Source organism: Micromys minutus (genome assembly GCF_963924665.1).
Source record: "Micromys minutus genome assembly, chromosome: 13".
NCBI lineage: Eukaryota > Metazoa > Chordata > Mammalia > Rodentia > Muridae > Micromys > Micromys minutus.
The window spans coordinates 56361544-56433632 of NC_137982.1; the positions used below are offsets into that span (position 1 = coordinate 56361544).

The 72089-nt window shown below is 37.7% G+C and overlaps 2 protein-coding genes across 2 annotated transcripts; both read right to left on the reverse strand.

The window, feature by feature from the left end:
- Window positions 1-18917: 18917 nt before the first annotated feature.
- LOC308428952 (fatty acid desaturase 2-like protein FADS2B) lies at window positions 18918-53345 on the reverse strand (the record flags this gene model as incomplete). The annotated part of the gene is made up of 12 exons (XM_080927596.1): window positions 18918-18966; window positions 20189-20314; window positions 21524-21603; window positions 23145-23241; window positions 24637-24734; window positions 24904-24980; window positions 28181-28241; window positions 29592-29717; window positions 35543-35644; window positions 37292-37489; window positions 43576-43686; window positions 53007-53345. The coding sequence occupies 12 exons, from the start codon at window positions 53343-53345 to the stop codon at window positions 18918-18920; spliced, it is 1464 nt and encodes a 487-aa protein (XP_080783722.1).
- Window positions 53346-62570: 9225 nt separating this feature from the next.
- LOC308429207 (high mobility group protein B2-like) lies at window positions 62571-63140 on the reverse strand (the record flags this gene model as incomplete). Its single annotated transcript, XM_080927942.1, has 1 exon — window positions 62571-63140. The coding sequence occupies one exon, from the start codon at window positions 63138-63140 to the stop codon at window positions 62571-62573; it is 570 nt and encodes a 189-aa protein (XP_080784068.1).
- Between the last annotated feature and the right edge of the window lie 8949 nt (window positions 63141-72089).

Consider the following 72089-nt stretch of genomic DNA (forward strand, 5'->3'; position numbering starts at 1 on the left):
TGTTGGTTGTGGTTTTTTCCTATTGACAGTGTCCTTTGCCTTACAGAAGGGTTGCAATTTTACAAGGTCCCATTTGTAGACTCTTGATCTTAGAGAATAATCCATTGGTGTTCTGTTCAGGCAAATATCCCCAGTTCCCATGTGTTTGAGGCTCTTGTACTCTTTCTCTTTTATTGGTTTGAGTGTATCTGGTTTTGTGTGAAGGTCCTTGACCCACTTGGACTTGGGCTTTGTACAGAGTGATAAGAGTGGATCAATTTGTATTTCTTCTATATGCTGACTGCCAGTTGGACCAGCACCATTTGTTGAAAATGTTATCTCCCCCCCCCATGGTTTTATTCATTTATTTATTTTTGTTGTCTTTTTTTTTAAACAAGGTGGTTTTATACAAAATACCTTGCTATAACTCTAACTAAGCAATTGAAAGATCTGTATGATGAGAACTTCAAGTCTATGAAGAAGGAAATTGAAGAAGATGGAGATATCTCCCATGCTCATGGATTGGCAGGATTAATATAGTAAAAATGGTCATCTTGCCAAAAGCAATCTACAGATTCAATGTAATGCCCATCAAAATTCTAACTTCATTCTTTGTAGAATTGGAAAAAGCAATGTGCAAATTCATTTGGAGTAACAAAATATAAACCTAGATAACAAAGACTATTCTCAACAATAAGAGAACTTCTGAGGGAAGCACCATCCCTGACCTTAAGCTGTATTTCAGATCAATTGTGATAAGTACTGTATGGCATTGGTACAGAGACAGGCAGGTAGATCAATGGAACAGAATTGAAGACCAAGAAATGAACCCACACACCTATGGTCACTTGATCTTTGACAAAGGCCTTGGTTTTTCTAGAGCTACAGTATCTGGAAGAGCTGCCTGCAGATCTTCAGAGAAAGCTCTCTGAAGCAAAAGAAAGACCATGAGCTTGTACCCCATTATTGACTTCCATTTTTTTTCCCACCTCAAACTAACCTCTCTCAGAAACCTGTTCCAAGAAGAGGCTGGTCCTTATCATACAAGAACGTACCACTGTGTGTGTCAACCTATCCTGTGGGACTTCAGGTATTTACCACTATGTCTGCTACCGCATTCTGATGGACTATAGACCACTATATCTACCACAGTCTCTATTCTGTATCATAGGTATGTACCACCCCATGCGGTACTTGTTTCTTCTTTTAAAAAAAATCTTTACTTTTATATTTGTATAGGTAACATTTGTAATTAAAATCAGATGCCATGAAACTTCATATTAACTGATATTAAGAAAACACTTCTTGGGAAAGGCGGCTCGTACAGGCTGAGCAACTGTGACCTGGAACAGATCTAAGGAACTTCTGTTCCCACCCGGAGATGACTTCAGGACACAGAGCGGAGCCTGGCCCAACTGCCAGCCGGAAAGGCGGCTCGTACAGGCTGAGCAACTGTGACCAGGAACAGATCTTAGGAACTTCTGTTCCCACCCGGAGACGACTTCAGGACACAGAGCAGAGCCTGGCCCAACTGCCAGCCGGAAAGGCGGCTCGTACAGGCTGAGCAACTGGTGAGTGGGAGACCTAGGCTGCTGGGGAGCAGAGGGATCTCTGCTGAGTGCACACGGAAAGGGCACCCCCTGCTCTGACCTGCCCTGTCCTCCCCGATCCAGTGACTGGGAACAGATCTTAGGAACTTCTGTTCCCAACCGGAGACGACTTCAGGACGCAGAGCAGAGCCTGGCCCACCTGCCAGCCGGAAAGGTGGCTCGGAGAGGCTGAGCATCTGTGACCAGGAACAGATCTTAGGAACGTCTGTTTCCACCCGGAGGCGACTTCAGGACACAGAGCGGAGCCTGGCCCAGCTGCCACCCGGAACCTGGGCTGCCGGGGAGTAGAGAGATCTCTGCGGAGTGCACACGGAAAGTGTATCAGGGACACAGACCAGATTCAACGGAAAGGCAAGAACATATCACTGACAACAAAATGGCAAGAGGAAAGAGAAAGAGTATATCCCAAGGAAACCAAGACAATCTAGCAACACCAGAACCCAACTCTCCCATAGTAGCAAACATCGGAATTCCAAACACTCCAGAAAAAGAAGACACAAACCTGAAATCATGCCTCAAGACGCTGATAGAGTTACTTAAACAATAAAGGGAGGAAAAGCAAAAAGACTCAGAAGCTTTTAAAGAAGAAACAAGAAAAACACTCAAGGAACTCAAAGAACGAGAGGAAAACAGAACGAAAGAAATAAAGGAATGGAAGAGGGAAATTAAAACAGAAATTGACACAATAAAGAAAGCGCTAAAAAAGATAACCCTAGAGTCAGAACACCAAAAAAAGAAATCAGGAGTCACAGAAGCAAGCATTTCCAACAGATTACAAGAGATCGAGGAGAGAATCTCGGGGGCAGAAGACAACATTGCAAACATAGACAAAACAGCCAGAGAAGATGCAAAAAACAAAAAGCTTCTAACCCAAAATGTCCAGGAAATACAAGACACAATGAGAAGACCGAACCTAAGGATAATAGGAATAGAAGAGGGAGAAGAGTATCAACTAAGAGGCACAGTAAATATCTTCAACAAAATCATAGAAGAAAACTTCCCTACCCTCAAGAATGAGATGCCCACGAGCATAAAAGAAGCCTTCAGAACTCCAAATAGGTTGGACCAGAAAAGAAATACCTCCCGACACATAATAGTAAAAACATCAAGTGCCCAAAGTAAAGAAAGAATACTAAAAGCAGTAAGGGAAAAAGGTCAGGTAACATATAAAGGCAGACCAATCAGACTCACACCCGATTTCTCAACAGAGACTACGAAAGCTAGAAGAGCCTGGAGAAACATCATGCACTCCTTAAGAGAGCACAAGTGCCAGCCCAAGCTGCTATACCCAGCAAAACTATCAATCACCATCGATGGAGAGACAAAGATATTTCAAGACAAATCAAAATTCACACAATATCTGACCACAAACCCAGCACTACAACGAATTATAGGTGGAAAACCCAATACAAGGAGGGAAAATACAGCCTAGTAAAAACAAGAAAACTCCTAAACAAGAAAACTAAAAGAAGAAAAAAACACAGACACAACTCAACCCAAAAAAGCAAAAATGGCAGGAAACAGAAACAATTATTCCTTGATATCTATTAACATAAATGGTCTCAACTCCCCAATAAAGAGACATAGACTATCAGACTGGATACATAAACAAAATCCAGCCTTTTGCTGCATACAGGAAACTCATCTCAGAGACAGAGACAGACACTATCTCAGAGTAAAAGGGTGGGAAAAAAACTTCCAAGCAAACAGCTCCAAGAAGCAAGCTGGAGTGGCTATTCTAATATCGAATAAAGTAAATTTCCAATCAAAAGTTATCAAAAAAGATAAAGAAGGACAGTTTCTACTCATTACAGGGGTAATCTGTCAGGAGGAACTCTCAATCCTTAACATATATGCTCCAAATAAAAAATCACCCACATTCATAAAAGAAACTCTACTAAAGCTCAAAATATACATTTTACCCCACACAATAATAGTGGGAGACTTTAATACCCCACTCTCACCAATGGACAGATCAGGGAAACAGAAACTGAACAAGGACACTGCAAAACTAGCAGAGACTTTGAACCAACTAGAATTAATAGATATATACAGAACATACTATCCTAAAGTAAAAGAATACACCTTCTTCTCATCACCTCATGGCACCTTCTCAAAAATTGACCACATAATTGAACACTGAACGAGCATTCATCGATAAAAGAAGTTTGAAATACTCCCATGAATCCTCTCAGATCACCATGGTCTACTGCTTGTCTTTAACAACAACAAAGACAACAAAATGCCCACATACACATGGAAACTAAACAACACTCTGCTAAAGGATAGCAGGGTCAAAGAAGAAATAAAGAAAGAAATTAAGGACTTTCTAGAATTCAACGAAAACGATAACTCAACATACCCAAACCTATGGGATGCAATGAAAGCAGTATTGAGAGGAAAACACATAGCCCTAAGTGCTTCCAAAAAGAAACTGGAGAGAGCTCACATCAGCAACCTGACAGCACAGCTAAAAGCCCTAGAACAAAAGGAAGCAGATATACCCAAAAAGAGTAGACGGCAAGAAATAATCATAATTAGGGCAGAAATAGACCAAATAGAAACAAAAAGAACCATTGAAAAAATCAACAAAACAAAGAGTTGGTTCTTTGACAAAATCAACAAGGTTGATAAACCCCTAGCCAGACTAACTAAAGGGCAAAGAGAGAGTATCCAAATTAACAAAATCAGAAAGGAAAGTGGTGACATAACAACTGAAACTAAAGAAATTCAAGAAATCATCAGATCCTACTACAAAAACTTATACTCCACAAAATAGGAAAATCTGGAGGAAATGGATGAATTCCTAGACAGATACAAGGTCCCAAAGTTTAACCAGGACCAAGTAAACCATCTAAATAACCCTATAACACCTAAAGAAATAGAAGAACTCATCAAAAGCCTCCTAACCAAAAAAAGCCCAGGTTCAGACGGGTTCAGTGCAGAATTTTATCAGACATTTATTGGGGATATAACACCAATATTCGCCAAACTATTCCAAAAGATAGAATCAGATAGGATATTACCCAACTCATTTATTGAGGCTACAATAACCCTCGTACCTAAACCACACAAAGACCCTACAAGGAAAGAGAACTTCAGACCAATCTCACTTATGAACATTGATGCAAAAATACTCAACAAAATCCTTGCTAACCGAATCCAAGAACACATCAAAACCATCATTCATCATGACCAAGTAGGCTTCATCCCTGGGATGCAGGGATGGTTTAATATAAGGAAATCCATCAATGTAATCCACCATATAAACAAACTTAAAGACCAAAATCACATGGTCATCTCACTAGACGGTGAGAAAGCATTCGACAAAATCCAACACCCCTTTATGTTAAAAGTCCTGGAAAGAACAGGAATCCAAGGCCCATATTTAAACATAATAAAAGCAATATACAGCAAACCAACAGCCAACATCAAACTTAATGGCGAGAAACTTGAAGCAATCCCACTAAAATCAGGGACTTGACAAGGCTGCCCACTCTCCCCCTACCTATTCAACATAGTACTGGAAGTCCGGGTTGGAGCAATTAGACAGCAAAAGGAGAGCAAGGGGATACAAATCGGAAAGGAAGAGATAAAAACATCACTCTTTGCCGATGACATGATAGTGTAATTGAGTGACCCCAAAAATTCCACCAGAGAACTCCTACAACTGATAAACAAGTTCAGCAAAGTGGCCGGATACAAAATTAACTCAAACAAATCAGTAGCCTTTCTATACTCAAAGGACAAACATGTGGAGAAAGAAATTAAAGAAAAGGTACACTTCACAATCGTTACAAAACTATGAAATACGTTGGTGTGACTCTAACTAAGAAAGTGAAGGACCTGTATGACAAGAACTTCAAACCTCTAAAGAAAAAATTGAGGAGGATCTCAGAAAATGGAACGATCTCCCATGCTCATGGATTGGAAAGATCAACATCTTAAAAATGGCCATCCTACCAAAAGCAATCTACAGATTCAATGCAATCCCCATAAAAATTCCAACCCAGTTCTTCATGGAATTGGAAAGATCAATGTGCAATTTCATATGGAATAACAAAAGACCTAGAATAGCGAAATCCATCCTCAACAACAAAAAAACATCTGCGGGAATCACTATCCCTGACCTCAAGCTATATTACAAGGCAATTGTGCTGAAAACTGCATGGTACTGGTACAGAAATAGGCAGGTAGATCAATGGAATAGAATAGAAGATCCAGAAATGAGCCCTCATGTATATGGTCACCTGATCTTTGACAAAGAAGCAGTAAACATTCAATGGAAAAAGGAAAGCCTATTCAACAAATGGTGCTGGTCCAACTGGCACTCAGCATGCAAAAGAATGAAAATAGACCCGTTCTTATCTCCTTGTACAAAGCTCAAGTGTAAGTGGATTAAAGATCTCCACATTAAACCAGATACACTGAAACTATTAGATGAGAAAGTAGGGAAAACCTTAGAACACATAGGCACAGGAGAAAATTTCCTGAACAAAACACCAATGGCTCAAGCTCTAAGGTCAAAGATTAACAAATGGGACTTAATGAGATTGCAAAGTTTCTGTAAGGCTAAGGACATCGTCAAGAAAACAAAACGGCAACCAACAGAATGGGAAAAGATCTTTACCAACACCACATCAGATAGAGGCCTAATATCCAAGGTGTACAAGGAACTCAAAAAGCTAGACACCAGAGAATCAAATAACCCTATTAAAAAATGGGGTACAGAGCTAAACAAATCATTTTCAGTTGAGGAACACCGAATGGCCGAGAAACATCTGAGGAAGTGCTCGACATCCTTAGCCATCAGGGAAATGCAAATCAAAACAACCCTAAGATTCCACCTCACCAGTCAGATTGGCCAAGATCCAAAACTCAGATGACAGCAGATGCTGGCGAGGCTACGGAGAAAGAGGAACACTTCTCCACTGTTGGTGGGGTTGCAAGCTAATACAACCACTCTGGAAATCTGTCTGGCGATACCTCAGAAAATTGGCTATAGTACTACCTGAAGACACAGCTATTCCACTTCTGGGCATATACCCCAGAGACCCTTTAATACACAACAAAGATATATGCACCACAATGTTCATAGCGGCTCTATTTATAATAGCCAGAAGCTGGAAGGATCCCAGATGTCCTTCAGAAAACGAATGGATACAAAAATTGTGGTACATATACACAATGGAATACTACTCAGCCACCAGAAACAATGACTTAACCAAATTCTTAAGAAAATGGCTGCATCTAGAGAATATCATCCTGAGTGAGATAACCCAGTCACAAAAGAACAGACATAATATGCAGTCACTGATAGTGGGATGCTAACCCCAGAGGCTTGCACTCCCCCAGAAACAACTCACAGACTGTATGAAGTCCAAGAAATAAAGAAAACAAAAAGTATACATATATTCACCACACAAGAAGACTTTGACTATTTCCATGTTGCGTTTTGTTTTACATGTACTTTACGCTTATTGTAACTAGTAGGTTTTCAATGCATGCTGTCAAGTCCTTGAAAAAAATCAAGTACTGACTAAAAAATATATTCACATGGTTTTATGTAAAAAAAAAAAAAAAAAAAAAAAAAAAAGAAAACACTTCTTAATAAATTTCATGTTGCAGAGATCCCAACTAATGTTTGGTGCTAAAGGCATGTTTACTCTTTATTGTTGGTTGTGGTTCTCAGTCTTTTTCTTGTGATAGTTTAATTAATATTTTAAATCTGATTGTACTGCAGACTTATTCTGAAGCTAATGCAAATTCCTCTGGGTTCATGCATGCTAAGTACACCCCTGCTTGGTAGGGATTCCACTTGGGTTTTTCTTTAATACTAGAAACTTCAAAAGTCTGAAGGAATCACATGTTTTTATTTCACTATTTATTTAAAGAGATTATAATATAATAATGACATTCTCACTTTCTTTTTCTTCTTCCAAATCTTATCTGCCTTGTCTGAAATAAAAATTCAGTTTTCATATTCTCACTCTTTACAGTTGTGTCAAATTGAGAAAGAAATAACCAGCACACATGGGACCTTATACCTACACAATTATTTGAACTAAAGTTTGTTTCTATCTCAGGACCTCTGCATCTGTCTCTGATGACTGCAGGTTCACCCTGTGTTTACCACCTTAATTACTTTCCTGATTACTATTATTGGATTATTTTTTGAGACACACTCTCTCTATGTAGTCCTTGGTTGACCTGGAATTTACTACGCAGACCTCGCTTGTTTCTCACTTATAAAAACCCATTTCCCTCTGCCTTTCAAGTTCTAGGATTAAAGGCTTTTACCATTGGGTCTGATCAGCTTCCTGATTATGATCATTCTGACATAACACTTTATTTACTTCATAGGTGATTATCTTGATTTTTCTTTACTAACATGCTGGTTAATAGCTTTCTTCACTAGACTGCAAGTTTCTAGAATTTGCCCCCCCCGCTTTTTTTACCAGAGTCAGTATCTGACCATGCAGATAGATGTTAAAGAAATGTTGCCAAGTAAAAGAGAATGATTAATATATATGAAACATATATAGACACATGAAAACTTAAGTACACACACACACACACACACACACACACACACACACACACATACAAACACAAATCTATATGAAAGTTTGGGCTGCACTGAGTTAACTGTTCCTGCAGAGGAAGTGACATTATCATTTTTTAGAGGTTAATCTGCAATACAATTTTTACCAATTGTTAACTAAAGGGGATAAAATATATTATATTGTTTGAGTTACCTGAAACTAATTTTTAAAAGTAGCCACTGGAAATTTACTTTGAAATACATAAAACAGAATGGACTAGTGAGTACACTAAGAAATGGTTAGGTGGAGAGATACAGGATAAAGAAGGTTACTAAAATGTTGATGTTTAGATCATGTGATAGTGACAGAGGTGTTTACTGCAAAATTCTTTCAAGGTTTCTGTTTTCAAACTCTCATGAGTAACTCTGGAAAAGAGAAATTATTCAAGCATATTCACATTATTCAACAGAATTTAAATTCAAGATTTTATAATTTCTGGACATAAGCTCTAATGCCATTGAAGGACTTTCTAGCAAGAGCAAGAGTGAGCAGGCAAAAAGAGATCAGCCTTCTTCTTCCATGTCCTTTAATATTGGCTACTACCAAAAGGTCAGGTGAAAAGTGTATCTTTGTACTTAAAAGTATTGGAATTAAAGATTTATCTCCCCCTTTAAACCTGAATTAGAAGTGAATCATCTTACTTTAAATGATTTAATTAAGAAACAAATTTTATATAGATGTGTCTAGCCATGTTGACAACCATAACAGAACCTTCACTGCTTTCTCATGTCCCCCAAATCAAATTGTGCAGCTCACAGAGCCTCTATTTCTACCTCCAGGGGTGTAGTGCTTTCTTCTGGCCTTGACAGTAACTACACTCCTGTGCATATATTCCCATCACTACCACCCAAACACAATTAAAATAAATGGATGCATAAATAAATTAAAGTGTGAACAATTGATTATGTCCACACAGAGGCAAAGAAAGGAGGGTGGCACATTGGAGGGCAGCTAGTCTTAGTTACAGGGTATGACCATGTCTCAATAATGACAGGAAATAAAACAAATGGATGTCTTTTTTTTAAAAACAACTTTATTTTACAAAGCAAAGATAAATGTACAGATTTTAAACTTTTTTTTGCTTAAAATTATACATTTTTGTCAGTACTTTTTTTCAGATTTTAACATAATTTTTACATAAAACTATATGAATATATTTTTTAGTCAGTACTTGATTTTTTTCAAGGTTTGATAGTATGCCTTGAAAACTTAATAGTTACAATGAGCATAAAGTACATGTAAAACAAAATGTAACATGGAAATAGTTAAAGTTTTCTTGTTTTGTAAATATTTTTTTGTTTTGTTTTGTTTTCTTTATTTCTTGGACTTCATACTGTTTGTGAGTTGTTTCTGGGGGAGTGCAAGCCTCTGGGGTTAGCATCCCACTATCAGTGACTGCATATTATGTCTGTTCTTTTGTGACTGGGTTATCTCACTCAGGATGATATTCTCTAGATGCAGCCATTTTCTTAAGAATTTGGTTAAGTCATTGTTTCTGGTGGCTGAGTAGTATTCCATTGTGTATATGTACCACAATTTTTGTATCCATTCATCTTCTGAAGGACATCTAGGTTCCTTCCAGCTTCTGGCTATTATAAATAGAGCCGCTATGAACATTGTGGTGCATATATCTTTGTTGTGTATTAAAGTGTCTCTGGGGTATATGCCCAGAAGTGGAATAGCTGGGTCTTCAGGTAGTACTATATCCAATTTCCTGAGGAATCGCCAGACAGATTTCCAGAGTGGTTGTATTAGCTTGCAACCCCACCAACAGTGGAGAAGTGTTCCTCTTTCTCCACAACCTTGCCAGCATCTGCTGTCATCTGAGTTTTGGATCTTGGCAAATCTGACTAGTGTGAGGTGGAATCTTAGGGTTGTTTTGATTTGCATTTCCCTGATGGCTAAGGATGTCGAGCACTTCCTCAGATGTTTCTCGGCCATTCGGTGTTCCTCAACTGAAAACGTTTTGTTTAGCTCTGTACCCCATTTTTTAATAGGGTTATTTGATTCTCTGGTGTCTAGCTTTTTGAGTTCCTTGTATACCTTGGATATTAGGCCTCTATCTGATGTGGTGTTGGTAAAGATCTTTTCCCATTCTGTTGGTTGCCGTTTTGTTTTCGTGACAATGTCCTTAGCCTTACAGAAACTTTGCAATCTCATTAAGTCCCATTTGTTAATCTTTGACCTTAGAGCTTGAGCCATTGGTGTTTTGTTCAGGAAATTTTCTCCTGTGCCTATGTGTTCTAAGGTTTTCCCTACTTTCTCATCTAATAGTTTCAGTGTATCTGGTTTAATGTGGAGATCTTTGATCCACTTACACTTGAGCTTTGTACAAGGAGATAAGAAAGGGTCTATTTTCATTCTTTTGCATGCTGAGTGCCAGTTGGACCAGCACCATTTGTTGAATAGGCTGTCCTTTTTCCATTGAATGTTTACTGTTCCTTTGTCAAAAATCAGGTGACCATATACATGAGGGACAAATGGATGTCTTAAAAAATCAGTTATCTCTCACTTTTTTATACATGCTTCAAGCTGGATAGTAAGGGTGACTTATGCTTCTTATATGACTAATAGCCTAGAAAAATGGACATAATAGAACCTCTCTCTATATATAAATATTACAGGGTGGAAATTTGTCAAAAAAATAGGGGTAGCAAAAATCAGAGTAAAAGGCACTTTCTTTGTATACCAGGTTCTCAAATTTACATGAAAATGGAAAAAGTACTGTAATATAACTTATAGGATAATCTTAGAATAAAATGTGTGAGAAAATTTAAGTTTCAAGACTAAGCTAATACAAAAGCAGTATGAGCCAAATGAAACATCTGGGTAATAAAAATTCTTGCTCAGTTAGAGTCGGTATACTGGCTGGTTTTGTGTCAACTTGACACAAGCTGGAGTTATCACAGAGAAAGGAGCTTCAGTTGGGGAAATGCCTCCATGAAATCCAGCTGTAAGGCATTTTCTCAACTAGTGATCAAGAGGGGAGGGCCCAGCCCATTGTGGGTGGTGCCAGTCCTGTGCTGGTAGACCTGGGTTCTATAAGAAAGCATGCTGAGCAAGCTAGGGGAAGCAAGCCAGTAAGTGACATCCCTCCATGGCTTCTGCATCAGCTCCTGCTTCCTTATCTGCCTGAGTTCACGTCCTGATTTCCTCTAGTAATGAACAGCGATGTGGAAGTATAAGCTGAATAAACCCTTTCTTTCCCAACTTGCTTCTTGGTCATGATGTTTTTGCAGGAATAGAAACCCTGACTAAGACAGTAGGGATTGTGTTATCACAGCAAAGCCTATTTTGAGGCCATCATTTCTCTTTTTTTCCCCATTGGATATTTTATGTATTTACATTTCTTTTCTTTAATTAAACAAATTTATTTAAAAAACAGAGATAAATGTACATATTTTAAAAGCACTTTGGCATTAAACTATCTGAATATATTTTTGTCAGTACTTGACTTTCTTAAAGGTTTGGTAGTATGCAATGAAATCTTACTAGATATAATGAGCATAAATACAGATAAAACAAAACAAAACATAGAAATAGTCAACATTTTCTTGGTGAGTAAAGATTAAACAATGATTTTTAAATACCAAGAATTGCCACAGGCTGCATTCTTAGCTTTTGAATTATTAATGACTTAAGGTCTAGGTGTATCATTTGAAGAGGATGATATAAAATTACTTTTGATTTTTTCTAAAAAGGACTTCCACATTTAGCCTTCCTTCTTTTTGAGCTTCATATGGTCTGTGAGTTTTTTTTTTTGGGGGGTATTCAGAGCTTTCTGGGGCTAGTATTCAATTGTCAGTGACTGCATATTATGTCTGTTCTTTTGTGAATGGGTTATCTCACTCAGGATGATATTCTCTAGATGCATCCATTTGCCTAGAAGTTTTGTAAAGTCATTGTTTCTGGTGGCTGAGTAGTACTCCATTTTGTAAATGTACCACAATTTCTGTATCCATTCATCTATGGAAGGACATCTGGGTTCTTTCCAGATTCTGACTATAATAAATAAGGATTCTATGAACATGGTGGAACATGTGTCCATATTACATGTTGGAGCATCTTTGAGGTATATATCTAGAAGTGAAATAACTGGGTCTTCAGGTAGTACTATATCCAATTTACTGTGGAACCACCAGACTGATTTCCAGAGTGCTTGTACCAACAACACTGTTGGTGGAGTTGTAGGCTGCATCCTCTCTCTGCATTCTCGCCAGCATCTGCTGTCATCTGAGTTTTGGATCTTGGCCATTCTGACTGTTGTGAGGTGGAATCTCAGGGTTGTTTTAATTTGCATTTCCCTGATGACTAGGGATGTTGAGCATTTCCTTAGGTGCTTCTCAGCTATTCAGTATTCCTCAGTTGAGAATTTTTGTTTAGCTCTGTAAACCATTTTTTAATAGGATTGTTTGATTCTCTGGAGTCTAACTTCTTGAGTTCTTTGTATATATTGGATATTAGACCTCTATCAGATGTGGGATTGGTAAAGATCTTTTCCCAGTCTGTTGGCTGCCATTTTGTTTTCTTGACAGTGTCCTTAGCCTTACAGAAACTTTGAAATCTCATTAAGTCCCATTTATCAATTCTTGACCTTAGAGCATAAGCCATTGGTGTTCTGTTCAGAAAAATTTCCCCTGTGCCTATGTGCTCTAAGCTTTCCACTACTTTCTCTTCTAATAATTTCAGTGTACTTGGTTTTATGTGGAGGTCTTAGATTCACTTGTACTTGAGCTTTGTACAAGGAGATAAGAAAGGTTCAGTTTTTATTCTTCTGCATGCGAACTTCCACTTGAATTAACACCATTTGTTGAGGAGGCTGTCCTTTTTTCATTGAATGTTTTAAGCTCCTTTGTCAAAGATGAAGTGATCATATGTGTGGGAGTTTATTTCTGGATTTTCTGTTCCATTTATCTATCTGGCTATCTCTGTACCAATACCATGCAGTTTTTAAACACAATTGTTTTGTAATATAGCCTGTGGTCAGGGATGGTGATACCTGTAGAAGTTTTCTTGTTGCTGAGAATAGATTTCGGTATTCTAGATCTTTTGTTATTCCAGATGGATTTGCAAATTGCTCTTTCCAACTGTATGAAGAATTGAGTTGGAATTTTGATGGAGATTTCATTGAATCTGTAGATTGCTTTTGGTAAGATGACCATTTTTACAATGTTGATCCTTCCAATCCATGAGCATTAGAGATCTTTTCATCTTCTGAGATCTTCTTCAATTTTCTTCTTCAGAGCTTTGAAGTTCTTGTCATACAGATCTTTCACGTGCTTAGATAGTCACACCAAGTTATTTCATATTGTTTGTGATTATTGTGAAGGGTATCTTTTCCTTGGTTTCTTACTCAGCATGTTTGTCCTTTGAGTAGAGGAAGGCTACTGATTTGTTTGAGTTAATTTTATACCCAGCCACTTTGCTGAAGTTGATTATCAATCAGCTGTAAAAGTTTTCTGGTGGAATTTTTAGGGTCTCTTAAATATACTATCATGTCATCATCAAGTAGTGATATTTTTACTTCTTCCTTTCTGATTTGCATCCCTTCAATTTCCTTTTGTTGCCTAATTGCTCCAGCCAGGACTTTTAGTACTATATAGAATAGGTAGGGGGAGAGTGGACAGCATTGTCGAGTCCCTGATTTTAGTGGGATTGATTCAAGTTTCTCACCATTTAGTTTGATGATGGCTATTGGTTTGTTGTATATTGCTTTTCCTATGTTTAGGTATGGGCTTTTGATTCCTGCTCTTTCCAAGGTTTTAATATGAAGGGGTGTTGAATTTTGTCAAATTTGTTCTTATCATCTAATGTGATGATCATGTGTTTTTTTTTTGTTTGAGTTTGTTTATATCATGTATTATGTTGATGGATTTCTGTATAATGAACCATCAGTGCATCCCAAGGATGAAGTCTACTTGATCATAATGAATGATCATTTTGATGTGTTCTTTGATTTGGTTTGCAAGAATTTTATTGAGTATTTTAGCATCAATGAGGGAGATTAGTCCGACATTCTCTTTCCTTGTAGGGTCTTTTATGGAATTGTTTGGAAAGTATTGGTATTAGGTCTTCAATGAAGTTTTGATAGAATTCTGCACTGAACCCATCTGGTCCTGAGCTTTTTTTGTATGGGAGGCTTTTGATGACTGTTTCTATTTCTGTAGGTATTATGGGATTGTTTAGATGGTTTATCTGATCCTGATTTAACTTTGGCATCTAGTATCTGTCTCGAAATTTGTTCATTACCTCTAGATTTTTCAGTTTTGTTGAGTATAAGCTTTTGTAGTAGGATCTGATGATTTCTTGAATTTCCTCAGTTTCTGTTGTTATGTCTCCCTTCATTTCTGATTTTGTTAATTTGGATACTCACTCTGTACCCTCTAGTTAGTCTGGCTAAAGGTTTATTGATCTTGTTCATTTTCTCAAAGAACCTGTTCCTGGATTTATTGATCCTTTTTTGATTCTTTTTGGTCTTACTTGGTTGATTTCTGCTCTGACTTTGATTATTTCCTGCAGTCTACTCCTCTTGATTGTATCTGTTTCTTTTTGTTCTAGAGCTTTTCGCTGTGCTGTCAAGCTGCTCTTGTCAAACTGCTCTCTCCAGTTTCTTCTTAGAGGCAATCAAAGGTATGAGATTTCCTCTTAGTGATGATTTTATTAAATCCCATGGGTTTTTGTATGTTGTGCTTTTATTTTCATTAAATTTTAAATAATTGTCAGTTTATTACTTTATTTCTTCTTTTATCATGTTATCATCGAGTTTTGTTCCACTAATATTAAATGGTAATTATATAGTTACTCCAACTTGTTTTTTCTTACCCTTTTACTCTGACGTAGTGTCTTTCTCTGTCTCTGAGATGAGTTTACTGTATGCAGGAACATGTTGGATCCTGTTTATGTATCCAGTCTGATAGTCTTTGTCTCTTTATTGGGAGAATTGAGTCCATTTATGTTAACAGATATTAAGGAATAGTGATTTTTTTCCTGTTATTTTTGTTATTAGAGGTAGAATTATGTTTGTGTATCTTTTTTCTTTGGTTTTCTTGCTTAGTTATTTTCTTGCTATTCCTAGGTTGTTATTTCCCTCCTTGTGTTGAGTTTTCCATTGTAGGGCTGAATTTTTGGTTAGATATTTTGCAAATTTAGTGTTGTCCTGGAATATCTTGGTTTCCATCTATTGTAATTGAGAGCTTTTCTGAATATAGTAACCTAGGCTGGCATTTGTGTTCTCTTAGAGTCTGTTTGATGTTTGTCTAGGATCTTCTAGGTTTCATAGTCTCTTTTAATAAGTATGGTGTAATTCTGATTGGTCTGCCTTTATCTGTTACTTGTCTTTTTTCACTTACCGCTTTTAGTATTCTTTCTTTGTTTTGAACGTTTGGTGTTTTGACTATTATGTGGCAGGAAGAATTTCTTTTCTGGTCCAATCTATTTGGAATTCTGTAGGCTTCTTTTATGTTCATGGTCATCTTGTTCTTAAGGGTAGAAAAGTTTTCTTCTATGGCTTTATTTAAGATATTTTCTGTGCCTTTTACTTGATGTTCTCCATCCTCTTCTACACCCATTATCCTTAGGTTTGATCTTCTCATTGTGTCCTTGATCTTCTTGACATTTTGGGTTAGAAGATTTTTGGTTTTTGCATCTTCTCTTACTGTTTTGTCTATGTTTTCTATGTTGTCTTTGGCCCCTGAGATCCTCTCTTCCATCTCTTGTAGTCTGTTGGAGACGCTTGCATCTGTAACTCCTGATTTCTTTTTTTGGTTTTCCATCTCTAGGGTTGTCTCTTTTTGTGTTTTCTTTATTGTTTCTATTCATGTTTTCAATTCTATCATCTGTTTGTTTGTGTTTTCCTGTAGTTCTGAGTGATTTTTCCTGATTCTCCTGTAATTTTTTAAGGGAGTTATTCATATTCTTCTCAAAGATCTCCATTATCATCATGAAGTATGATTTCAAGTCTAAGTCTTGTTTTTCTGGTGTGTTTGGCAACCCAGTACTTGCTGTTTTGGGAGAGCTTGGTTCTGATATTGCCAGGTTGTCTTGGTTTTCATTTCTTAAATTCTTTTGCTTTCCTCTTGCCATCTTGTTATCTCTGATTATAGGTGATCTCGTTGTCACTGACTGGTGCCTGTTTTTCCTGTGGATCTGGGGGCCTGTGGGCTCAGGAAGGAAATTGTTTCTGAGTGTTCAGCTGTTTGTGGGCAAGCATGCGTTCTGATGCTCGTGACTCAGTTCTATCCTTGTGGACTCAGCTGTGGGAGCTCTTGTGAGGCTGTTTTGGGAGTTCAGCCCTCTGCTCAAAGGTCCTAAGTCCTAATAGCAGTGACTATGCTCTTTCTCTAGGCCAAAAGGTCCTCTTTCCAGAGAGCACAGTACTCTCTCCTCTCTGAGAACTCCTGGTGTGACCTCTCTGGTCCTATACGTGAGGCTCACCTCTGGTTCAGGTGTAAAAGCGCCTATGAAGCTGATATTTTGAGCATGTCCTCTCCCAGGCAGATACTGAGCCCTGATGACAAAGACCTGTACCTCACTGTGGGCTGGAAAGGACCCTTTTCCAGAGAGCACAGAACTCTCTATGCTCCAATAACTCCAGGTGTGGCCTCCCCAGGCCTATTTTTGAGGCTCACCCCTGGTCCAGGTGTAAAAGAGCCTGTGTGGCTTATCTGCATGTACAGCCTTTCCAGGCAGATCCTGAATCCTGATGACAGAGAACCATCCCTCACTGTGGGCTGGAAAGGACCAGTTTTTCAGTCTTTATTCTGAACTAAGGCAGGGATAGAAAGTTTGTTATGATTATACAACATGACTGGACAAGGTGAATCATAAAGAATAGAATCAGAGTAGTAAGAAGTAAAGAGCTCAGAGTAGACTAGTAATCCAAACTTCATAGGAGCTCAGGACTAGCTGGCTAGATTTACTTATTTATTTAATTAATTTTACATTTCACCAATATTATCTCTCTACACTTTCTTATATTTCATAGTAATGAAATGTCTGTAGAATTTCAAAATTAGCCAGATTTTAACACTGACTAGGAATTCCTTTGAGGTAATTAGATTTACACAAAACTCTCTGCTATTACCTACCCCTTGTATCCCCCACCAAAAAAAGAAAAGTGGAGCTTGAGACCCTATAGTATCTGGGTCAAGTATAACTAGAGAAAGCCACTATTTTTCAACTTCACCCACATGAAAGTCTGAGTCCAGATAGGAGAAATCACCTGTGTCTCTACTATCATTAAGAGTAATTCCTTAGTGTACCAAGCTCTGCGTCCTTTTCACCCTCTGCCCAACTTCCCCTTTGCACATTATGATCATTTTAGAATCTCTTCTCCAGGAGTTTGTTTTTATTTTCTTAACTGTGGTATGAGTATTTGTGAAACCATTGGAACAATAAGTTATTAAAAGTTCTGTTCTTTGTCAGCAGTTCAATTAGAATGCAAACAAGCTTGTAGTATTTTCATGAGCTTTGGGACAATGAATGACTTTTACCGAAGACTTCAGGCAACAGATAAATCAACACCATTGGTTTGATGAATGCTATAGAAGAAAGCCTTGCTCTTACATATTTTCTTCTTGAAAGTAAAGTCAAAGTTTATTATGCCCTTCATGAAAGAGCTTAACAAAAGAAATTGATGTGGTAATGATAGTGCTCATTCATTAATATGTGTTTGTAAGTAACCCACAGTCAGAAGATTCTAAGAGATCATGAAAAGCAATAAATTAGAGACCCTGTAAAATGAGGATATATTCCTAGAAGTATGGAATGGAATCAAGATAGAAAAAAAAAAAAAGAATAGAAATAGAAAGCAATTGTGAAATTCACTAATGATAGAAAAAATGGCCAAGATTGGCTTAATTTGCTACTAAACCTTCAAAAAAAAAACCAAAAAAACAAAAAAACAAAAACATGATATAACCCATTGTTCTCATTATAGATAATAGAGCCCTTTCCTTCGTTCAGGTAAAATTCAGTAAGAATATGTGGGGACTTTTGCTCTGCTGTGTAAGGAGTAGGAATCCTAATTCTACATTCAAGGGACACTATTCTTCAGTCAAATAGAAACACCGTTAAACATATCTTCATCAGTTGCTACTGAAGTTGGATTTGGGGAATTCTTTTAAGAGACCAGAAATGCTAACTTCTCCATATAGAAACACATGTATATGTACACCAATAACACACGTTTTATATACAGTACTACAGGTGCAAAGTGAAGACAGGCATTTGAAGATATTTTAATGTTAATTATAATCAATTTTTGAAGTTCTTGTATTTGAAAGGAAATAAGCAAAAATTTGTACTTTAGCAGGAATGTCTTAAATAAACAATTTTCTTCAAAGAACAACTACTCTGACTTCCAATGGGCTTTGTCGGAGATCTTTACTTTTATGACTTCCACTTCTGTGCACACCGTATTATACCCCTCACAGAAAAAATTCACTGAGGTATATTGGAAGTAAGTCCAAGCCCCTTGTGAAAATGTAGAAACAGTCAACTAGTATCTTCTCTTTGTGATTCTAACAGAAGTCACCTTTCTGTTTCTTCTTCCTCTCAGTTACAGAAAAGACCTTCAGGGAAAGGTTAATATGTGTCCTTGGGATTCACATTCCTGGAACACTCATGTATGCCTCTTTTGCCAGATAATTCTCAGTTAATCAGAGAAAAGCACATGCACAGATGCCACCCTCTTCAGAGATACCAATAAATGCAAGGCTCTGCATCATTCATAGTATGCATCCATCCAGAGGGCAGCAGACTTCTTCAAGGACCTGGAGAAAAAAACAAAATTGTCAGAAAGTGAAACTCAGTTCAAAGGGATTCTCCATAAACATTAATCAGATCAACTGCTTGTTTTAAGACAATATTTGAAAAATACTTGAAAAATGTCACTTTATATGAACCAGGGAAGGGAAACAAATGTACTGAAATGCTTTTAGCAGACATATTTGCCTTTCTTTCAGGGAAAAGGTTTAAGTTTAGTTTTATTTTATTATTTTCTATACCATATACTTAGATATAAACACATACTATATTCAACTACCTACTCTAGTTTATAATACCGAAGATGTAGTACTGGATTTATGAATATAACATTGAAAGAGACAGAAATGAATTATGGCCATACAGACTCTTCATCTTGAAAGACAAGCATTAAATAATTGTTTACTCAGTAATCTGTTTAATTAAGGTTGTGATAAGGACTGTGATAAGGATAAATTTAATTTTGGGAAGAGTAAAAGTTGACATAAGAAAAAAAATTTAATGAGCCTTAGAGAATGATTGAGAATTGAGAAGGTGAAAATGTTATAGTTTTGAAGAATGTTACAGGCATGAGAAAAAGTGGCAAAAGGATAAGGTGCTCAGGTACAGATACTTTTTATCAAGTGGAGGTAGACCAGTTGTATACAAGACAGAAAGAAAGAAGAATGTAGAGAGTCTGAAGGAGCCAGATGAGATCAGATGTGGCTATGGTGACCTTCCCAAAATTCCCCTGAGTTTTTTTTTAATGAACAGTATTAAACTCAGACCAGTAGTTTTAAATTTGTTCAGTATCTTGTCTTGCAGGAAAATGTATGTGCATGCATATGTATTTGTTAGATTAACTACACATGGCTGATTGCCCTGTCTGATTCTTGCATTACACCCCATACACATTAATGATTTCTCCAGTGGGTAAGATGATTTGATTATCTTTCATACCATGTTAACTTCTAATACATGTCCAGAGGTCTATTGAGAATAAATACAAGAAAAATCTTACATAGCTATGATTTCAGGAAATTTGAACTATGGAGGACACCAGACTATTTCTACTAAAAAATTCTCTAGAATCAAGTAGGTAACTGATAAATATTTGTGTGTCTTTATTATTGTCGATACTTATGTTTCTTAACAAAAGGCTGTTGGATGTAAGATTCAAAAGCTGCTGAAGTTTAGAAACTGGGAAGAAAAGAAAAGAGAGCTATGAGCAAAGGTAAGTTGTGTTATTACCTGACAATATCTCCAAATGCCTTCAATATGGGCTTATTTATATACTGCAATCCATGCTTGGCACACAGTGACTTCACCAGAGGTGCCACTTTGTGGTAATTATGGCGTGGCATTGTGGGAAAGAGGCTAAAGAAACAAATAGAAGATGTGAAACTTAAACATAAAGAGAAACCCAGAAGGAATTTTATTTATTTTATTTCTAAATAAAATAGTACCAAGGTTGTAGACCTAACCTTGAGCTTGTATAAGACTTCTAGTAAGTCAAAACTCTTACACCTAAACTCTTATCTCTTAACATCTCTATAAGTCATCTTGGTGGCAAGTGTTTGAGAAATGCCAAGAGAATAAATACTAGCAATTTGATATGCTTATTTTGATCAGGTCAAATGAAAAAATGGATTAGCTATCATTATGAATTGCTTAAGAGAGCAGAACATGTGTCCTTCATTCTTGCCTCTCTTCTGTTCTTCATATCTAAAATGTGCTGTTGAACAGCTAAGTATTTACTCAGGTCTAGTTGTGACATTTAAGTGGATGTCCTTATATTGAAATTTAAGGGTAGAAGTCTTTTATTCAAGGTTTGGTAGCAGTGGAGTAACTTTTTTTGACCTGAATATTTTTTAATAATATATAACTCATCATTATTCTTTTGCTATGGTGTTCAAATATTTATAAAGAATAAAGAATGAAAAAAAATCATTAAGACCATAAGAATTCTTTTGTTCTCTGACTTCTAGCTTCACAGAAGGAACCATGAAAAGCATCTTGTAAGCATCTGGGGAGATCAGATGTCTGAATGTTACCATTTTCTTTCTTTTTTTTTTTTTTATTGTATGTCCACTTCACTGATTAATTGTAAGGTTATTTTTGGATTTTACTGGTGAATTTGCGAAGTGACTATACTTCATTATTGGTTATTTTATGACTTTGGCCCTAACCTGATATTTATATTAAAGTACACTTATATTTCAATAAAGCTTGGTTATTCAAGTGCTATAAATTTTCTTAGGTTTCCATAATAAATGGATTATGCATGGGCATATGAACTCACACTCCATATACCTCCCGCACTCTACCACAGACATCACCTATTCTTAAAACTCAGAATATATGGTAACTAAGTTACTGGTCCATTTCTATGATTCTACTTAACTTTTCACAAGAGTTAGATGTTCCTTCTCACCCAACTACCCCAACCATTGGCACTGATGGGCAGCAGTCTCTAGTGAACTCTATTTCAATGTTTTAGTTCTCTGTGACTCTTAATTGACTGGCTATATTGGATGCTATTAAGGGTCAGCCATTGCTCTATAATAGACCATTTTCATTACTCACTGGTGTTCAATTTGAAAGTTCAAATGTCCAGTAAACCAGTCATTGAAAAATGATTGTTCAATATTACAGGTGGCCACAATCTGCAAAGAAAAAGCTTGTGTTACCTACAAGTGAGCCTAAGTGTGAAAGAAAATGCTAAGTTTTAATATAAATCTATCAATAGATAGTTACTATTATTTACTTTTTATTTTTTGGTAACTATGTAACTAAAGTTACATAGATAAAGTTTCAGCCTTGAAGTAGCTAACCATTTAAAACATACAAATATATTTTACTCAGAAGTGCATATAAAGGAATAGATATGAAGAGGTATTAGGAAAAGAAGAGAAAATGCCACAACCATTCCTTAGACACAGAAGACTGTTCTGGCATGAATGAATAGTTGGGTTTGACTGATGCAGATTGTAGGACTGTACTGAAAAATGTATGGTTAGGGTACAGCTTGAGGGCTTCTGAGTAACATGAAATAATAAAGTATTAATGAAATTCTTCTACAGTAAAATTACAGGGTTAAGAACCCAATAGGAAAATCTTTATAACATATATTAAGGACAGTGTTTAAAAAGTCCTACTTTACATGATGTTATCCAAAAATATTAATACTCACATAAAAACGTCAAGGGTACTGGGATGCAATTCACATAAAAAGAATTCTATACCCAATGAGCATGTGGAAAACATGAAATCTAACCAATGACTAAAGAAATGATGAATAAATTCTAAAAGATGTGGAAGTAGCTCTCAGGCCAAACACCTGAGGACCCTTCTTCTTGACTCTAAAGGGTGAGGGTCCTCTGATTGCTAGGGTGCAACTCATCCTATAATTTTAAGTCTTGGATTCACTTGAAAGACTTTGTTATATCGAATAACTAGAATAGAAAGTCAAAACATATTTTCTATAAATTCCCAGATACTAAACATTTCTTTAGACTATTTTTTAAAAATAAATAGAATTATATCACCTCCCCCTTCCCTTTCCTTCCTACAGTTCTTCTCAAGTATCCTCCCTCAAACTCCTCCATGCCCTACTCTATTCTCAAAATGATAATCTTTTTCTTTGATTACTATAGTTACATATATGTCCATATTAAAAAAATGTAACCTTAGAAGTTTTGTATTGTTTGGGTGTGTATAGTTTCTGGCATGATCACTTTGTATTCAATAAAGGAGTGAGTTATAGCTTTAATAGAAAATCTCTTAATTTTGCCATCAATGTTAAATTTTGTTATAGCATCAAATTGGCCATCGATAATATATAAACAAACAACCATGACTATGGCCCAGTAAACCTTTATTATACAAACAACTGGTGGTTCAGATTTGGCTTTTGGCTTTTAGCTGTCTGATTTTACTTTGCAGACAAGAATTTACAACCGAATTGCTTAGGTTTCAAGCTTGGTGCTATCACTTATTGTTGTGTGACCATATTCAAGTTACCAAACGTCACAAGTAGGTTTTATAGTACTGTAAAGTGAGACTAATCATCATGTCCACCTTAGTTAGTTGCCTACAAAACACTTCAAGGTGCCTGTCCTCAGGAAATTGTTTGACAAAGGTGAGCTATAATTATCATTCGAGGTTAGGTGTTATAAGGACTGTCCCTGGGAAATGCTGTCCTCACCTGAGTGCTGAGCCAGTCATTGTTCTCATCCTTGCTCATTTTCATTGGAATGTGGCTCATCTGGGTAACATAAGTAATCCAGGGGCTCTCAATAAACCTGTGGAGGAATAAAAACAGGGAGTGGCAGCTATGTTTTAGGTGCAGTCACTGAGCTTGCATGACCTCTGTCTGAACTGGCCAAACCCTAGAGGAAGTAAGAGGCTCCAAGATTGTAGTAACTATTTTCTCTTTGAGTGCCATTTCTTTTTTTAAATTCATTTTTTAGTCGTCATTCCATTCGTTTACATCTGAAATGATATCCTATTCCCCGGTTACACCTCCACAACACCCCCATCCCATCTGCCCTCTCCCCACTCCCCTTTGCTTCTATGAAGGTGCTCCTCCACCCACTCAGCCACTCCCGCCACAACGCTCCAGCATCCCCATAGGATAGGGCATCAGAACTTCACAGGACCAAGGGCCTCCCCTCCCACTGGTGTCAGACAAATCCATCCTCTGCTACATATGTACTTGGAGCCACGGATCCCTCTCTTGGTTGGTGGTCTCGTCCCTGGTAGCACCGGGTGATCCAGCCAACCAAGAGTTCTTCCTATGTGGTTGCAATCCTACTCTGCTCCTTCAGTCCTTCCTCCAGCCCCCCCCCCCCACCAGGGTTCCCGAGCTCAGTCTGATGGTTGGCTGTGAGCACTGAGTGCCACTTCTAACTAGCGTTGGCACTCAAGCATTTGATGATATGCTTTGTCCCATTTTCTAACTCAAAGGAGCACTACCTTCAAAAATCTATGCTATACTGGGGCTTGCCTGGTATGCTGGAAGTTCAATCTCCAGTATAAGGGAGAATATAACCAAACCAGGTTCTATAAGTGCATCTGTAAAGTAATTGACAGGTTGTCATCAGACAGAACTGGGTTCAAGTTCTGTATTGGCAACAGTCTTACTCCTGCTGTCACCATAGGGAAGCAATTTAATCTCCCAAGCTTCAGTTCCTTGAGCAGAAAGAAAGAAGATACTATCTACATCTGTGTGGGGATTACACCAAACAAAAGGATGACTGTCAACCCTTAACTGATTGTCTGATCCACAGATGCTCTCATTATCCTTACAACTAATAGGGGTTTAGTCTAGCAGTGCAATTGAATGAAATATAAACAGATTAGAAATTCGGGAAGGGCTATTTTTGCAAAATAGTGCTTTGAAGCCCTTTTGGTTTGGTGACAAGTTTCTAGTCATCACAGAGCTTAACATTTTTTCTTGTCCTATCATGATTCTTGGCAGAGATTGTGATGGCAAAGTAACTTAAATTACTCTGGCCTTAAAGAACCACTGCCGTGGCTTAATTGGGAAATATAAAAAAACATGGGGAAAACTGAACCGGGACAAATTCTTCAAACTGTTGTTGCCTCTCATGGGGATGGACCACATTTCTGTGCTATTTTGCTAATTACAAGTAGCTACAGTAAAAGAGGTTATAGAAATAAGAGAATATTCTTACTTGACAAGATATATGAGCAACACTGTTCCGAAAATTCCATAGAAAGGGCCAAATGTGATGAAATAACGAATGTAAAAGCTGCTGACCCACACAATGTCCTGCAGAGAAGCATTTCAGTGAGAAACCTTGAACACAATTTCAGGTCCCATTTTTCGAGCACTCAAACCTGATGTCCTGATACTAACAGCAGTGACACTGGAAGAAGCTAAGCACTTCCATCTCATTTTCTATCTGGTCTACGTTTAGAAAGTGGGATGAATGACTCACCGTCCAGTACTTTCGAAGGTACATCACTTGCATGGATTGCAAATTAAAGTAGACAGGCATGAGGAGGGGGAGTGCAACTGAAAAAGATTAGGGGAAAAAAATACAAATTAGCAATGTGGACCCCAGTATATGCCAGCAGGCATGGTATACCCAGTGCATGCCAGCAGGTGTCTTATTTTTTTTGCATACCCTCCTCAGCGTGCTGCCTTGAGAAAGGTTACGAGGAGGACGCCCAGACTGACATCCTGGACTTTAAAACCTCAGAAACCGGGGAAGGAATTTGGCCAGCAGTTCCTGGTTCAAGTTTCCTGAAGTAGCAAATGAGTACTGACTTCCATAGAGTGGGTTCTGTTATGATACATTGGTATGACAAGCATTATGTCAGCAAACTTACTTCTGAGCAATCCACCTAATTTTTCCTACAGTACCAACAAGATCTCCAATAGCAACTACAAAACCCTTATGCTTTGAGCAAATACCTTTTCCCTGGACAAACCTTTGTTTTGTTCCTTTAAGCTTTGTTTTCAACTAGATCTCAAGCTTGTCCACAAGGGTTGCTCATTGTCAGGGCAAATGATTTCACTCATACCCACGGTAGCAGCTCAGAGTCAGAGCACACCAACCTTCTTAAAATTCCTGCTTGGGAAAACCGAGTGATTTTTTTTCTGACAAGAAAAACCTGGTATCACTTTTCTTAGAGAATTATGATAGTCTACATATGATTGCAAATTATTCCTTTCTTCCTTTGAGATTTACCTGCTATAACTTAACGACTAGAGAACCTTACTTTTGAAATACGATGAAGAAGAAGGAGGAGAGGGGGAGAAGGAGGAGGAGCGAGGGAGGGGAGGAGAGGAAAAAAGGAAGAAGGAGGAAGAGGAGGAGAAAAAAAAGGAGAAAGAAGGACTAGGAGGAGGGGGAAGAAGAAGAAGAAGAAGAAGAAGAAGAAGAAGAAGAAGAAGAAGAAGAAGAAGAAGAAGAAGAAGAAGAAGAAGAAGAAGAAGAAGAAGAAGGAGGAAGGAGAACTAGAAGGAGAAGGAGAAGGAGAAGGAGAAGAAGAAGAAGAAGAAGAAGAAGAAGAAGGAGAAGGAGAAGGAGAAGGAGAAGGAGAAGGAGAAGGAGAAGGAGAAGGAGAAGGAGAGAAGGAGAAGGAGAAGGAGAAGGAGAAGGAGAAGGAGAAGGAGAAGGAGAAGGAGAAGAAGAAGAAGAAGAAGAAGAAGAAGAAGAAGAAGAAGAAGAAGAAGAAGAAGAAGAAGAAGAAGAAGAAGAAGAAGGAAGGAGAAGGAGAAGTAGAAGAAGAAAGAGGAGGAGGAAGAAGAAGAAGTCCTATGTTTCCTAGTGGCACCAGAGCCTAGCATGAATAATACATGTCTGCACACACAGATGCTCTAATTTTATCACACTCCTTTCTCTCATTCCTATTCAATACTTTGAAATGTATATATATATATATATATATATATATATATATATATATATACATACATACATATTATATAAATATATATTAGTATTTAGAAAGCCCCTCTCTCACCATTTGTTTCAGCTGAGGTAAGCTCAGTTGGTACTGAAATTTCCCTCTCATTTTGCATTAGTCTGAATAAATTTTTTCTAGCCACATCTGACAACTGTATGGCTAGATTTTTCTGTAACAATTTGAGACTTATTTGTAACTGAGAGGCTCTCAGCTGACATTTCAAGGAAAGGGCACCCAGAAACCATTGAGGATTTGTGACTTTGTGACATAGGCTTCCTGGAGAGAACGTATAAACCATAAATATCCCACATATGCTAAGGGGATACTTTATTACTACAGAGACATGACATCAAGGCATATTACTTAGTTATGTTCAGTAATAAAAAATGTTTGTGTGTGTCTGTGTGTGCATGTGTCTGTGTGTGAAACTACATATGATTTAGGCTGGTGTCTGCTGCCTTTGTTGGAATGTGTTGCACAACGGGTCTAATGATGGGTGCAGGTGTAGAGGCTGAATCCCAGTGTGGAGGAGAGAGCTGGAATGGGTAGCTCCACTTGACAATTCAATCAATGGCCATCTTCAACAGGTATGTTACAAGTGACTACTAGCTGCCTATGTGGGCAAATGAGAGCCTTTGTTGGCTTCTCAGTCTGAGATGTACTAAATTATATGGCTAGGCAATCATTTATTATGATGTACTCTGGTACATTATAGCATTTTTAAAATCATCATCATCCCCGTCCAAACTGAGAGGCAAAAATGTCTCTAGACATTGTTTAAATGTCCCCCATTAAAAACATATTCTCAGTGTACAACCTCTGGTATGCGGAAGGTATTTGTTTCATTCTCTGATGTTGGTTTGTTTACCAGACTTACATGTATGTTTCAGATGAATAGACTTTGGAGTTACTTGAACACTTGTTCATAAGTCACCAGGAGTTTGATTTTGCTTACTACTACTACTACTACTACTACTACTACTACTACTACTACTACTACTATTGCTACTACTATTGCTACTACTACTAATAATGGTGTCAGAATTACTCAATTAAATGGTTTTGCTTAGAAACATGGCAATATATTCTTCTACCTAACTACCTCTATTTACCTATTTATGTATCAATCTATCTATCCATCCACCCATTCATCCATCAGTCTATCATCTATTGTTAATGTAATCTGTCTTCTATTTATCTATGTTGTCTATATATGTGTGTCTATCATCTATCGATCTATCAATCATTTATCTATATCAATCTACCTATCATCTGCAATCTATCTATCCATTTACCAAATCTGCCTTGTTACCTATCACCTAAGCATCTGATATGTGTGTATATGTTACAGCTATTTGCTGATCTCAGAAGCTACAAATTATCTTCCATGTACAAACTTTCTCAATGCTCTTTATTCCTGGGTCTATTTTCTCTGGTATCACACTGAAAATGTTTCCCCACCACTCTTCTCACTAGTGAAATGTTATTATTCTTTTATCTCAATATTGTAAACATTTTCTAAGAGAAAAATGTTTGATAATGTGATTAGAAGTCTGCCTTCTGACTCCCTTTTAAATATATCTTTTCTTTCTTGCCCAATACCTAGTATGATGGACATCTGTTACAAATGCCTATTTACTTTGCCTCTTTCATTTTCATATTTTCCCACCAGCAAGTCTGAAACGAGATCTGTTTATTTTCTCATTAACAAATCAGATATGGTTTGGTTTCTGTGAGACAGTTCTAGTCCTGCTTTCAGCTTGACTACTGATTATAGAAGAGAGGCCGCAGGCGACTCACCCATGTAGAAGTACAGGTGCTGCTTCTCATAGTCAATGTATTTTATTTTCTTCTTGCCATACTGAAAGGACAGAGAATAAAAGAAGCATTATTCTGCAGTACGTGCTCGAGCGTGTGTGTGTGTGTGTATGTGTGTGTGTGTGTGTGTGTGTGTGTGTGTGAAAGAGGGGGGGGACGAGATAGCAAGGAGAGGTATGATTTTAGGACTCTACCTGTCAAACTTGAGACACTAGAAGAACCAGAACAGGTTGGGAGTAAATAATGTGTTTTAACTGTGGGTAATTCTTGCCCAGATGGAGTATTTCATTTTTTACTATATCGAGTTAATTATCATTTAAAAATTCTTATCTACTAAAATAGAAGATTATTTTCCTTGTGTGAGGTTTTTTTAAACTTGGAAATGTATTCTCCTCCGTTGCAATGTTAATGTCAAAATCTGTATTTCTGTGGAGCCTTTAAGCTCTTGTTAAAACTGTCATGCCTGGACTCTGGCTGCATGTCAGGCCCTGTCTCCTCCCTCCTCCAATGGATGCTTATTAAGTGGGGTTTTTTTTGTTTTTTGTTTTTTGTTTTTTTGATAAAAGGGACAAACATCTTTTTCTTTTTTTCTTTTATATTTCCACTATGAATTTCAATATTACCTGATTAAATATATATTATTCTTAAGAGCTACCGTTCTCCTAGAGGAAGGATAAACCTTTGCTTTAATCAGTATGTGTCTTTTATTTAAGAAACACCCTATTTCCTATAAAATTTAGTAATTTAAATAGTATTTTAGATAACACTCAAGTTGAGACTTTAAAAAAAAATCAACAACTAAAAAATTCAGAATATCACTTCTATCTGCTAGTTTTGTTTGTTTAAATGCCAAAATTGTGCATAAGATTACAGGCATCATTGGGCAACGTGTTTCATATAAATCAAAGACAGCAAGATGAACATGAACTAAAATAACATTGTTTCTTTTAACTAGACAAGAATGAGTTGACGTAATCTGCATTTAGATGGTTGCAGCCTTGTCTTAACCAAATGAAATGAATTATTTTCTCCCAGTGAGCATCTCTACACCTTGCTTTGAAAACTAATGATGGTCCTTGTCATCTGGTTATACTGCTTGGGGTTGGTTTATGTTGCTTCAGAGATAGATAGGCACTAGAAGTGAACCTGTCATTGGGGTTGATCAAGTAGGGTGACACAGGTTATTATGTCTTCTGCTCTGGTAGTCTGCACTTGGTGAACTTTATGGTCAGAGAGTCATCACTCTTAAAATTCTTTTATACTTAAAATTTCAGGTCTATATCTGGATGTTGAAATGGAGAGAGTTTCTGAGATCCTTTGTGACTATTATCTTTCTATGGTAAAGAACCACTTCCGGAAACATTTTCTTAATGTTGATGATAGTTAAGTGCACCTTGATAGGCTGAGTATCTCCAAGCAGGAAAAGTGGGCCCACATCAATGTCTGGATCCTTGGGGTAGATATTTGGTTTTACATGATGCTGGAAGTGTCGATAATTCCACCAGTCAGCTGACAAGCCCTGAGGAGAAGAGAGAATTCATTAACTAATAGAATTTTTCCCAAAGTACCCTTCACTGTTGGAGTGCTCTGTATCTTCAAAGTGAAAAATAAGAAATTTTACTTCTCTAGTTGATGCTGATGCTGGGTCCACAGGATGACTTATTAGAAAAAGGTGATCAGAGATTAGAAAGAAATACCTTTCTAAAAAAGAACACACTGCAAGCTAAAAAAGAACTCCTGAGAATGGAAACAATCTACTCATCTGGATTGATTTTCTAGCCTTTTTTATAAAAGCTTATCTAAGAATTAACTCTGAAGGTAGATGTAGCAGTGAGTCTTATTCCTATTTGGCATATAAAGGAGCCTCACAGCCAAGATTTTAATTAGTTCTGGGGAAGAAGTGGCCTATGTGTGAGACTTCAATGAATATTTCAAAGAATCATGAATCTGAAGTGTTCTCCTCGGAGAACTCTGCTCAGATCATTGTAAGTCCCAGCTCAATGCTCTCCTATAAAAATAAATGAGGATAAAAATATTTTAGCTGGTGCCAATCTAGAATCATCTTTGATTAAGTGCTTAGGGATGATTTCTCTCTTACTATGTTTGAGAGTTTTAATAAAACAAATGTTTTGGAGGTCTTTCAATCTGCTTTCATATACTAGCTTTCAAATGCTGATGTGTAGGTTTGACACACTTCATCTTTCTTGAAGCTCTGTTCCAACTGAACATAATGGCATTTAGTTTAATAAATAGCTCAAGAAGATATTATATGTATATATATGTATATATGTACTGTATGTAGATCAGCTCTGTTCAATAAAGAAGCTACTAACTGTATGTGGCTAGATAAATTCTTAAGATTCACTTTGAATAATCAGTATAAAAATAAAGACAAAATATTTCACGCAGGTCACAGATTTAAATGATATTTTGATTATCATATTATAGCTATAAAAAGGCATTTTAAGTATGACTATATAAAATTTAAGATGAAGGATGCCATTATTTTTTTTTTACTTTGGGATTTTCGTATATTGACATTATATATATTTATACCATACTAACCCCCCAACTACTTTTGTGTCCCCTACTCTCCCTCCCAAATTAATGACATCTTTTAAAACTATTATTGTCACATACATACACATATACATGTGTGCATACCTGTATACATATACATGTATATACTCATATGTATACATATACAGCCTACTCAGAACATTTAGTGTCACTCATATGTACATGTTTAAGTGCTGACTACTTGGATCTGAATAACTGAAGAGGGAGCTCGTACTTGGAGGAAACTGACTCTCCCTCTCTCAATAGTCCTTGGTTGCCTATAGTTCTTTATCTAGGGGTTGGACTTTGCAGAATTTCCCATGACCATGTTGGCATATTCACTGGTGTTATTGTTATGCTTGTCTTGTTGTGGTAACCTTATTGTTGAGAGTCCATGAATTAATTTTTCTTCTTATGCCTGGGGTACACACTATCTAGCAGCAGGCTTCCTGGTCTTGTGACATCATATTAATGTAGCTTATATATTATTTCTGTTGGGAATGATGGTCTATACACTATATACCCCAAAGAGGATGAGAATGCTTTGAAAACCTTCCTTCTAGAAGCTCTACCATGAGACATAACAATTATCTACCATTACCAAACATAAAAAGTGGGATGTGTGCTCCATTTTCCTCCAACACTCCCTAACACTTTTACAGTGGGGTTTCTAGCTCCAATTCATGTCTGTTGACTGGCTCAGCAGTTACTTCCCAGATATTTCCCTCTAGAATTGCTTATGGCTACTTAGAATTTGGTCCCATTACCCTCTTTCCTACTCTTGTCAATGCGTACTCTTCAGGTTGTACATCCACTCTCTTATTCACTCACTTCTTATTTCTTTTGAAGCATGTCAGATTCTGATCTAGGTAGGTACCTGTGATGCCAAGTAAGACATGATATGAGAAGGTTCCCACGCCAACCATATACAATCTATGGGAACAGTTTACAGCCAAACTCAACATGATAAGAAATGATTCTCTTTTTAATTTATCTCTTACCACAGCTGATATTTTGGCCTCTTCTACCAATTGACTGTACACTTTTGGGCAATGACTATCTGTGTTAACTGGTAACATGGGAGACAGGTTTTAATGCATAGTAGATCAGGGAAGAGATCTTAACACCACAAAGCCCTAAAGCTTAGAATGGTGGATAACATAATGATGGGTGTGATCTAAACAACAAGTTCTACCTGAATCTCTGTGTTTAGAAAACACTCTTGCCAGAGATGAAAGAGAGTTCTTTGTAAGCAGGGTAAATTTTTTGCCATCATGTGTAGGTACCCTGAGACACTTCTACATGGGTCCTCCTTAGATCATTCCTTATTACTTAAATTATGCCCTCCATTCAGGGAAGAAAAAAAAATCTAGTCTTTGGAAGCCAATTGAAATTTAAATTCTTCCTTGGCCATCTATTAGGAGTGTTTTCCTCAGCCAGGAAATGGATGTAGTTCTGCAAGATTATAGGAAGTAACAGTCAGACATCTCCTCTTCCCTCCCACCAAACGTTTTAGGATACAGTCGTGAGCTAATGTCAGGCCATGTCTGAATCCCAGTTTTCTTCATTATCTCTATTGCCACACTATATTCTTACTATTTGGAAATGTTCATTTAGGAAGATCTTGAAAAATGTTACATGTCCATCTCAAATGTTAGGGTCAGTGTTATCTTTAATTTCATGTTAAGACCTGTTTGGAATATTTGTACATATACACTGAAATATGAAGATGAGAAAAAAGTCTAAACATAACAGTCATTTGTCTCATGTACACCTTGTTCTGGAGACAAATTTATTTAGCATTTTAAATAATTTGAGAGGCATAAAAGAAAGTTTCATGGTATGGAATTTTCTATTCCTGGCATCAACTTGGTGTTACAAATATTTAGATCTAATATTTGGTATTTGGATCTTTAAATTAAGAATACCTTGTCTGTAATACATGAGAATGCAAAACAGACATTTCATGGTTCATTTTTAGAAAGGTATTTAAATGTCTGTATACTGTGTATGCTAAACACACATACTCATACACACATACATACATGTATACACATAGGCACACATGTACACACACACACACACACACACACACACTGGAGAGATGGTGAATAATAATTCCAATGCTACCCATGCTTTTCTGAGTTGTAAGGGAAACTGAGGTTAAGCCTAGTTTTGAAATTTAGAATTATAATGATTGTAAGAGGCAGGGATGTTGCTGCTCATAATTTTCTTTGTCATCTCCTTTCTGCCCACTTTACTACCCCACAAGTAATTTTCTCTTCTGTACACGTTGAAGCCTACATTTACTTTGTTCATGAATCACTCACTAACTTTATTTGCAAAAACGCAAAGCATTCTGACTCTTCTTTAGAGCCATTTTCCATTTTCTCATTCAAGTCAGGAGTCAACACAGGTATATATTTCAAATCATAAAACATATCTTTTAGACACATAGTATAAAAAGATGTATGTGTTATTTTGGGTTAGTGGAAAAGCATTGACTTTAGAAGCAGCCAGCAAGGGTGGAACTCACTGGAATTAATTGGTACCAAACCTTGGTAATTGGTGCCAATTACCCTGAGGATAAATGACTATCTCCCGAGCACAGGGGAGGAAACATGCACACTTCACTACCTGAAACTCATAGTGATAGGAAAAAAATGCCTTTATTTTTATTTTGTGATATTTCAAAGTGAATTCAGAATATTTATCTCCTTAGCAATAATAGCTACATGTGAAGAAGAAAACATACCTAGGAATTTTCTGATTAAACAAATATTTTTATACATTGTGACAACTACTTGTTTACTTTGAGGGACAGACATGTTTATAAGAGGAGCTCGAAGTCCAGCTCCATTGCTTAGTCTAGTTATGGCTCCATCTGCTGAATGATAGGAACGGTGGCTAAGAATATATGGTTTTGGTAAACTAATCCTACATAGTCTGAATTATAGTCTACCTAATAGTACCATCATGGTCAAACATTTTTTTAATTGAGTCTGGATCCTTATTTTGGTTGTGAAAATATTAACAGCAGTTGACATGACTGTTTCTGGGTATCTTGGTACACACAATACACAAGTATCACATATAACACATAATAATCCCACAGGTTGAAGCTTTTATTCATTCATCTTCATTTTCTAGTCAGTGAAGAAACTAAAGTCCAAACACATTAAATAACTTGTTCAAAGTGAGCCAGCTCACAGGAGGCTGAGTTTCAATGCAAGAAGGTTTGTTGTTGGAACAGTAGTTCTCAGTACTGGCTCTAGGTTAGAATCATCTGAGAAGCTTCCAAAGAGCTTTACCCTTCTTGATACCCAAACTCCACTAAAAAGAGAATAAATCAAATTAACTTTAATAGTCTAAGCATGCCTACTTTTACCAGGATCCTCAGTGTCCTCCAAATGACAGTTCAAACTGAGGAGCCCCAGTCTTGTCTGCATTATTCAATACTGTGATATTAGTATCTCTAATTAACCACTTTGTAGACATTGGCTTAAATAGTTAACCTCTTTGACGACTGTTTTTATCCAAAAAACATGTGTAAGGTAACATACATCTTATGATTCTTACATGAGTCTTACAGGAGCCTCAAGGGAAATAGCTCTGCACTTGCTATCTGGCAACTTTCATTCTCTAGTTCCTGTCCATTCTCACTGCTTCCTGTGGCTGCTGCGCATTGCTCTACAATGTTCCGGCTGCAGCATTCTTTTACTCCATAAATTAGTTGTCTACTTTTAGTCTGGGAAACTAATAAGTTATCTTTGAGATGTAATCTAAAGAGACAGTAATCTAAGAAAGAAAAATAAATATATAAATAAATAATGAAAGAAAGAAAGAAAGAAAGAAAGAAAGAAAGAAAGAAAGAAAGAAAGAACAATCTGAGTGGAGTCTAGCTTTTCCCAGGAGGGTTCTAGCTTGAATAGAAGGATTTGTTTGAGATGTCTTGATTGGAGGACATTTTCTCACCTTCTAAACCAGAGTACATTGTAAGAAAAATGTACACAATTAAAGAAAAGCAGAGATGTAGCTTAACTCCTAATGTTACAGCCTATTAAAAGTCAGAGACAGATGTGATGGTTTTGGGATGGTATACTGAGGTAAGGACCAAGATCCCCCAAGACTGCCATCCTATCACCTTGGTTCCTTTGTTTCTTCACTCATCCACAGAAGCTTAGCGAAGAAATATGTCCAGGAACTCATTAGGTGCTCCATAAAATAACACATCTCCCCCCTTTAGAAAATAATGTCAGTTTCTGTTATCAATTCTTGCTTTTTGCAGAAATCTGAGTTTTGTATCCTCCTTTTTAATGGAATCACCTAGCCTTCCTCAACTATTCATTAATTTGCTATTTGTATTCTGACATTTTCAGTTACAACCTTTCATGATTAATTATGTCTGCCAAATTCTCCTAGGGAAAATCCTCACATCAATTCTAAGAAGATTCCTATTCATGGTTTTATAGTGTATATATATGTTTAAGGATTTGTGTACATTCCTTAGGACAATGTGAATTGTGCCAAATAGTTTATCAGAGTGATAAAAACAACAACAGTAACAAATGCTAAACACTAGACTAAGTGTTTTTAAACTTTAAAATTTGATTTTACTATGTATTTTATGATGTTATATTAAATATATATATGTAATTTAGCTTATAAATATAACTACATGCTATAACATGTTTTGCTGCTTTGAGTTCATAAGGGAAACAGGGCAACCCCTGCATTAGGCATTTACATTCAACAATCTTCATCATACTTCTCCACATTCTTTACCTTGAGATGACACATTACAAATTTGTGCATCAGATGGTTCCACTTGGATTTCTTAAACATGGAAAGGTGTCCAATGTCATGTTGTAAAAATGAACTTTGAGCCTGAGAAAGAAAAGGTTAGAGATGTTACGAAGAAGAAATATGAAGCCCACAAGTAGATTTGCAGACCTGACAGAGAATACTGGGAGACCTGTTTGATCTCACCCAGGTTTAATTTTAATTTCTTTCACACATCACCATCTCTATAACTTCCATCTGTATATGCAAGGGGTTCTTCCTGCCTCAAATGCTTTCATTATCACCGTCTGATGTCTTCTGTGTTGGAATATAGACTATGAGTAGACATTAATTTCTATTAAGTTGGGATCTTCAATAGTAAAGAGCTGACAACTCTGGTCATGTTATACAGCAGTTTTGCTTCTCAGCAATCTGTCTGATTTCCCCTGGGCATAATGCCAAACTCATGAGACTGTCGTGTACTTTATTTACTGTAAAGTGTCAAGTTCATGTTAAGCATCAAGTGAATATTTGTTTCTAAAATTATTTGCTAAAGAGTAAAGAAATTTGACTTTTCAAGAAATATAGTGATATAAAAATTTTGGGATCTGGAAACATTATTCTTCCATTTTTGAAAGCCCTTCCTGAGTTGTTCTAGAGAATGAATTTTTCTTCCTCTTCTAGGAGTACATGCTTTCTCTTGCTATTGGTATTTCCCTCCTTTTACGATGGAGTATATTCAACTGAATGGTATTCTCAGTCCTGAAGAACTCCTTATTTATAACAAGGAGCATGTGAATTTTCTTTTATATTCATACACAGTTTGGGCTCATATGAGGACACATGTATTTGGACGTGCATATAGAACTTAATAAAGATTTATCAAATACTCTGATAAGTGCCAGTTGCTAAAGTGCCTGTGTTACTTTATTCTTACACATTAAGATATAATTTAGCCCTTGAAGATCTCATGGATTGATATATTTATAAGTGTTAGTGGATTGATCAATGAAAGATAAAGATAGTTGTTATGTGGCTGAAGATTGAATTTTTGTAGTTAAAGTCAGTATAAAACGGGGTGGATAATACCAACTACCATTTATTGAACCATTACCATATGTTAGATGCTGAGCTTGTTCATAGACGAACCTGCTTAGTTTCCTTCAGGATAATTCCACATTCATTGTTGTCAACACCTAAGTAGATAAGAGAACTAGAATCCAACACTTTGGAAAGCTATTAAAGCCCAAGTGTGCCAAGATGTGCACCAGCACATTGAAAGAAGGTCAGAGTATATTACAGTGGAGAGGACAGGAAGAATGTAGGGAATAAGGGTGAACAAGAGAGCCGTGAACTGCTGTCATGAACACACAGCCGCTGTGGTTACAACCGGTACAAGATCAAGTCAGTTAAAAATTACAGCACCACCCTAGATGAGAGGCTACTGGTTTCTGGGAAAGGGAGAGCAATTTTAATTTGTGGGTGTGGCCACTGGCAGTTTTCAAGTGTTCCAGTGGCTGATTCCACACCCCTGTGCATATGGACAGTAGTAACTGGACTTCATGTGCTAAAATTACCATTTAAAAAGGAGGACATGAAGTTGGCAAGAAGATGCAGTGAGTGGGGACTGAGTAGGCTAGGAGGAGACAATGAGGAGTGAATTTGATCAAGGCATGCTGGATGCATATGTGAAGTTTTCAAGTGGCCCTTCTCTCTCGAAGGCCACTCTCCTAGCTTAAGGCAGCTGCTTACCTGAGAAACTGTAAGAAGAAAGGAAATGAATATGGTAACAATCCAGCCACTGCCAAAATGATGAAGTATTAGCCATGCTAAGACTTCCAAAATCAAGATCTGGGCAAGGTGGAGAAAGAAGAACCACAGGTTGGCACTGAACATATTCATGGCTTCTAATGTCTTGCGTAATTCACGGAAATCTTCCACCAACTGTGTCTGTGAAGTGAATATTCAAGTTTGGAATTAGTTCAGTCAGGGGACTGGGAAGGTAAATGAACACAAGTAGCTACTTACCAAGTCATTAATAAATTGCTTTATCAATATGAATATATTTGATTAAAATTTAACACCAACTGACCATGCAACCTAAACAAAATATTAAAGATGTGGGTGATATGTTTTGTGGGCAAGAAAGAATGAGTTGCAATGTGAAAATCTCTCCTCAGCTGCTGGTGAGAGCAGGTAAAAGCAATTTTTTTCTGGGCTGCGGGATGGTAAAGTGGGGGCAGTTGTGATATGTATAACAATAGCTGCTTTTGAAACCACCACTATTATTTCAGTTGATGACTGAGCTGAACTCTGTTTACATTTGGAAGAATGTACTGTTCATGAGAATATGTATTATTATAGGTGTTGCTACAGTCTGCAAGTAATTTTCCAGTCATCAGTGATTTACTGAATACGAGTGAATCATTTGTAGACTGAGGTTAAGGCGGAACAATGTGTTCTAGGTAGATTAGCTTGAAGGATAAACTTTCAGAGACCTTCTCAGTGGATCCTCCACAGAAAGAGGCAATCAACCTCAGTGTGTTTGCTGGCTACCTTGGCCTCAGTACATGGGTATCACTCATGTGCAGGAGTAAGATCCGAGCATTAGTGTGCAGACTTGCCATATTGTACCGGAGGTTGATCAGAAACATCCTTTGGGTTAATGAATATAATAGCTTGGAAATCAGAACAGTTCAAGATGTGGGTGGGGAGGAGAGAAGTGGCAGCGTTTTCGAGATGTATAAATGGAATGTGGAAATAGAAATGAGAGATCTGTGAAGGAAATTCCAGACACCAGAAATCTCATTTTAAAATTCACTGGTGTAACTTAAAAATATGATTTATTATTATTACCGTACATCTGGAGGGGCATATATGCCCTATGCTTGTGGAGGGCAGAGGATAACCATTGCAGAACTGTTCTTTTTCTCTCTTACACATTTATGCTGGTTCTAAGGATCAAACTCACGTTTTTGGGCTTGTTCAGCTAACTCCCTTGCTGAATGAACCATCTTGAAGGCCACCAAAGATTTTCAAGAAACAATTATCTACTTATTATGAGTAACTGCTGCCTAAAACCATAGCTTTATTATTGGATAGTCAGAGGAATAGAAATAAACTTGTCAACATTTACATTTACTTTTGGAGAATTGAATGAAATTCACTTTGAAGCAAAGAGTCAAAATTTAAAGAAAGGGTGTTTGCCTAACATTTCATCTACATCATATATTTTTATTCTTATTAAAAAATTCAATAAATAAGTTCCTAATAAGTCTAGGGTTTAGGTTGTGGAATTTTGAAAAGGAGATCTTATTTCTAATTCTTCCTAGGAATGTTCAGTCGGTTTTCGTTTTCTTTTGTGTGTTACAGTACTCAGACCTGCACAGTTATTTCCTATTAAAATTTTGATATCAACACAATCATTTGTACAGAATGTGCTGTCATGTCAAGAAGGTTAACACTCAAAATGTTTTTGTTCCTTATGTAAGGAGTATGAGGAGGATATAAAGTCTGGGAAAGAAGGAAGTTGGAGCATGACTGAAGGAGGTTTTGAAGGATTCTGACTTTAGTAAATGACTAGACAATTAATTGACTCCTTTATCCACAGAAAAAATACTCCAAATTCCAATGTTTGTCTGACATAAAGGATAGTTCGTCTCATAACCAAGAAGATGGCAAAGGTATATGGGTAGTGATTACACAGTCTGAGTAAACCAAAGGAAAAAAAAATGAAGGCATATGCATTTGTGTTTTTCTAGAATTTTTGGGAAATATTTTTGGACTTTGATTCATAAGAATTTATTGAAACAATAGGAAGTGAATACTGGGTAAAGGGGGGGTACTCTGTGCTGTTTTCAGCTATATACAGTATGTATCCATCTCACTGGCAAGCATTTTTATCTAGGTATGAAAAGCCTCTTTGTGGGGGAGATGCATAGATGAATAAAAAGTACCACAGAACCTAGGTGTGCAATTACAAAAGTAGCTTACGGTGCTTTATATAGGCCACATATGTTTGAATATATTTTCTAATTACTTATGGACATTACATTCTTTTATGTGTGTGGGTGTACTTGTGATTGATGGAACTTTAAAGGCCCCACTGTCAGCCAAAATGCTCATAAGCCCATATCCTACTCCCCTTAAACTTGGAATTCTGGGAGCTATGGACAGTTTGAATTAGCCTCTGATATTGATTTGTCTCTAGGATTTCTCTCAGCCTTTTCCTTTTTAGTACAGTTAGACACAGGAGAAGGTTACTGAAATTCAGAAGAGCAACTTCGTCAAAATAATTAGCAACCAATTGACAGATGCTAGACTTAAAGCCCACACCCTGGACACTCAGTTTTACTAGCTTTCTATAGTAGTAGCTCCAGTAGCTACATAGATACCAATTCACAGGCAACCATAAGTCGCATAGAAGAACAATGGTTTAGATAATGACAATCTTTCAGCTCTTAGATGTCATTTGAATTTTCTTTGTCTTTTGGAAACGTTTTAAGAATAACAATTAATCTTTGCTATGGGGTGGGGAGATGTGTGTAAGTTTTTAAGTTTTATACCACCACCACTATGTTTATTATAATGTTAATATTTTTTTACTGTAGAGCATTTACTATGTTTTAAACACTATTTCAAAAATGTGTATTATTTTTCAATTACAGTCCCAATAATTCAAAGCTGAAATGTTGATGTCACTATTTTACATGAAAAGATACTAACTAGGCCACAGTGAAGTTTGAGAACTTGACTAAATGAGTTTAGGATGGTAGGGTTGGGGGAGGGGTACTCAGGTCATCTAGACAAAGAGGTGCCACCGTGTATGTGGCTGTGTAGAATGTATGTGTGCAAAGTGAAACCAACCATTACTCTGAGATATGAACACAATCACTTTATTTCCGTAAAGTTGTCTTGTTTCTGAGCCATCTCCTCAGTTCTTAAAGAGTGAATAAAGACTTTTATCTACTTCATAGCACTGCATGTATTTCAACTATGTGACTTAGTACGTTGTATAAGTGATTTCTCATTGCATATCAGATACATTTAAGTTTGGCAAACATAAATTTCAAACAAGTGGACCATTTTTTATTAAGTAAAACCTCTTTATATTTTATGCAAATACATCTCAGCAAAAAAAATTAAAAATAAAACAGCCAAACTATTAAAGAAAGAATAAGATCTATCTTGGGGAGTAGTTAAGAAAATGGGGCTAGAAAGAAGTGAGTTTAAGTCTCATTTTTTTGATGATGTAGTTGTGTACAGAAAGCAATTTATTCTTCATGAATGATAATTTCCCTAAACATAAAAAGGCAATGAATAAGACTTATTTGCATCTTGCATCCAACAGCTAATTGCCGAGTTTTTGTTGCAGGTCTGATTCTATGTAGGCAGATTGGACACAAGAATAAGCGAAATAGTCTTTGTTCCCATGGAACTTAGCTTAGCAAGGCTTCAAACACGCAGTTAAAAGCCGTCACAGAAATAAAGCCGTGTCTAAGTTAAATGCTTAATTAAATGAATTAAATGCTTAGAGACATAGGGCTTGTATTGGATGAAGTGCTATAAATTTTATTGCTTTGTTCTGAGAATAAAATATGGTCATATTTTATTATATGCATGCAAAAATTATAAAAATAAAGAAAATATTTTCCTAAGAAAAATGTGAGTTTTGAAATAGGTAGAATCTGCTTATTTAGAGGTGACTAAACAAGTTATAGCTTATGCTGGCAAGGATATGGAGTAAGGAGAACACTCCTCTATTGCTTGCTGGAGTGCAAACTTATACAGCAAGAAGGGAAATCAGTGCAGCATTTCTTCAGGAAGATGGAAGTCAATCTGCCTCATAATCTAGCTTTGGCATTTTGGGGCATATGCCCAAAAGATGCTTCACTCTATCACAGAGACACTGAATTACCTTGTTCATTGCTGCCCTAGTCATAATAACCAAAAGTTGGAAACATTCTAGATGTCCTTCAACAGAAGAATGGATAACAAAACTGTGGTACATTACACAATGGAGCATTTTACTGCTGTTAAAATAATAACATGAAATTTACAGACAAATGGATGGAACTGAAAATAATTCATCTTGAGTAAGGTATCTCAAACCCAGAAAGATAAACATGCTAAGTATTTACTTATATGTGGTTATTAGTCAGTGATAACCAAGTTACAATCTATAGAGCCACAGAAGGTAGTTATAGAACAAATGTTTAGAGAGCGCAAATAGATATTGTCAGGGAATGGAAAGAGAATAGATAATTATGAATTAATGGGAATTGAGGTGTTCAAGAGAGAAGATGAAAGGGGTTTGTGGGAGGGAATATAGAGAGGTACAGCTAAAATTAATTGAATAATAGTATAAATATCAATATATGAAGATGATCCAAATGAAATTGTCAAATAATGGGAGAGAAAGTGTTCCAACTGACCATATCTTGTCATCAATTAAAGTTTCCTGTACAAAGATCGGGTTACTGGGCAATGGGGCCCATTGGAAACCCAAAATAATTCAGACTCTTGCCAAGACAATAGGTTGTTCTCCATAAACCGACAGCAAGATCTCACTGCTGAAGACAACACCCCCATAACTCATTGAACATGGAGAGCCTGAGCTGGTGCCCATTTCAGAGCCTTTATCCCTTCATACTACTAGTGTCTTTGGTGCAGGAAGGTGCTCTGAACACTACCAAAAGAGAAATATAAACAACAAGCTACTCAAAAAACTTTTGATTATTAATACTGTCTTGCCTGCAAAATATGCTAGGGAAGTGGTGGCACAAACATTGTGAGTAACCAAGCCATGTCTGATTTGACTTAAGGTTCCCTTCACAAGAAGGAACCCACATTTCATACTGCCTGGTGGACAAGAACCAGAGGCAATATGGCCGAGAGACCTAGGGTAAAACCAAATAATTAGGATCTAAAATGAAACAAAAATATAAAATATAGTGATAAAATGACTTATAATATTCTGCTCTACTTGGATTAGAGCCTTGTTCAACTACCATCAGAGAATCTTCTTCCTCCTTGAATTGCAAACAAATATAAAGACCTGCATCTGGATATTACTCAGAGAACAAGTGGGGCCTTGGATCACTTTGTGCTAAATGGGATTTTCCACCAAACTTGTCCCCATCAGAGCCCAGGGAACCATGAGGAAGCAAAGTTAGAAAGTGTTTGAGAGCCAGAGATTGAGGCTATCAGGAAAATAAGGCTATGTAAATCAGCATAAGTAGAGCTCATATGAAGCAGCCTGCACACATTCTGCACGGGTCTGCCACAGGTCTGCACCAGGCTCTCTGCATATACATTATGGTTTCTAATTTAGTGGGTCTCTGATTTATGTGTCTTCTCTTAGGCTCCTTTCTTTCTCTTAGTTTGTCTTGACAATTTCATGTTCTGTCTTATTATATTTACTTTGCTACATTTTATTACTATCTCCTAGAAGCCTTACAGACACAGAGAGAGATCATGTCCTGATGGGAGAGGATGTAGGGGAGGAATGGGAAGAATAAGAATAGAGGGAGGGGACACGAGAATCAGGAGATATTTTGTGAAAGAATCCATCTTCAATGAATGGAGAAAAATAATAGTATACACTGCACTTCATGCGGTTTCACTTACTTTTAGTTATCTTTAACTTAAATAGAAGAAAATTGCAGAATTTATAATTTATGCATTGTTTTGAGCATAGTGATAGGATGTCTGCCACTCTGGTCAATCCTTTCTTTAACCCAAGTTGCCCCTTTATCTGTTGTACACATCATGGACATGCTACAATCTGTCCAGTTAGTTAGCTGTCATTCTGACAGTCATAACTACTCTTCCAAGTTCACATTGCTGCAGATGCTGCTCATACTATCCAATATCTTAGGCCTTTACATGAAGAAAAGACTGAGGGTGGACACTTTGAAGACAACAAGGACCTAATTTACTTTACTATGATCTCATATTCTCGCAGAAAACAGTGCTGTTGAGGTATACCTTATCCCCAATCCTTCTATGTTCTTAGATCCTAAAGCTGTACTCACATTTTTGTTTTTCTCCTGGCTGGGTTCTTCTGGAGAAAGTTCTCCAATGAGTAGTGGCTTAAGGTATAGCTGTACAATGCTCAGATCCAGGTGCATGGCTCTGAAGGCATCCTGGAAAACATAAATACTTGTTAGAAGCTTGTAAAAGAGGTGTTTATTTTTAGCTATGTTCCTTTCTTGCCCATCCTGGGTCCAAACTGGCAATACCATGGATCCTCCCACTAAAAAAAAAAAAAAAAAAAAAAAAAAAAAAAAAAAAAGAGCAGCATTTTCTTTTAATGCCATGTTGATGCTTCAAGGTGAGGCATCTACTTTATCCTTAAGACCCTTCTACAAGGGTCTAGGGCACACACTGTTTGTTTAGGGACATGCAATTCTTAGAATATTGATAACATCATTGTTTCTTTTTATTGAGCATTGACAGGAATAGTTATTTGAGTTAATTAGCCATGGTGAGTCTTTTTTTCATCTAGTATCAAGTTTCATGTGAAATTTTTATAAGGTATCTAAGGCATGCAGTAAACAAGACTCTCTACACAAATTACATTTTCTGTTGAGGGTTCCTTTCAGGCTCTTGACTAAGTCTCAGAAGGATGAGGCCTCTTCAATTAGCTATTCCAGAAAACAGTAGATTGAATTTGATAGCAATATCTTAAAATAGAGACACAAATGATTGGGGGAGTACAGTTCTTGAGCCCTGGGCTGCCCAAAGCAGGAAACTCCTGGTTGGATTCATCATTGAAGAGCTCTCATCACTCGATAGAAATAATGTTACTAAGTAGTAATTCCATATCACTGCAGGGCAGTGGCTTCTTATATCTTGTGTGTGTTTGCAAGTAAAAGACTCTTTTCTCCAATGTTTTTACAGTTCTTTTTTTTTTTTTTTAGGGGAGAGGGGAGGGCTTACAGGATGGTGCTGTTATGACATTGAAGTTGGAGTGATTAAAACTGAAGAAATATAAGAAATACATAAATTCAAGGATGGGTTATGAATAATGTGTAACGGTGGCTTTTGCACAGTATTGGTTGTAAAAAGAGGACTCTAGAGCTACCTTTCCTACACTTCAGATCTGGTTTTGCTATTTTCTGTCTGTACAAGTGTGAGCCTTTTGTGTTCTTGTCTTAAATGCATTCTATATTTCCTTCTCTGAATTATAGAAACTGCTGACACTCAGTTCAGAAGTCAGTAGAAAGTTTGGATGGATTAATTAGGATGCTGATTGGCATATACTAACCATACAGTACTTTTCAAAAAAGATTTATTTTATCACTAATTGTTTTTATGGATATTTTGGGTATGTACAGGTGAGTGGGAGAGCCTGAAAATGTGAATGGAGCATGGGGTCTCCTGGAGTGGGAGTCACAGGCTGTTGTAAACTGCTGGGCATGGGTACTAGAAACTGAGTTCTACAAAAGCAAAAGGTATTCATAACCACTCAACTATTTTCTTAGGCTTCATTATAGAGTACTTGTTAACCATCTTTTTATGTTCCTCCAGGGATAAAAACTCACACCTTCTCTTTAATGCAACAATTCAGGCTTTTACTTATATATTCTAACCATCAGTAGACTCTGATTATACAAGTTAATATATTGAACCCTGGATTTTCAGTGCCATGGAAATTTGCATAAGCTTGCACGTGAGAATGTGCATATATGATGAGTATAGTGATTAGAAGTATGCAATATTAAGTTTGTAGATTGTCTTCACCAAAAAGACCATAGATAGAATGCTAGACTCTTTCTGGGCTTTCTGTTAATTCTACTGTGCACACTTCTCACAATACCTTTGAAAAACAATGGGCTATATTTTTTCAAAGATGTTTTACATTTTTTTACATTTTGTGATACTAAAGCTTAGCTCTTCTAGTCAGGGAAATAACTATTCATTGTTCAAGGGAGTGATTTATGTATCTCATCATGATCTATACTGATTAAATCATCCACCTGCTGTTTCTCAGCAGGTTAGAAATGGGAAAGCATTTCCCATCTGGTAGATCAAATGCCAGAGTACAGGTGAACTTAATCTAATTTCAGAATATGGATCAGACATTATAATAATATAATCTAGCATGATTTCAATTTGTGTTGACAATCTACTCTTCTGGGTTCTTTGTCACTTTTGAGTATGAGGAATGATCTGTATAGTCTGTGCTCTGAGGACTGACACTGAGGAGCAGAGTTTTGCAGAATAGTAAACATGCCGGTTTTTGGAGTTCTTTCCATCATAATATTGAGAAAGCACAACAAAAGAGTTCATTTAATCTTAAAGTGCTCAATGCTTTTCTAACAGAATCCATATACTAAATTGTGAAATCCCTCCTTGGAAGCTAGTGAAAACAGGTTCTGTTACCCACATTCTTGGGCAAGCATGCTCTTGCTGAAGGGTGTGGAGTAAAGAGAAGGAAGCCTGGGAATGCCAGTATTTACAGAATTCACTTTATGTATGAGGATCATACTGACTCATAACTACCAGCTTATTCCTGTTGAGATTTATTGCTTCTATATAAACATAGAAACATCATGTTTTTACGAATATGAGATAGAAATCTTTTTCCTACATACTATATAAAACAGCAGAGCTAATGTTTGACTTTGGGGTTAAATAGAGCAATGACACCCTGAAAATCTACCCCAGCCTTCAATATCTATAATCCCTTTTCTGGGAGAATGTTGATAGATCATCTTGAGATAATTTTATAATCAATCAGTATCTTCTGGACAAATGGTGATGGATTCTTCACTGTTGGCTGTAGTCTCATAAAGCACTTTGCCTCTGATTTCAGTTTATCTTCTTAGGCTGATCCTTAATAAACTTCTCTACTGAAACCTTGTACTGAATAAAATTCTATACCTTTCTATAACTGAATGATTATAGATTTTATACTTGTCCTTTCAGTTCCTTCTTCCACTTTTTCTCTGCACAAAGGACTTAGAATTTGATACTAATATTAAATATTGGCCACCCCTTGCTCATGCAGGAAAGTTATTCATGACTGCCCCTACAAGCTCATAACATACATACATACATACATACATACATACATACATACATACATACATACACACACATACATACATACATACACACACATACACATTTGTTCACTCATTATGTGTTTGTTTATTTATTGAGTGTTAGAGCATGTGCATAGATGTTATAGGACAACTTGTTGGAACCAGTTCTATCCTTGCAGCATGTGCTTCATTACAGGGTTCAAACTCAGATCATCATGGCTGGCAGCAAATTGTCTTTACCTATTGAGCCATCTCATTGAGTATAAAGCATTTTGGTATAATGAACCTTGCTTCTTCTTTAGTCAGTTTGTGAAACTAAGGCTGTGTACTGGTTATTAATTAATGTAGCCCTAACATCTATCATGGAGCTTAGAATACAACATGTGGTGAATACACCCCTGATGAGTAAGGGGAAGATGAAAAATAGGTGGGCAGAACAGTTCTGCATGAGGAGTAAGGATGATTGAAGCATGAATAATATGCTGCTCCCATTTCTCTACACTCTTCTTGACTCCCTCTTCAATCATCTCTGCTTTTTAAGTTTACCATAAATTGCATAATATTGCAGTGCCTCTTGAAACCTATTATTTACAAAATACTGAATACTGAAGATAATGTTACATTTACAAACTTTGGAAACTGTTAATCCATAGCTATATTCTTTTAACTAGAAGCTGTGATTTGTTTACTGCTTTATTATAAGAGGAAAAGAATACCCCACTAAAAGAGAAGAGAAAAAGTATGCAAAATCAGAATACCTTAGATGAAATTCTGATATTGTAGTTTAGATACTGTTGTCTAGATCATACCCTGCACAAAGCCATCAGGCCAAGAGGGAAAGGAGGCTTGAAATGGAGTAAGTACTCTGTTTGAAAGACCTGGGATCTAGAGGACTGCAACTATCCAGTTTGTTTCTTAACCTCCACCGTGGGTGGTAAAGGGCATCGGAGGATTGGGCTGTTGTACATTGGGAAAGTTACTTCATTTTTAACAAGTTATTTCTTGTTGTTGTTATCAATATGTGTATTGTGTGTCTATGTCTATGTGTGTGTACATGCATGCTCCCTCACATGTACACAAAATGTGCATGATGGGACAGATGTGGAAGTTACAGGACAGCTGGTATCATTAATTTACTCAGGTGCTATACAATCTACATAGAACCTAACCTAATGATTCAGAGCTTAGTTGTTACAGTCGGAAAGTAATACATCATCATCATTATCATCATCATCATCATCATCATCATCATCATTATTATTATTATTTGCTAGGTATCAAACCTGGTACCTAGCAGTTAGTCTGGTAAGGGCTGAAATTTTTTAAAAGATGTTGATTAACTAACAAACATAAAGTCATGAGACACCAGTCAGATCACTATCACAAAAGAAGGCATGTAGAATGTGGCTTTTCCCACACAGGAGCTCACAAATGTTTAAGAAAAGTCAATACTGGGAAGTAGAGCCAAGAGGTTATTGTTGGCTATATAGTAGGTTCCAGGTAGCCTGGGATACATAAGAACATTTGCTTTGATATTCCCTTGAGTAGATTCCCCTTGTATCCTTCCTTGCTGTGCTTAGCACAAGAGTTCTAATTCGAACAGAGGGTAAGTTGTAAGTAGACTGAGCTGTAGGAAGACTGAATCTTTGTCCTGGGTGCCCTCCCAAGGGCGCCCACATGGGATCTCAGATGGCTGTATTTCTGCCAGAGTTCCCAGCCTCATTGTAAGGTCTTCATTTTATGCTTTTAGGTGAGCTCCAGCCTGTTCTCCCTGCTCCATCTCTCTTTCTCTCTCCTCTCTCTCTCTCCATCCTTTCATTTTCTTACCTCACAAACCTTCTTCTGATGTTCTCATCCATAATGGGCACCTGTGTGGTTTCCTGAGGTGCCTATGCCAATTAAGACTTGCATCCTCCTTGCTCATCCAGTTACACATCAAACATTAAATTATGTCTCCACAGTGTTACTCCCACTCATCTTCTCTTTCCAGTTTTGTTGTTCATGAGCCACTTGGATTTTCAACATGTTCCTGGAACTCCATCTTGGTTTCCTTCCTTTTGACTCTCTTTTCTTGGTTCCTTACTTAATTGCTGAACTTTCAGAGTGGCAAAGTTTCTCTTTTTATGTTCCATTTTCTTTTCTTTATGTTTTTGTAGTTCATTTTTTATGGGCAGATGGTAACTATACATACTAATAAGTTTCATTATGGTATTTTTATATACATATAATCCTTATGTATGGTACTATGAATATATAATTTTAATTAGTTATCACTTCTCCTTCTCTCACTCCAGAAGATTACCTTCCTCTTCGCTCCTGTCTATCTGTCTGTCTGTCTCTCTTTCTTCCCTATCCCTTTCTCTTTCATTTGATGACCTAATGAATTTCATTAGGGTTGCTTATATGATCCTGAGTGAGAGATTATTTACAGGAGCATGAATTCCTTAACCATGGCTATACTACTGAAGGAAGATTTCTCTCTACCCCTAGGACTATTAACTTTCTATGGGTACTCAGGAAGGGTGAGGTATCATGCACCCCTTTTTCTTCTTCGTTGCCATGGTCCATTTGAATCTCCTAGAACCTGGAATGTCTTTTGTCTGTTTTTCTCAGACATCAATCAGGTCTGTACTTTGGTCAGTATTATGCTAAGCAGAGAAAGTAGATGCCCATGATGCTTGGATACTTCGTTATGACTCGTCACATATATACAGCCTGTTTCTTCACACTTTCTTCTCTTTGCCCGAACCTTGACTGTGGTAGCTGAGCTTATCTCAGTCCTCATGGTATCATTCTTTTGCAGTTGGACATGATGTATTTTCTCCTAAGAACTCTCAAGGATAGTTGAGGAAGACTCATTTTATGTCTCATTTGCCATTTCTTTTTTGTCTTTTCCACATTCAATATAAGAAAGACTTGACTGAATGTATTATATTTGTGTGTGTGCTCATGTGTGTGCACATGTATATGGAGACTGGAGGCTGGAGTCGGGTGCCTTCTTCAGTCACTCTCTCCCTCATTGGTGGAGAGAGTGTCTATCCCTGGATAGTGCTTTTCCCTGCCTTAGAGTGCATTAATTCTGCTAGGCTGGCTGGCCAGAGGTAAAGTTCAGGAATCTACCTGAGTCTGCACGGATAGTAAAGATGATCACTGGTTAATGTCTCTAGCACTGGGACCATTCATGCTGCAGTGCCCAGCATTTTAAGTAAGCGCCGAGGATCCAAATCCAAGCCTCCATGCTTGAATGACAAGCACTTTACTGACAGAGCCCTAACTTCAGCCCTGTCATTGCTGTGATACTTGAGAGACGAACAGATTGACCTTCACTTGGCTTTCATTATTTGAAACATTTCAGCCTTTGCATATCAACCATCATGACTGTACTTAAGTTCCTTGGAACACATCAATGTCTAGTATTAAATATATGAACAAGTATTTACTCATATGTGTGTCTTATCATCAAAATGCTTAGCAATCTTCATTGTAGAGACTGAAAATAATCTATTATTGTGAAATTAAATGATAATCTTTACAATCTTACTTTTACGAACTTATTACTTACTGACATTTCCTCTGTAAACTCATAGACATGAAAAGTCCTGGGCCTTAAGCTCTGTTTATTGGCAAAGTTACATTAGCTTGGAATTATAGAATTTAAGCAACCAAATAACACATGCATGGAGTAGCAGAAGCTTAAGTGTTGATTTTGTTTTATTGGTTTATTACACTACTGTGAAGAACATTAAAATCCATCTCAAGAGAATGAAGAAATGATAAACTACAAAACTGTCACTGTTGAATAATTAAATGGAGACTCCAACAGCTTAAACACTCTCCCTACTAAGTGTGGATCCCAGCTGTCCACTGACCCTATTCCATTCTGAAACCTATAGTTTTAACAGTTGGCCAGATTCCTAACAAAGCTCTAAAAAATGCAAGTGAAGGACCTTAGTCAATCCTTAGTACTGCATTCATGACTTAGGTACCGCTACCCACCTTTTAGGAAGCCTGGAAAATAAATTTTTGTAATTAAGAAAAGGGTACCCTATATGAGCAAGTGTAGCCATGAGTTCAGCATCTATTATGCAGAGATTATTCCATGGTCTTCAGTTTCCAGTCAGGAGAAATTGTGCTCATATCTGCTAAGCTGTAAAGTGAGCATTTGGCCTTAGGCCTTTGGGCTTAATGTTCTGATCCCAATTAAATGGTACAAACTATAATCACAATTTCTACATTGATAGTAAACCATCTGAGAGTAATAAACACACCTCTGAGGACATGGATGCTGTAATTTACTGAACTTAATGTCTTCAATTATGCTCTACTATGCATGCATTCCTTCTATTTACTGTAGTTCAGGCTGGCAAGCAATGCTATTCTTTTGTAGATCATGGAATTTAAACTCTAGTCATTTCAATAGTTCACACAATAAATTCACACAATAGGTCTCGGTATATGTGTTCTCCATCCTCTGAGTAGCCAGGGAGAATTAGATTTTCTTGCTTCATATATCTCTCTCCTACTGTTCTTGAGCCACCCTCCTTTAAAGAACCTTCTATGTGAATGCTTTGGATTTATTTTTCTAAAGTATGTAGTTGACCAGATATATGATTTTCTTTCTTGATATGTCCAGATACTAACAAGGTAGCCTTGCCATATCTAGTGGTTTCTATAATATTAAACATTTCTTGGTCAATGGCTATGCTGGAAATGGTCACTTCCAGACATCTGGGGTATACTAAAAAAAAAAAAAAAAAAAAAAACAAAAAACTTCACATCTATCACCTGGGCTACTACAAACTGAGTGAGACAGCCAGCACTTTTCAGTGTGGTTGAAATCTCAAGTCCTGGCCAACACATCTTTGAGGCAATTCTGTGCTTTAACCTAGAAAACCCTGACCCAGACCAAGTGTCATGATGCATGACTACAGTCCCAACATTCTGGAGGTAGAAATCAAGAGGTTAAGGCCATCTTGGAACACTGGAGATCCTGTTCCAGACAAGCAAATGAAGCTCTCTATTTCCTGTGTTCTGTAGGAACAAGGGGATGGACTAGCTAGGCAGCTGTGGCTATTTTATTTTTATGCCGCTGTCACTTTGTCATTTGACACTTGATCATTGTCCTCTTATTCTCATAATACTCTGCTTTGCTCTGAGTGTGCTTCTCTGACACCTATGAGACATCCTCCTTTGCTACTAAGGAAGGATTAAGCATTGTTTAAGAACCATATCAGGGGCTGGAGAGATGGCTCAGTAGTTAAGAGCACTGGCTACTCTTTCAGAGGTCCTGAGCTCAAGTCCATCAACCACACGGTGGCTCACAAACATCTGTAATGGAATCTAATGCCCTCTTCTGGAGTTTCTGAAGACAGATATGGTGTGTGTGTGTGTGTGTGTGTGTGTGTGTCTGAACTAACACACATGGATGTCATGTCAGAGGACAACTTACAGAAGTTCGTTCTTATCTTCTACCAGGTAGTTCCTGAAGGTTGAACTCAGATTGTCAGACTTGGTGACAAATGTCTTTACCTGCTGAGCTATTTTTTGCCTTTATTTTATTCTTTTATAAAGGAGCCAGATATACAGAACTTTATGATTAAAACAAACAACCTGGAGACCCGAATTATCATGATCAGCTATGCACTTGTCTTGCCTCTCTGAGCATCAGGCACATCAGCTGTGACGTGGGAATAGTACGCACACCTTTGGGGAGCAACTAAGGAGATGCCTTTGAAGGAGGTGTCTGTGAGAATTGCATCACCCTTGTGAAAGTGCTTGAGCTACTCTGTGCAGAAGAGAACTGTGAACTCTGCAAGTCCTGAAAGTTCTTGGCTTTCACTATCATTAACGAATATTTGATGTCCATGAAATGAATTGCTTTCTGTAAATTCTTGTTTGAATTAACAACGTGCCTTCCCTTAGTATTACTATTTAAAACTTGGTATTTATGGGACAGCTACTTTACTTTAAGGAGGATAAATAAAACATTAAACACACACACACACACACACACACACACACACACAAACAAAATCTACAATGCACAACCATCATCTAAACCATCGACATTTGAGTGTATTCTTATTGGACAGCTAGACCTTGAAGCCCCATCTGCTTCCAGTTTCTTGCTAGATAGGAATCCCAAAAAATTGGTCTGGGAGAAGATAGTGGTAGTGGAGCCCAGGAGTGTACTTCATGTCCTTCAGTGTCTGGGGGATGAAAGCTAAGATCTCAGCACTCAGCAACATTGGGGAAGGGGAAAGAATGGAGGGAAAGAGGGAAGGGAAAAACAGGAGAAGAAAGGGGGAGGGGAGGGTCAGAAGAGAAGGAGGGAGGAGAGAGAGGGAGAGAGGGGGGAGGGGGAGGGGGAAGAGAGAACAGGAGCTAACACGCTAACACGTGGATGTCCTTACCGTTGCATCTTCCCCAGCATAGTGATTGAGAACCCGATGTCCACCTGGATGCTTGCCTGCCCAGTCAGTCACATTGTAAACCTTGCGATCAATCACCAGCCACTGGTCGGCTTCCTGATTGTGTCTTTGGATCTCCTGCCAGGTGTACAGGTTGAGACATTTCCTGAGCCTGTCGCCCTTGCCATTTGCCTCCTGCTTTTCATAGATCTCCACTTTCCCGTTTGCTCTCAGATTCCCATTAGCTATCTGTTTCCCGTTTGCCTGATGCGAGTCATGGAGACACGGTCGACTTTTTCCAACCAGTCTCTCATTGTGCTCAAGCTTTTCCTCCAACTTCATTGTTTCCGGATCCCTGAGATTCTCTAGGTTTATTCCTAAATTTTCTATTTCTCTAACTGGGCCAAAAAAAAAAAAAAAAAAAAAAAAAAAAAAAAGACTCCTTTCCTCCTATTTCATTCAGCTGCTCTCCTGGTGCCCACACAGCCTTTGGCTAAATTGGCTCTTCAGAGACTGAGAGGAGCAGCAGCCCAGCCTGGCCCTGATTTGGACTGTAGTTAATCGGCTGCACTGAGGACAACTATACTACGTGTCTTTCTTCACCTCTGCCCTTGCTGACTGTGGTCTAAGCAGTATCTTCCCTCGTCATTAAATGTCTGGGAGTACAGTGCCTGAGCCAATCACAGTCTGGATGGATTAGAGCCACCCTCCTCCCCACCCAGCCACCCTGCCTCGCCATGGGAGGAGAGGCTAAGATCTGCGCTCTGATTTTTCCAGTGACTTCATGGTGGGTTGGGCCTCCAAATGACAACCTTTAGATTTGTAAATTCGACATGTGAACAAAAGCTTTCAGAGTTTCCTGGATGGAGTCTGTTGCTTGGATTAGAGAAATGTTCTTTGGACCGCTGTCATTTCACCCAAGAGCTTTCAAATAGGTTTAAAAGATTTCTTTAAGTGACATTTTCAAACTCGACGACGAGGGGAAGCCTAAGTACTTGATGTAAGTGACTCCCCCACCCCACTACACCTCAGTTAAAATCTTTCTGAATTTGCAAACACTTCTAAAGGCCACATGAGTGACACATGCGGACTTAGAGCCCTTGTCACATGTTTTATGTCCTAATCCTTTCATCCCTCTTTCAGGGGAAGCTTCTTAGTGCCCCATTTTCCAGAGTAGAACACAAAGGACGGACGGACAGTCCAGGAAGCGTGTCACCCTATCATAGGAACCCCGTGGGTGAGTGAGAAGCAATCCGGAGGAACCCAGATGCGGCCTCTAACTCCAGGTCCTTTTTCTCTGCCCACATCCGGATTCTAGCTTTAGCAGCCACCGAATGAGATTGGAAGCAAAGCAGGAGAGCTTCGCATGTGATGGGAAGACTCTGAGCTTTTTAGAAAAGTAGTTGCACAAAATAACAGCAAGAACACAATGTTTGTGAGACTGAACTGATTTCTTCAACACAATTCAAAACTGTCATAAAAACGGATTTATTCTACTGATATTTGTAGCTAAAATTGGTCTTAGTGCTCAGCTCTAAGAAGAATGTATCTGTTTTGAATATTGAATAGGTTGTATTTTGTTTTATTTTTATTTTTTATTAATTAATTATTTTATTTCTTTCCATCGCAAATGTTGCCCCTCTCTCGGTCCCCTCTCAATCCCTCCCCTTTGCCTCTGAGAGGGTGCCCCTTCCGGGCATTTCCCCTTCCTGGGGAATCAAATCTTTGGATATCAGCATTTTAAAATCAAAGTTCACAGAATTTTTATTGGTAGGTACTCATGACTGAAATATTAATAGAAAGGAAAAGTTATCCAACAAACTGTACTTTAAAGTAACTTCTACTAAAAGTAATTAACCTTGTATTTATTGAGTAATGCAGGATAGCAGGGAGGGAGGTTACATTGTTGGCTTTGTTATCTTTGAAAGCTTGTGGCACTCCCAAATTTCGGCAAATTACTGGATGCAATTTTTATGATTTTGAAATGAAAAATTTAAAGGAACCAAAGAAAATAAGGCCAAGGTTTGGACACTAGATAGAACAGTATTTCATCTGTATCATGTACTAGCCATGGGACATTCCTTAAATTTTGTCTTTGCATTTTGGTTTCCCACCAATAAACAAAAGGAGAAGCACATTTCTCATGACTTCATTAAAGCAACCTTAACGCTGTGGTATTACATGAATTTGTCGTTTCTATGATTTATAAGTAGAGGTTTTCCAAACCCAACAAATGTGCCTATGTGGACTATTTTGTAAATCATACTTGGGGCTGGTTGGCTTCTCCAGGAGAATAGGCTGGCATGTTTTAAAAGATGGAGAAAGTGTTGTCTTTACCATATCATTCCAGGTAGACGCACCTGAGGAAGGACCGCAGACCTGAATAAACATTATATCCACCCCTCATTCTCTTCTCACCTGCCTGGGAGGCTCAGAAGGAACTGGTATTAGGGTTTTGTAGGAGCAGTGCTCAGTAAAATTGTCTCCAAGTTAATGGTCTTTGTTTCAGCATGGATGTCGGTCTGCCAGTATATGTATGGGGATATACTTGAGCATCTTGAAAATTGCTGGAAATTGGAGGGTCCTGCCCCAGAGGTACAGAGAGCTGGGTCCCTTTTTCATTCATTGTTCTTCGCATTCTCATAATATTCTGAGGAACAATGAAGTAAAAGCATCATTGGAAAGGTATTCCTCAAGCTGATTATGATTATAAAAAAGATAGGTATAACAAAGTTTCTTGTAAGGATAAGATCATGAAATATTATCTTATGAAGAGACTTTTAGAGAGATAACATCTGTTGTCAGGGGAAGGTAAGTCAGTTGTTTTTTTCAACTCCATCCAGTGAGCAAGCATATATCGAGCAGCTTCTGTGAGGTAGCATTGTGCTAAATTTGGAAATCATCGGATTCTGACACCGTCACTCCACAGGACATGGCTGAGCAAAGCCAGGTTCAGAAAAGACTCAGATAATGTCTCTAAAATATTTGGGTTCAACCTTCACAATACCCCTCTCAGCTCAGTAGTGTTTCATTTTATTTCTATTTTCCATTTATTTGGAGACAGGGTTGAATGTGTCTCTAGTTGACCTTGGACTCCCTGTGTAGTCAAGGATGGCCTTTAAGTTTTGATCATACTTCCACCTACTCAGGGCAAAAATTACAGGCCTGTGTATGCTCAGTCTTCTAGTTTATGTGGTGAGATGGATTGAGCCCAGGGCCTTGTGCATGTGACATAATGACTCTACTAAATGAGCCATATCTTCATCCCTGAGCCTAGAAATTATTAGAGGCATCAGAAAGTATTTTCCTGCCCTTAAGAAAATCCTCTAATTTATTGAAGATTCTCTAAGAACTTGTGTTTTCTTGTTGACAGCTTAGAGTTGAGACATGAGGCACACTTTCATTTCTTTTTATAGAAAACTATTAAACAAAGAATAAAACAAATAGAAATAAAACTTCATTTCCTAAACTTCAACTTCTTTATAGAGCAACAGAGGATCAAAATCAAGAACTCCTAGTGACATAAATCTGGAAAAATTAGTTAAATTCACTGTGTCCCAATTAAATTAATTAATATTTCTGAGATAGGCTCTGCCTGGCTCTGTATCCTAAGATGGTGCCGAAGTCACTATGAAGCCCAGGCTGGTCATGAACTCAAGATTTTAATGCACTGGACACCAAGTAGTGTGATGATAGGTGAGTCACTGTATCTACCTTAATTTCCTCACTTTATTTCTTTTTTATTACATTTTTACTAGTCATTCCATTTGTTTACATCTCAAATGATATCCCCCTTCCCAGTTACCCCTCCACAAACCCCCACCCCACCTGCACTCTCCCTCCTCCCCTTTGTCTTTATGAGGGTGCTCCCCTACCCATGGACCCACTCCCACCCAACCCCTCCAGCATCCAGCTGAGGAGCACCTAAACAAATAATCAGCATCCCTAGTGATCAGGGAAATGCAAATCAAAATGACCCTGAGATTCTGCCTCACATCAATCAGAATGGCTAAGATCAAAATCTCAGGTGACAGCAGATGCTGGCAAGGATGTGGTCCTCACTTTAGAACACAGATGATGAGGTTGGAGATATTGCTCAGTGCTTAAGCACATGTACTGCTCTTGCAGAGGACCCAAATCTGGGCTCTTAGAACCCAGTTCAAGTGGCTCAACTGCCTATAGCTTCAGCTTCAGGAGAACCAGTACCTCTTTCCTCCTTAGGCAAATATGGGTGTACACATGCACGTGCACACACACACACAATTTAAAAGAAAAGACTTTCAAAAAAGAAACATGGATGAAACTACTAGTGATAATGGTGCATAGTTTTTCCTTGTGACAGTTACATATATGAATTCCTGTAAAGTTATTGGGGTGAGGCTCAAAGTATTGGTTATTGCTATTCTTCTTTTGCATGTGTTTATGTGCATCTGCCTGTTGATGTGTGAGAAAATACACATAAGTGCAGGTGTGTGAGTGTGTGTGTGTGTGTGTGTGTGTGTGTGTGTGTGTGTGTGTGCATTCGAAGAAAAGAGATTGGCTCTGGATGCTTTTCTTAATTAATTTCACTTGGGGAGGCAGGTCTCTTATTGAACCCAGGTATTACTTTTGGCTAGTCTAGCTGGCCAGCTCTTTACTAAAGTAGTTTTTGATATTATTTTTACTTACATTTCAAAGGTTATCCTCTTTACTGGTTTCCCCTCTGGAATTCCCCTGTCCCATCCCCCTCCCCTGCTTCTAAGAGAGTGTTCCTCCACTCCCTCCCACCTCTCCACACTGACATTTCCCTACACTGGGGCATTGAGCCTTCATAGGGCCAAGGGCCTCTCCTCTTTTTGATTCCCAAAAGGGTCATCCTTGGCTACATATGCGTCTGGAGCCATGGATCCCTCCATGTGTGCTCTTTTGCTGGTCCTTTAGTCTCAGGGAGCTCCGAGGAATCGATTTGGTTGATATTGTTGTTCTTCCTGAGGTTGAAAACCCCTTCAGCTTCTTCAATCTTTTTTATAACTCCTCCATAGGCGACCCTGTTCTCAGTCCAGTGGTTGATTCAGAGCATTCTTCTCTGTATTTTTTAGGCTCTGGAAAAATTTCTCAGGAGATAGCTATATCAGCCACCTGTCAGCGTGTACTTATTGGCATCCACAATATTGTCTGGGTCTGACTGTATGTGGGATGGATTCCCTGGTGGGATAGTCTCTGGATGATCTTTCCTTCAGTCTCTGCTCCATTGTTTGTTTCTGTATTTCCTCCTTTGAATATTTTGTTCCCCCTTTGAAGAAGAATTGAAGCATCAAGTCTTTGGTCTTCCAACTTCATGAGTTTCATGTGGTGTGTGGATTGTATCTTGGGTATTTTAAGATTTGGAGCTAATATCCACTTCTTAGTGACTGTATACCATCTGTGGTTTCTGTGATTGGGTTACCCCACTCAGGATGATATTTTTCTAGTTCCATTCATTTGCCTAAGAATTTTATGAAGTCTTTGTTTTTAATAGCTGAGTAGTACTCCATTGTGTAAATGAACCACATTTTCTCTATCAATTCATCTGTTGAAGGACATCTGGGTTCTTTCCAGCTTTTGACTATTATAAATAAGGCTGTTATGAACATAGTGGATCATGTGTCCTTGTTATATATTGGAGCATCTTTTGGGTGAATTCTCAGGAGTGGTATAGCTGGGTCCTAAGGTAGTACTATGCCCAATTTTCTGAGGAATTGCCAGACTAATTTCCAGGGTGTTTGTTCGTACCAGCTTGCAATCCCACCAACAATGCAGGACTGTTCTTCTTTCTCCACATCCTTGCCAGCATCTCCTGTCACCTGAGGTTTTGATCTTAGCCATTCTGACTGGTGTGGGGAAATCTCAAGGTTATTTTGATTTGCATTTCCCTGATGAAATCCCTAAGGATGTTGAAGATTTCTTCAGGTGTTTCTCAGCTATTTGGTATTTCTTAGTTGAGAATTCTTTGTTTAGCTCTGTTTCCCAGTTTTAATATGGTTATTTGATTCGGTTGGGCTAACTTCTTGAGTTCTCTGTATATAGTGGATATTATCCCTCTATTGGATGTAGAATTGGTAGAGATCTTTTTTCCAATATGCTGGTTACCATTTTATTGTATCGCCAATGGCTTTTGCCTTACAGAGAAGCTTTGTGATTTTATGAGGTCCAATTTGGTTATTCTTGATCTTAGAGCATAAGCCACTGGTGTTCTTTTAAGAAAAATTTGCTTTGTGCTTATGGGTTCTAAGTTCTTCTGCACTTACTCTTCTATTAGTTTCAGTGAATCAAGTTTTATGTTATGGCCCAGTTAGACTTGAGCTTTGTACAAGGTGAAAAATGGATTGATTTTCATTTTTATTTTCTACATGCTGACCTCCAGTTGAACCAACAAGTTTTGTTGAAAATGGCTGACCATATCTTTTGGAGATCCTGTGTCTCTGCCTCTGTGGGGCCTCTAAAGTGTTGCCCCCTTCATTCTTGTGTGGAGACTTCATCAACCACCTTCTCATGTCCTCAGTCCCTGGCATTATTTTTTAAATTTTCTTTTTTATAAGAGAGTCTGAAGGGAAAGATACTGCATGACTAGATAATGCTGGCCCTAGAAATCATGGGTTATTAAATAACATCAGCAACAACAGCAACTAAACTCTCAGTGCCAGAAATGAACTATCTCTTTATTTTCAGTTGGATAGGAAAGCCCCAGAGGGAACCCTGCTTGCAAACTATTATGGTTCCCTTTGGTTGCCTAATAAAATGAGTTGATAGAACGCCATTGCTGATGACGTCATACATATTTTTTAATGCATAGAAAAATCAAGCAGTAACTAAGCTCCAAACTTCCTCCTAGATTTTCTGGTGCGAGAAAGCACTATCCCAGCAGCTGGGATGGAGAAAACATTAGTAGTCTCCACCAGTTCTGAACCTTATGATGTATAATACTAACATTTTGGGAAGATATCCCAAGTGGTACAATAGAGATATGACTGTTATGTGGTGGACAACTGCTCTTGGATTTGGAGAATTCATATTCAGTATTGTAAAATCAAAAACAAAACAAAACAAACAAAAAACCTACCATAGTAGGGGAGGTCATAGATTGTAGGAATGAATTTACTACTATTACTTAGCTAAATAAACATGCTGTGTATGACACTGGCTTCTATTTTTTTTTTTTTTTTTTTTTTTTTTTTTTTTTTTTTTACTGTGCCCACAGACAAAAGCTTTTCTCAGTATTAATCAGTGAAGCTTTTTTTTTTCTGCAGGGAATGATGGTGAATACGGAGATTCATGACTTCACAGTGTCTTGAGAATAAGGAAATGTTGATTGCTCCGCCCTAAATAGAATATGTATGCCACCTTCCTTAAAGCCCCGAGGATACCATGAAAAGGACAATCAGAAGAATGCAATACCTAGAAGAGGCAGAGAAGAACAAGAAATGCTGTCCTCTGGTTATAGTAAGTCAATGAAATCATGGACTGACAACTTCGGTTGACAGTGCTAGATCTGATAAAAAAAAAAAAAAAAAAAAAAAAAAAAAAAGACATAACCAGGACTGGCGGCTAGAGGGTTTGTACAGTGGTTAAAAGCCCTTGTGGCTCTTGAGGATTCATGTTAGATTCTGAGCACCCACGTGGTGGCTTACACTTGTCTCTAACTCCAGTTCCAAGGGTTGCTCTCTTCTGACCCCCAAACATACACAAGGGCAAGGCATGCTTAGAATAATAAAATAGTTAAAATATGTGGGGCTGCTAACAGCCAGAAGTGAATAGGGAAGGGCATACTGCTGACATATTGGATACTTATTGATTGAGGGACAGTCATTATTTTCAGTTGTGTAGCCACTGGTGAAACCACCAGACTTCACTGAATAGTTCCAAACTCATAGGCAAAGAGATGGTGCTGGCTGAACTCAACAGGGCCTCCTAAACACAAGACACCAATGTGTGGTGGGGGAAGGGGTGATAGTAAACAAAATGCACTATACATGTGTATGTAATTATTGGAGAACAAACTTAATTAATAAAATGGTAACAAGAATTTTGAAGTGAGGTAGCAATTGTGGAGCCTATAGTAAATGCATTCTGTGATTTACAGTGTTTATAGATCACAGGAGCTGGTATCACCATTGTTACATACCCTTAGTTTGATTGCTGAGAAAGTTGAATGCTCTCCCTACTGACTATTCTGAAGTGTATAATTAGATTTAGTTCACTGTGGTTACTCTATAGTGATGTTTTTCTTTTATTTCTTACAACTTTATTTTTAAAAGTATACAGATATTTAAAAGCATTTTGGCATAAACCTATATACATATACTTTTGTCAGTACTTGATTTTTGTTAAAAGGTTTGATAGCATGCATTGAAATCTTACTAGTTACCACAAGCATAAAGTACATGTAAAACAAGATGTAACCTGGAAATAGTCAAAGTTTTCTTTATGTGTATAGTTTAAATATAATGATTTTTAAATACCAAAAATTGCCACAAGGCTATCTTCTTAGCTCTTGAGTTATTAATGATTTAAGGTCTTGGTGTACCTCACTCTAAGTGGGTGCTATACACTTGTTGCTGTTTTTTCTTTCTAAGAAAGACCGAGTCTTCCACTTTTTAGCCTTTTTTTTCTTTCTTTCTTTTTTTTTCTTTTTTTTTTTTTTTTTTGAGCTTCAGATGATCGGTGAGTTGTTTCTTGGGTATTCAGAGCTTTCTGGGGGTAGTATCCAATGATCAGTGACTGAATATTATGTTTGTTCTTTTGTGATTAGGTTACCTCACTCAGGATGATATTCCCTAGATATATCCATTTTCCTAGGAATTTCATAAAGTCATTGTTTCTAGTAGGTGAGTAGTACTTAATTGTGTACATATATCACAGTTTTTGTATCCATTCATCTACTGAAGGACATCTGGGTTCTTTCCATCTTCTGGCTATTATAAATAAGCCTGCTATGAACATGGTGGAGCTTCTGTCCTTATTATATGTTGGAGCATCTTTGGGGTATATACCCAGAAGTGAAATAACTGGGTCTTCGGGTAGGACTATGTCCAATTTTCTGAGGAACTGTAAGACTGATTTCCAGAGTGGTTGTACCAGCTTACAAACCCCACCAACAGCTGAGGAGTGTTCCTCTTTCTCCACATCCTCGCCAGCATCTGTTGTCAACTGAGTTTTTTTTTTTTTTTTTTTTTTTTTTTTTTTTTGCAAGTAATATACATTATTTTATTACAAATTTAAAAAAGAAAAAAAATGCAACATCCTAAAAAAATTCTTTTTACTGGTAATACAAATTCCTATAAAGTTTTTTTTTGCTACCATAAGAAATTAAAGAAACCATTAAATATTTAGAAACATTCAACATCAAAAGCTTTTAAATCTAACTGTACGTTGTAGCTCCTGAAAAACTACAAACTCTTTTTTAAAAGTATTTTTTCTACAAAGAATCTCATCAGCTATACAAAAATCTGTACAGTTTTTTTTTTATACTGAAGCTAATGTTGAGCTGCACTTGAATTTCACATTCTTAGCAAAATTGCCTGAGCATATACTCCACTTTAGGACAGCCACTTATTCTTCATCCTCATCTTTCTCCTCTTCATCTTCATCTTCCTCCTCCTCCTCCTCCTCCTCCTCCTCCTCCTCCTCCTCCTCCTCCTCCTCATCTTCTGGTTCATTCTTCTTCTTTGAGCCTGTTGGCCTACCAGGACCCTTCTTTCCTACTTCACTTTTGCCCTTGGCACGGTGTGCAGCAATATCCTTTTCGTACTTCTCCTTTAGTTTAGCTGCTTTCTGCTCATATGGTTGTTTATCTTTGGCAGACTGCTCAGACCACATCTCACCCAGTTTCTCTGCAGTATCTCCAATAGACATGCCAGGGTGTTCACTTTTGATCTTTGGGCGATGTTCAGAACAAAACAGGAAGAAGGCAGACAGTGGTCTCTTATCACCTTTGGGAGGAACATAGTTCTTCATCTCCCTGTCATAACGAGCTTTGTCGTTTTTGGCCAACTCTTCAAACTTCGACTTTTCCTTTGCAGACATGGTCTTCCATCTCTCGGAACATTTCTTCAAGAATTCGGCGAAGTTGACCGACAAGTCCGGATGCTTCTTGTCAACTGAGTTTTTGATCTTAGCCATTCTGGCTGGTGTGAGGTGGAATCTCAGGGTTGTTTTGATTTGCATTTCCCTGATAATGAGGGATGTCTAGCACTTCCTTAGATGCTTCTCAGCCATTCGATATTCCTCAACTGAGAACTTTTTGTTTAGCTCTGTACTCCATTTTTAATAGGGTTGTTTGATTCTCTGGTGTCTAGCTTCTTGAGTTCTTTGTATACCTTGGATATTAAACCTCTATCAGATGTGAGGTTGGTAGATCTTTCCCCAATCTGTTGGCTGCGTTTTGTTTTCTTGACAGTGTCCTTAGCCTTACAAAAATTTTGCAATCTCAGTATGTCCCATTTCTCGATCCTTGTTCTTAGAGCACAAGCCATTGGTGTTCTGTTTAGGAAATTTTCCCCTGCATCTATGTGTTCTAAGGTTTTCCCCACTCTCTCTTCTAATAGTTTCAGTGTACCTGGTTTAATGTGAAGATCTTTGATCCACTTGCACTTGAGCTTTGTACAAGGAGATAAGAAAGGGTCTATTTTCATTCTTCTGCATGCTGACTGCTAGTTGAACCAACACCATTTGTTGAAATGAAAAAGGCTGCCCTTTTTCCATTGAATGTTTTCAGCTCCTTTGTCAAAAATCAAGTGACCATATGCGTGAGTGTTCACTTCTGGATCTTCTATTCTGCTCCATTGATCTACCTGCTTATCTCTGTACCAGTACCATGCAGTTTTAAACACAAATTGCGTTGTAATATATCTTGAGGTCAGGGATGGTGATTTCCACAGAAGTTTTCTTGTTGAAAATAGGTTTCAATATTTTTGGTTTTTGTTATTCTAGATGAATCTGCAAAGTGTTCTTTCCAACTCTACGAAGAATTGAGTTGGAATTTTGATGGTTATTGCATTGAATCTGTAGATTGCTTTTGGTAAGATGACAATTTTTACAATGTTGATTCTATAAATCCATGAGCATACTCTAGTGATTAATCTACCTGTGTTTATCCATAAAACACCTTTTCTGTTTGATGCTCCTCAGTCCTTCCAGCTTCTGGTAAGCACCATTTCTGTCAATCATAAAGCATCCTCCCACTTCATCACTGTGGGAACACTTCACTTTCATGGCTGAATAATTCTGCTGTGCTGTGTGCATGTGTGCATGTGTGTATGTGTGTATTTTGTGTGTGTGTGTGTGCCTTATATACTAACTTTAATTTAACAATTTGTTTGCTTCTACTTCTGTGTTATTTGAATAGAGTTTCAATGAGCATGAGAGGGAAGCTCTTTTTTCTGACCTACTGATAGTCCTTTCTTTGGAAGAATTCCTAGATTATAAGGTAGCTCTATTTTTTAGCTTCCCTTTTCTTCTTCTTCTTCTTCTTCTTCTTCTTCTTCTTCTTCTTCTTCTTCTTCTTCTTCTTCTTCTTCTTCTTCTTCTTCTTCTTCTTCTTCTTCTGATATTTTATTTATTTACATTTTAAATGTTGTCCCCTTTTCTGTTTCCTCTTCACAACCCACCTATCTCCTCCCACAACCTCACTTTTATGAAGGTGCTCCTCCATACACCCACTCCCTCCTCACTGCCCTGGCATCCTCCTACACTGGGGCATCTAGCCTCCAGAGGACCAAGGGCCAACCATGCCAGACAAGGCTATCCTGTGCTACATATGCAGCTGGAGTCATGGGCCCCTCCATGTGTACTCTTTGGTTGGTATTTTGTCCCTGGGAACTCTGGAGTGTCTGGTTGGTTGATATTGTTGCTCTTCCTATGGGGTTGAAAACCTCTTTAGCTCCTTCAGTTTATCCATTAACTCCTCCATTGGTGTCCAATGGTTGGCTCTTAGCATCCACATCTACACTTGTCAGGGTCTGGCAGAGCCTTTCGGGGACAGCTATAACAGGCTATAGTCAGCAAATACTTTTTGGCATTAGCAATAGTTTCTGGGTTTGGTGGCTGCATATGGGATGGATTCCCCAGGTGGGGCAATCTTTGAAGAGTCTCTGCTCCAAACATTTTTCCTGTATTTTCTTTAGAAAGGAACATTTCTGGGAGCCTCTTCCTTTCATGAGGGATGGGGCCACCTACTCTTCTTAAAATTTTAACCCAGAAAGAGAAGAAGAAGAAGAAGAAGAAGAAGAAGAAGAAGAAGAAGAAGAAGAAGAAGAAGAAGAAGAAGAAGAAAAGGGAAGATAAAAAATAGAGCTACCTTATAATCTAGGAATTCTTCCAAAGAAAGGACTATCAGTAGGTCAAAAAAAAGAGCTTCCCTCTCATGCTCATTGAAACTCTATTCAAATAACACAGAAGTAGAAGCAAACAAATTGTTAAATTAAAGTTAGTATATAAGGCACACACACACACACAAAATACACACATACACACATGCACACATGCACACAGCACAGCAGAATTATTCAGCCATGAAAATGAAGTGTTCCCACAGTGATGAAGTGGGAGGATGCACAGCCACTCTAGAGAGAAGACAGGAAAGGAAGAGGCTCCCATGACCCAATGGGAGTAACAGCTGAATTATCCAACAAAGGGGAGGGAAAACCTGTAGAGACCATATCCAGAAGTTAGGCCTTTCCTGTCTTCTGGAAATTTCTGTTGGCAATTCCTCATTCCCCATCTCCCATTGTTACACATCTCTGTACAATTTCCTGACCCTCTGTCCATCTCAACCATTTCTTCCCATACTTGCCTCTGCCCCCTTTCCCCCCTCCTTTCTCTCTTCCTCCCAACTCCCTCCCACGCTCTACCTCCCGTGATTGCTTTGCTCCCCCTTCTAGGTAAGACTGCAGCATCCATACTTTGGTCTATGCTTCTCTCTAGAGTGGCTGTGCTAATTTGCATTTCTACCTGCTCCAGATGAATCCTCCCTTCATCCAAGACCTCGGCTCTATATACCTCTGAGTTAGCATGCTATACAATGACAGCACATACTCAAAGAACAATTGCTCCTGTCAGGTAGTGAGTCTTTATAGAAGTTGATATTCATACAGGATATTCAAGGCTAGACAGCTAAATAGGCAGGACAAAAGAAAAACATACAAAAGTTTAGGGAATAAACTGATGGAAATATCATCAAGTGTAAATCATAGACTGGAGAGTGGTTTTTGTTTGTTTGTTTGTTTTGTTTTTCAGTTTTTTGCTACTAACACAGGGTCGGTTTTCTGAGCCCTGACAGCATCACTGTGAATTTTATTTTCAGCTTCCCTCTCCTTGCTCTTTTTTGTTTCTTTTTCAGCCCATCTTAATTATAAAAGATGATGGTCTACACCATAGCATTTCTGTGTGTATTGGCCTGTGGAGACCAAAGGACAAAATCAGGTATTTTTTTTCTCAGGTACAGCTCACCTTTCTTTTAAAGGCAGGACCATACTGACTTGGGGCTTACCCATTACTTTAAGATAGCTGGCTAGCAAGCTGTAGGTAGCTCTCTGTCCCAGGCCAAAACTGTAATTACAAGTTTGTACTGCCACACCTTACTTTCTTTTGGTAGGATCTGTGGCTCTGTATGGCAAGCACTTTACCAACTGAGCCATCCATCTTCCTTGTACCCTCCTTGTGACATCTTCAAACATATATAAAATGCATTTTGGTTCTAATCATAGCCCCATTACCCTCTTGGTCTTATTTGTGTTTTTTCTGGGCTTTGGGCTTTCCCCCATGAGTATTGCCCCTCCTTCCATTTCACTTTTGTTGTTTAAATCTAGAGGAATCAATATGACTGTTCCCTAGTTCTGCAATGTCCAAAGCCAACTAATGAGCTGACACTTGTGACACTCTTGTAGCTGTATTTTACAAATGAGATTATCATTCTTTGGGGTGAAAATGAAAATCATTATATCCTACAGAAGTTTCAGAAACCAGCAAATGATGCCTGTGGTTCCAAGACCCAAACCAAACATAACAGGCAAAAAATATTTCAGCTCTTTTATGCTACATTTTTTTGAAAAGCTACCATGTACAGTTTGGGAAGCTCAGTTATCTCCCTGTCTGACTGAGCAGTCATAATGTTGTCCCTAAAGGGTTTTTGTGAAGCCCACAAGAGATAACAGAGGTACAAATATGGCCATTACATGGTAATCATAATTTTATAATGAGTGCACAATTTCTTGGTTCTCAGTGAGAATTATTTCACTAGGGTGCATCATGTCACACAGAGAAAAATATAACTATTCTTCTTAACCACAGAACCATAAAGAAAGTTGGACCCAATATAAGGAGATTCCATTCTTATGTTGACTTTCCTACTTTCCTGTTCAGGACTGTGCTTTTTTAGTACTGAGGTCTGACCTGTATGTATGAGTGCATCTGTCATTATAACTGGCTAACCTACTTTCCACATGATTTCTTTTCACCAGGGCACACCCTGAATCTATGAATAAGGTACTGTGCAAAGGGCACACCCATTTTCCTTGGGCAATTTTTCAGAAGCACTACTTTATCATTCCAACAAAATTTGTTTGAAAAACACTGCAATTAGCTGTTAGTGCCTAGGGTAAAAACATCCTCATTGTTTTGAGGCTGACATTCAGGATGGGCCACTTTAGCTGGTCCCTCTGAGCCTGTGAGAGGACTGGTGAGCCCTGCTACTGCTAAGGCAGGAATCAAGTGAGGTAACCATATCCTTTCCATTGTGGTCACAGCCAATGTCTTATCTCACTAAGAAGAGCAGCAATGAAGGCTTAATCCAATAAACACCTACAGCTGTGATTAATCATTTAAAAAATGATTTAAAGCTGTTATTACTCCCCCATCTACACTCTTTCTTTTTTGAGGAAACTCCTGACTCAGCATCTAAGATATAATAGAATTTGTGTGATATGATTTGCCCTCCATAATGCAGAGTCACATTTGAAATGATGCACGCAGCATCCTTGTCCATCCATGGTGAGCACACAAGGGCAAGTTTGTCAGTAAGGATGACTGCAGTGTGATTTATTGAGACACAGCCCAACTCCACACCTGGTGCCTTGATCTACCTTTTCTCCTTGTTCCTCACTCCTCCTTAGCCTCATCTTTCCCTCTCTTTCTCCTTTCTTCTTTGTCTTTATTTTTATTTATTTATTTATTTATTTATTTATTTATTTAGCCTTGGAGAAGATAATAAAATTTCTCCTGTTCTTGTGCTTCTAAGATAGATGAAAACACATATTTCTCAAGATATTAATTCTACTTCCCCTTAACTCATGTGTACAAATTTCAGTTTTTGCATGTTCATGTGTAGTAGTTGGCGAGGGTTAAATAAGCTGCTGTTCTGGTAAATTCTAGGCCAATATTTGTGTGTAAAACAAAGAACCCACTGTGATAATTAATTTGGTTTTAGAGTAGGAGGTTTGTATTTATTGGGTTAACTTCCAGTATTTTTAAAACCTATTTTTAGAGGAGTTACTATCTATAATATATGATTGGGGATACAGTGTTAGTATGCTAGCCTGGTGTGCACAGGGTCGTGGGTTCAACTTCATGTGTACATGCGCGTGCGCATGCTCGCGTGCGCTCAGACACACACACACACACACACACACACACACACACACACTCATAGTCTCATATACATGGATAATTTGTTTCCATTCTTCACAATGCAGCAATAAAATGATTTTAAGTAAATACCTATTCATATTGTCTGTTCCTGCAGGACACATTCCGTGAATGGAATGTTAAGCCAGAGAGCCTAACTGTTGCAGTTATTGACCTTTATATTTTTCAGAAATTACTCTTTCAACCTTTCAGTAAAGCTTACTTGTTATAAAAGCAAAGAAGGCAACCTTTCCAGTGTCTTAACTCACTTGCCACTGTTCTGATTTCTGGAATTTTCTGTCTTAGTACCACACCTCTCCCACATTTCTTGAATGTTCTCATGACAGCCTTCTTGGTTTGTATCTAGTGATACTTTGTAAATTTCCCAGACTAGATTGAATAGAATAAATGAACAAGGCTTAATTATTTGCTGGCTAGGAAGGTTCCTCCGAGTAGCATTTCCAACAGCACACTAGTCAATATGACTAGATGAACACAGGAGAGAACTTGGGAGATGTCTTGGTGGTACCTTGGTGCATAAATAAACAAGTGGACTTGAGTACAGACCCCCCCCAACCCACGTAATAGCCCATCGCTTTTGTGGGTCTGGCACTAGGATGGAACACTAGGAACGGCTTGATCCTAGGCATTCCATCCTTGAACAACATTAAGTTTGGTGAAAGACTTTCTCAGAAACGAAGTGGAGAGTGCTTGTCTTGGCTTCATTTTTTGTCATGGTAGTAAAATAGCTTAGCAAAATCAACTTAGGGGAAGAAGGTTTTATTCTTAACGACTGAGTTCTCACTCTCTCTCTCTAGCTCACTAAAGTTTTCCGTTTCAAACATGACTTCATGTACTATTCATACACACAGAAAACTGTAGACACTCACTGGAAATGATTTTGGCTGCTTATTATAAATGAAAATATGCACTTACCACGAGAATGACCCAAAAATTGCAATCCTACATATTTATCCCAGAAAAAAATTAAAATTACATTCACAGAAAAACTACACAAAAGCTTATCAGAAGTTTATTTAACAGCCTTAAATTGGAAACCAACCAGAAGTCGTACAAAAAGAAAATGACTAAGTAAATGCAGGTTATGCATATAAAGGATATTAGTTATAATTAAGAAGTAATAAATATCAGCACATGCAGCAAGAAACCTAAATGACTTTCTTTTAGGCATTCACCACAATGTCCAGCTTTAGATCACTCTTAAGTATATCATGTCGAAACAAAACAAAACAAAACAATCCAACAAAAAAACCTTCAAAATCTTTCTACTCTGTAATTCAATTTACATAACATCACTGAAATGACATTATAGCAGAAACTACTCTTCTTTATTGTAGTGATTGATTGGATATCTGTAGTAATAATATTGCAATAAGTTCTGGCTCAGAACTCTTTCCCACCTTAGACCATTTATGTTCCCAGATGAAAGATTTATATTTCAATATGCCTTTAGCCTAATCTCCAAGTTGTTAGAATCTACTTCCCACTGATAACTCTGATTTACTACTTACTAATTTCTGTGTTCTATCTTGGCTGCTCTTAACCCAACTGAGCAGCCTTTTGGGCTGCGTTCCCTTGGCCTTTTGCATAGTGCTCTAATTCTCCCTCCTACACACCTTCTCAGGCATGGCAGGCTCTGTTCTTGTCCTTATAGTCCCAAGCTCAGGAATTCTAAATCCCAGGAATGCCAAGTCCTGCCTATTTCTCTCCTTCCCAGTTATCAGCTGATGGAATCTTTATTTACCAAACAGAAATAACGGGGGCCAGGTTCCCAGAAGCTATATTTAGACCCTTCTGTGCAAACAATTTTGGGGGACCCAGTTAACATTAGGATACAAACATCTACGTTTAACATAAGTCATCATTAAATTGTACATCAAAAGCAAGCATAAATTGTCCATCAAAAGCAAGCACATAACAGAGAAAGCACATGTCAACACTAATGAAATCTTAATACCATCTGTACCTGAATTAATACTATTGTGTCACACTAATGTTTTTGATTTTTAAACATCTACTTTGATTATATTGAATTATTATAGGGAGAAGCTTGGGAACAAGTACATGGAGATTCTTTATTTTCATGTCTTAAACTGTTTTAAATAAAAGTCAATGTTCAAAATTATCCTTGTATTTAGTTTCAAGCACCCTCCTCACATATCACAGTAGCACCTGGGATTTCAGGCCCAGTGGTTTTGGATAAGAGAAGAGAAAGGGCATAAGATTATGAAGTTTGTTCTTATAGTTGCTCTTAGTGAGGTGACTGCCATTTCCTTTGTTTTAATTGCTATTTCGTACAGCTTGAGCATGATTTACCTTTTGGTCCCTACTCACTAGATCTCAGTAAAAACTTCTGCTTCCTCATACATTCAAACCAAAGTACTTAAACTGTTCCTGAATATTTACATTTGTTCATTTAAGTACAGACACCCATAGATGAGAATCAATGTATTACCTATGATACAAAAATTGTATAGGAGGCCATTGGTTGTTCTGAACTTGTGTATGAGGCCCAATAAACCAAACCAAAGAGGAATCAATCATGCTAAAAATTTCATATAGCAAGTCAATAATAAAGTATTTCTCTGTTTTTCTGAGAAATTAGAAGAGGGACTGGCAGCAGCCAATTTCTCTCAAGAGGCTTCTTCACAACCATCTCTAGCTTCAGTTCCAGGGGATTCAATGGCCTCTTAGGGCCTGCATAGGTTCTGTACAAACATGGTGCATGTGTATAAAACAGGTAGAAACACTTGTGCAGATAAAATAAAAATAAACCCACAAAAAAAAAAAAAAAAAAAGAAAACTCAAGGAATGCAAAGAATAAAGGTGTTTCATTGTCGATCGGTAAAGAAACGATTGGATAGGGAAGAAGGGGAAGTAGTTTTTCCAGTCCTCACACTCTCTGTGTAAGCATGGGCAAGTCCCTAAAATGTTCTCCCCTCTGTTCATGGGATTACTGTGAAGATTGACATTCCTGATGTGTTTGAAGTGTTTAAAGTCATTCTGGCACATCTGAAGCACTAGCAAATGATGTGTTAATGCTACTGTTGTTCAGTATCATTATCATTGCTATTTCAAATACACATCCAGCACCTAAATGCATTTGGACAATCTTACTTTTGAAATGACAGTCTGTTCTTTGTCCGGTTATGCTAAGGTAATCATGGTTTGGATTTAGCCCAGAGTGTATACGTGTGTGTTAGAGATCACTTGCTCCAGGTGGCTCTTATGGAGGATCTCACAGGATTAATAAAGAAATTTACTTTGTGATCTCACTTCCCATGTGTACCCAACAGCGCAGTAGGCCCAGGTGAAAATCACAAGGTAGGCCATTCACTTTGTGTTGCAAAACCCTCTTGTCTGGTCTACTGATCATTCACTCGGACCATACCACGGAGACTGTTAACCAGAATCCAACCATTTTCCTCC